The 72089-nt window shown below is 33.7% G+C and overlaps 6 long non-coding RNA genes across 23 annotated transcripts; 3 read left to right on the top strand and 3 right to left on the bottom strand.

Moving 5' to 3' along the window:
- Window positions 1-17351: 17351 nt before the first annotated feature.
- Window positions 17352-22008, top strand: LOC125062927. Its single transcript, XR_007119373.1, has 3 exons — window positions 17352-20513; window positions 20740-20912; window positions 21002-22008. It is a non-coding gene; the product is annotated as an uncharacterized LOC125062927 (long non-coding RNA).
- Window positions 22009-22025: 17 nt separating this feature from the next.
- On the top strand, window positions 22026-25138 carry LOC125062926. The gene is made up of 2 exons (XR_007119372.1): window positions 22026-23841; window positions 24704-25138. It is a non-coding gene; the product is annotated as an uncharacterized LOC125062926 (long non-coding RNA).
- Window positions 25139-34816: 9678 nt separating this feature from the next.
- LOC125062924 lies at window positions 34817-37929 on the bottom strand. Its single transcript, XR_007119370.1, has 2 exons — window positions 36114-37929; window positions 34817-35251 (listed from the first exon to the last, which is right to left on the bottom strand). It is a non-coding gene; the product is annotated as an uncharacterized LOC125062924 (long non-coding RNA).
- Window positions 37930-37947: 18 nt separating this feature from the next.
- Window positions 37948-42603, bottom strand: LOC125062925. Its single transcript, XR_007119371.1, has 3 exons — window positions 39442-42603; window positions 39043-39215; window positions 37948-38953 (listed from the first exon to the last, which is right to left on the bottom strand). It is a non-coding gene; the product is annotated as an uncharacterized LOC125062925 (long non-coding RNA).
- Window positions 42604-46937: 4334 nt separating this feature from the next.
- Window positions 46938-48519, top strand: LOC125062942. The gene is made up of 2 exons (XR_007119430.1): window positions 46938-48281; window positions 48436-48519. It is a non-coding gene; the product is annotated as an uncharacterized LOC125062942 (long non-coding RNA).
- Window positions 48520-54064: 5545 nt separating this feature from the next.
- On the bottom strand, window positions 54065-59910 carry LOC125062931. Of its 18 annotated transcripts, none has more exons than XR_007119405.1 (10): window positions 59661-59828; window positions 59131-59195; window positions 58555-58610; window positions 58181-58271; window positions 55295-55460; window positions 55089-55174; window positions 54785-54873; window positions 54530-54658; window positions 54382-54450; window positions 54065-54196 (listed from the first exon to the last, which is right to left on the bottom strand). It is a non-coding gene; the product is annotated as an uncharacterized LOC125062931 (long non-coding RNA). The 18 variants fall into 18 exon arrangements; XR_007119399.1 differs by having other exon boundaries at window positions 59514-59828; XR_007119401.1 differs by adding an exon at window positions 59514-59569 and having other exon boundaries at window positions 58181-59195; window positions 59661-59834.
- Between the last annotated feature and the right edge of the window lie 12179 nt (window positions 59911-72089).

The raw sequence follows: 72089 nt of genomic DNA on the forward strand, positions 1-72089 counted from the left end.
TAGGTAGGAGTACGTCGGTAAAATGTTTAATATCCTTTTTCATTTTGAGCATTTAAAGCCTTGTCAGCAGCACAAAGATTGCCATTGTCATTTTTGAAGTGAAACTTCTTTATCGGGGTTGGAAAAAAATTTAGTGTAACATTTTTCGGTTACGCGTCACATGTTTCGGTTACGCGTCACGTTTCGGTTACGCGTCACATTTGACCGTTACGCGCGTCTTTTTCTCGTCCCAACCACGGTTGATTCGAAGAGATTCTAAACCATTAATAACAAAAATTTATAATAACTATAACAATGATACTAAAAATTATATTACAATTTATGAAATTCTGTAATAATCTTAGTGGTAATAAGGTAAAATGAAATAATTGTATTATTTGTATTCAAGTCTGTGATATTAAAAGCCTTTTGTTAAATTTTATCTAATTTAACTTTATTTAACCAATTTCTGTAAAGTTAGTTGCATATAGATAATTTTTCGAAAAATAAGGTCATAAAGAAGTTTCACTTCTAACGTGTGTACACTAGTACACGCACATTTTTTTCATAGGCCTACACTGTATGCCAATTACAGGGTACTATGGATACTTTTAGCGGCAGCAAACCACAAAACCACATCAAAGCATGTTATTGTAAAACCTTTCCTAAAATATATTCAGTTCAATTTATAAAATTCATCGTCTACATTAACATACACATAAACTGTGTAGTATAATATGCTCACATAAACTCACACAGCGGTTTTCTCAGCGGCGGTCGCGCTCGAAAAGTGAGTTACAGAATCGCAGGGCTGTTTATATTATCTTGTTTCGTTACGATTAATGAATTTTATAACAAGAAAAATCTTCCTATCCGATATTCAATTTAAAGAAAAGGGATTAATTATTTTTAGTATTTCAACGAGTAACAGCTAGCTTTTTAAACTAGTTGTTATGAATTACAAATTTAGCAGATATTTAACTGAATATTATAAAGCGTATTACAAAGTAAACTTAACAAAAAAATTAGTTTAATCTATAATCAATGCAACAAGTATTCATTAATAGCTTTGTTTCAATATTGGTTGATTAACTAAAGATATCTAATGAAAATAAAATAAAATATGTTTATTATGGAACCTAAGATACAGGTATCACTTATTCCGCGTCATTAAATTTGAATCTGTAGGCATCCCTACTCATCGGCAAAGAAGACAGAGAAAAAGCCGGCGAAAAAAACTCCGATAGCAAATCATCAAACAACACTTACACGTATTTGAAAGATGGAAAAATGTTATAAAACAAATATCGCAAATTAATTAGAAGTAGCCTGTCTAGCACTAGTCCCAGGCCCTTTTATCAACTAGATAATCGTTAACTATATAGTAAGCCTTTTTTCACAGCTTTTTTTAAATACATTTCTTAAATTTATTAAAACGCAGAGATAAAAGAGCCTCTGGGATTATATTAAAGAAGAGTATCCCTTTTCCCAAAAAAGAATTAGGTACTAACTTTAGATAGTCTAGTACGGGGAAATTGCAGCCTGCGTTTGTTCCGAGTATTAACATTGTGCGTATGTTCTATTCTAGTAAACTTATCACTATTTTTGTAAACATACTATTAGTTAACACAAAAGATAAGAACGTGTAGGTACTTTAGATTTTTAAAATCTACTGAGGTTAGGTTAGTAACACGTCCGTTCCGCACAAAGTCTCGAAGTAAAAGTGAGTCAACGCCGGTATTGCTTCGCGTTATATAGGTTTCTGCTACAAGATGGCGTTAGTCCGCTAACAATACATAATATTTTCATAAATATATTACGGGGGAAAGGTAAGTATATTAATTTACTTGAATTTATATCTCAGAGATTCCCTACATATTAAATTATAGATTGCACGTAAACTTATTTGAATCCTGGCCTAAGTAACCGTTAGCTCTTAATTAACGTCTCTGTAGTCCGACTCACATGTTAAGATCTTTTAAAAAGGTATCGAACATAACAACGAATATTTAACAACTCATGAATAATAATGTTAAAATTAAGTTGTAAATAAAAAAATGTATTCATAAATGTGACCACAATTTAGCATTTAGTGTTGAGAAGTATTAAAAACTTCAAACAGTTATTATCAAAACATGCCTTTAACCTTTGAATTTGAAAATATTGTTAAATTGTTTTGTTGAAATTCTTTAACCATGGCCAAGTATGAGGAACTGTTAAATATGGGTGTGAAGTCGCGACGTGCGTTGCTCTCAGTATTATTACGTAATGGTATCACCATATAAACGCATCTAAAAGTAATGAATTTAATAAAATATCACATATTGGATATTTAATAAAAAGGAATGAAGTAAACTCTATATCCAATATGTGAAATTTTTGATATTTAAATAACTTCATTCGTAAATTTCTCATGTGTTCAAATGAGCTCTCGAAATTAAACCTAAATGTGGACCTAGAATTTTCGATGTCTATTTACATTGTAGCAAATAACCAGTGGGGTGACTCCCTCATTAAATATCCGGACGCCAAAGCATGCATTATTTGAAAATTCATATTAAATCCTGTGGCGATATAACCCAATACCATTGTATAGTATGTGTTCAATTTACAATTATACGTGATTCTTTTGATCCTTGTTTAAAGTGTAAAGTGCCTTTATACTGTCGATTTAAGTGTACGAATACCAAACATAATGAGTTTACATAATCGCTAAAGCATTAACTGTGAAGCATAAATCATAGAAAATATTAAGCGATTAAGTTTCTTACTACAAAATTAAATGCAATATCTCTTGTATCGCTTTTTGTTATTAACGTCGTCTGATGCAAAATGTCCCTCCAAGCTTTTGTAATGATTCTTGGCGTACTTTGTAAAATCACAATTAAACTTTTTATTGGGATATTTTGTGAAATCACATAAATATTTACAGTATATTATTGTGGTATGTATATTTTAAAAGATTAAATTCAAAAGAAAATGAAAATTTGTTCTATGAGACAATATTTAATTTGGTACACACTAAGGTTCTTTTTTAAATTCTGATGCTATGGGCTTATAATATGCTATGGGGTTGCAGGTTATTATTAGATATTATAATTTTTCAAAATATGTCGTAGCATGAGCGTCAAATAGCTTTTCATAAGTTGGGCAGTCTTTTTAATTACATTAAAGGCGCCAGCTGGCGAGGTGCATGTTCGAGCGTGCGGACGCCTCTGGCTTCCAGCACCTCCAGCGCCTCGCCCCGCACCATACAAGACCGCCAGACCACAGGCGAGCCTTCCGAACAAGTTCGCGCGGAACCAAACGAGTCCCAACACTAAAACATCTAAAACATCCAAGACAAAAGGGCTGGACCCCTCCCGTCGGCGTCTCGGAGCGCGCAGAGGATTCGTCCGCAGGTCTGCCTCGCTGGGCTTCCCTCGGGTAACCGAGGGTCTCACCCGGTGTGGTACGACCGCGCCCGCGCGCGCCACCATCCCCACCGATACGAGACGAATGAGGCGCTGCGAGAGCGAAGACGCTCCGCAGCGCAACCGAGGCTTGGGGCTGCTCCAGGCCCGCCCCAACGACCACCCCGCCGTTGAGCGGGGCGCGAACAACGCAACCCCCCGCAAGCCCATGGGCGCAACGGGGTTCCCAGCGCCACCTTAGGGGTGATTGCGCGAAAGACAGCAGATTTGAAAAACATTCTCTTGCATAACATCGTTCGCTGTGCACAATTATTATTGTAATGTTAGGCTAGCGTCGCCAATAAATTAATAGTTATTATTTTGGATCCGACTTTTAATTAGTTCCGATAGCTAGTGAAAAATAGCCTCCGCTATTTAGTAGGTGGTTTAGGTACAAGTAATACCTACCGCTGCACATTGCAAATGAACTGCATTCACTAGATTGTGAAAGAAGCCTATTACTAGCAAAAAAGAGCAGATGTAATATTTGATGTTAAAATGAATATGCTTAGTGAATTTAGTCTGAAACCTACCAATGAAATAATAATAAAAATAAAATATGTTTATTATGGAACATAAGATACAGGTATCACTTATTCCACGTCATTAAATTTAAATTTGTAGGCATCCCTACTCATCGGCAAAGAAGACAGAGGGTGTAGGCCGAGAGAAAAAGCCGGCGTAAAAAACTCTCGATACTCTTTTAAAATAGCAAATAATCAAAAACACTTATTTTATAACAAATATCGCAAATTAATTAGAAGTAGCCTGTCTAGCACTAGTCCCAGGCCCTTTTATTAATTAATCTATAGGGTCATTGGTAAGTCCCGTAAGGAAGTGATAGGGGTGACCCTATATGCATTAGGGAGCGTTCAAGTATTACGTAACGAGTTTTTTCCTTTTTACGTTACGATGCGGGGCGGGGATTGAATTACGCGTTATTGTTAATATTATTTTCGACTTACACCACATAATAGTAACTAAAGAGTCACTAGGTGGTCACGAAACGTTTTACTATACTCGAGTACAGTACTGTACTTGGGTACCTACTCAAAAACGTTACGGCGAGTTACATGGGGGGGGGGGTCAATAATCTCCAAAAATTGCGTCACGTAATACTTGAGCGCTCCCTTATATTATTATGTAATAATGAACCATTTGAGTTTGAGTTATCATGTTTTTATAGATTTTTTCAAAAATATTCACAAAATGCAACATCAAAAATTCAAAAAAAATGTATACAACGTGTTTTAAACCTAATCACATTTATTTTTCTATTTAAAGGATATCAGTGTCAATATGCATATTAACTTAAAAGTACTAGGAAAACGTTAATAATTAAGAAACCCATTTTTCCATACAAACAAATTGATGTAAAATGAGTCAATCAATTTAACACCCTTGCAAATTCATTCATACTAGACATTGGTGAAGAACGGCAACGCCGCACATTGGCGTGCTAGTTCGGAAGGATTAAAAGAATACCTACAACCGGGACGTAAATATTATCGCTAAGTTCACTTGTGTCGAAATCATAACAATTAAGATTAATAGGATGCGATTGTTTACTTTTTAGATGTTCAGAAGTGTCGTATGAGTATTTCAATAAATCTCAACTATATCTAAATTCTGCCTTGTAGCCTATGAATTATGATAAATGTATCTTTGTAATACATTCAATAGGTTTACGTTTGATTAAATTGGGTAAACTCACGATATTAAACTTAACGTAAAAACCATACGTAGCATCATAATACAGTGCAACCTTAATAGAACGTACCTCAATATAACGACTTCCTCGATTTAACAAATTCTTAGTAATCCCCTTGAATTGTCCATAAGAGTCAATATAAAATATACCTTTACAATGCGAACATTCTTTGCGTACAAAGTCTTTATAACGAATTTTCAACTATCAAGAAAAAGTATTCATACCTCTAATTAACGAATTTTGCCAACCCAAAACCTTTATATTAAGTTTCCACCAATAATATAACTCTTAATCTTATAATGTGATTCATGTCTCGACATGTTTCGACACGCTTTTGTTTGTAAAGTAATCATTGTTGTTTTGATGGAAAGTAATGTATGTCTCTGCTCGAGAGAGGTAAAAGAATAGTTATATTGAGGTGAATAAAACTATTCTTTTACCTCTTTATAACGAATTTTAGACCAATCTAACCTCAACATAACAAACCTCAGTTCAACGAATTACTTGATATTACTAATATTTTCTTGTTCCCCTCCGATTTGTTATATCGAGGTTGCACTGTATTATGACTTTGTGAAAAAGCGGCGCGACAAGCTATGAACTAGAGCTGTCGGCAACATCAAAGGATTTTGTGCATTGTTCAAACTTGTTATAATAGCATAGCATATATAACCTATCGTAATAAAAGAGTCGTTCTACGTTATGTTGCATGTACGACGATTATTTTGTGTATGGAAATTATTATTTTATGTCGTACTTGTTAAATAAAACGTAATCGTCTAAAGAATAAAATCAAATACAATATTAAGGTAAGAAACCTACTGCTGTTTCCAAGAAGGTTCTTTTTTTTGCGGCTTTTTAATGGTTAACTTTTAGTTATGTCTAAGAAAATTCAATTTGTTGTTAGCAAATATGAATTAACATTTATTTGTAGATATAGTTAATTGGTGTTTCTATTCCTAGGTTCTTAAGCTACTACCACTACTATCAAATCACTTATTAATTCATATTGGGTTTTTACAAATCACAACTTTCTTTTTTCTAATTTAATTCAAATTTTGAAAATCGTTAAATATCGTTGGGCTTTTTTGCGTTATCATTTTAATGTGATTACCTATGAAACACCTTGTATATTTAAATGTATTTTTTCTTCTGATCTATAAACATTTGGTATTATTTTTTACTAATTTTTATAAAAATTTTAAAGAGCTAATTTCTTAATAGTAACTATTTTTAATAGCGATATTAGTACTGTAATAATATGTATATGGGAACATAATGATTGCTTCGTATAAACATAGATATCGCAGAATATCAAACATATTCACAGAATCAAACAACATAGAGTATATAAAGCAAATACATATATCAATTCTACGAGTCCCTGACAATAATTAACATAACTTTTTCATATTTCACTTTAAAAGGCATTTTGTTTTATAATAGTATGAAATCAAATTACTTTAAAAAAAAAACAAAACGTTTTGGAAAACTAGACGTAAAATTTTACCCTTTACTCTGTAGCGTCTGGCTCCAAAAGTCGATCAATTACATCTTTACTCATCGGTAAGGAATAATATTTATCCCTTTGGCACACAAATTGGAACACAAAATCTTTTGAAATAGGCAGTGGCGCGGAGTATGATTGAGGTATCTTATAGTTTTTAACCCTTCTAACAGTTCTTCTGTCGGTCTAACCAAATGCAACAATTTAAATAGATTTTACCTTCATTTAGTTTAATAAAAAAATAAAAATGAATAAACATCTAATGACAAACAACTTAACCAATTTCTTAATGACACTGGAAGGAACTAGCGCTTAAGATACAGGCTAGGCCTAGATTGAACGCTAGTGCTCGTAGAAGTATATTATCTATAAGGTTAAGTGTTAACCACAATGAATATTGTATCTCAACGATTCGTAGCCTAGTGTATGTTTACATTCTTTTAAATGTAAGAACAAAATGTAATTATTTTTGCGTCAAATAATTAATTTTTATTATTATTGTATTTATTTAGTTTGTACGTAATTATAATTTTGGCTATATTGCCTTCTTTTTATAAGTGTGGTGTTGGTCTGAACTTCTAATATATTAAATTCAAGGACCATTATGATCATACCGAAACTTAACTGAACCTGGACATTTTCTCTCAAATCGGAGACACTTTAGCCATTTAATAATGTTGGCATTTTTGTCTTTTCAAAAGTTGTCAAAAGTTAAAACGTTTAACTTTCTAGTATAATATAAAATACCTACACCACTGATTGGTATATGGCTGCGAAGATTGCATGTCAGAGGTTAAAAGTAAACACCTATGTATCATCAATAATAGACCGCTTTTTGCCCAATTCTTTAGCGTGTTGTGCTTCATTGTTTTAAAAAAAAAAAGGGTGCGTGTACTTATGTACGCGCGTAAGAAGTTATACTTCTTTGGCGTTATTAAAAATAGTTTTTAATTGCATGCAAATAATTAATTACAACTAAATAATCAAAGACTGGAAAAGGAGTCATTATAGTCAATAAAGTTCAGTTTACATTTGAAAAATTAAATATTTATTATTATTCTCTTACATTAAGTGTAACATAAATTCTATAAGGTTAAAATTATATATTATTATATATTTAGAACATCTCTACCAAACACTAAGATGTATGTTGTAGCTTTGGCAGTATTGCACAATATAGCCATTGATTTAAAAGAGGAACCTATCTCTGATGATGATGAAGAGACCCTGCCCTCACTACCAACAGTGCCCTCATCTCAAAATACACTGCGTGGAGCAGCAGTGAGAGCCATTTTTATTGATGAAAACTTTTAAGTTTGATAGTTCTTAATTTAGGTTGTTTAACAATTAAATTATTTAAACAAATAAATCACTATTTATCTTTAAAACATTTTTATTGTATGTATTTCGGTCTGTAATTTTAAATTAATCATTACTTGATTGTACATATTTGCCATATTCTTAACTCTATGTTTGTGTTCTATTTGAAGCCGCTCATTTTCCAGAGCCCGAAAGCTTTGCATTTCTTGATACGAGGCTTCTCCAAAACTAAAACTACTACTTGCTTTCTGCAACAAATAAAAGAATATTAATATGTATAAGCTCTGTCCATGCAAAACAGTGTAAGAACAGTCTATATATTAGTCAGATCAAAATCCGTTGTGTAGTTTAAAAAACTAATTGCACATGCTACAGACCTGAATAGTAACTTTCTTTTATTCTATTTAGAGATAGAGATAATTTAAATATAATACCGGTGTCTTCCTTGTAGGTTTCTTTGGAGTTGTTTGGGGATTCTTGTTGTTCAGTTCGACATGATTTTCTTTAACCTTTGGATTATAATCCTACAAAATAATGAAATTGTTAAGTTATGTTGTCACTGTTGTGCACACCTTTGTCTGGCTTTTCTAGTATTCAAGTTATGTCAAAACTGATTTATTACCTTAACATTGTTCGCTTTATTTACTTTTGGGATATCAATTGTTTCCAAAATGATTTTATTTGTAATATCCTAAAATATATAAATAACATCTATTAATTTAAGTATCATGTTGAGTGGTTCGCATTCAGGTGTTAAGGTGTATTATACCCACTGTCCATTATAAGTGGGAATGGGCTCACTTCTGGCTGGACAGAGTTTCGGTACTACAAGTGCAACATGGATGTCCTGAGGTATTAGAATATCTCTGACTACCCTGTAGGGGAATAAAGTACTGTTGTGAGCATATACTTATGCTTGAGAGGTTGAACCTTGAACATCACCATACATCATATTTATAATTAGCATTCCTACCTCGACACCATCACAATCAAATTCATTGAAATCGACTTCAAACTGTTGCGTTATCATCTCTGCCACGTCCATTGTGTCTGGAGAAGGTGATGGTGGCTTTGTTCCACTTCCAGTTTTTGATGTTTCACAGCGATAAGATGACAACTCTTTTTTTGTATTCAATTTAGTGCACTTCCACTGATTCATCAATTGTTTTTTGTCTCTTGTCCTTATATTTGCTAGATTAAATCTGAAAAATTACATGTTTTGATTAAACAATGTGGTTAATTTTTTAATCAAAACATTACCTACTCGATGATAATAATACATACGGATAGTTAACCTCAATGGTATTGTAGCACTTAGGAAGGTTGATGAGCACAGTTTTTTCACAAATATTTTCTAATATTGATTTAAATATTCAATTTAAATCACTTCTGATTATAATTCAGACGCACATATAAAATTCGCACTTGTATAATGAAAATAACTAAGTAGGTTAACCTTTTAACTTAACCTACTTAGTTATTTTAAACCTAAATAATTAAAACTCCTTTATTTGTTTAAAAGTTAAATGTCATTATGGTCATTCAAAATTCTTGGCATAGCTGCTAACTTCACGCATATTCTATTTCTTTTTACTTGTAGATTGTCTTATTCCCATCTCGCTCGCGCCGGCTATAATCACACTGCTAATGTTGTGTCTCAGGTGCGCATCGTAAAATTTCACTCTCATCAATTTTTCATAACGCGCCTAAAGAAGTATAACTTCAAAAATATATGATATTTTATAATCTTCCTTTAAATGTTCTGGATGTCCAGTGTGTAGAACTATCATAACGAGATATTAAGTATATCACCATGAATATTTTAATTCATTTTTAGTATAAAAGGAGTACGGATATGATTATTTCTCACTTTGAAAAAAATTTTCAAGTTAAAAAACATTAATAATTGAACAAACGATATTTGGATTTTATGAATTTTCGCTTTATGGTGTTTTGGCTAACTGCTGAATTTGAAAGCTTTAGTGATTTTATTTTACCTGAATTCCTAACTATGAATTAAAACTTTATTATAACAGTAATTAAATCTATTTATTTTCAAGCTATGTATTTTTTTGATAAATAAAAAATAGTTAACATGATTTAGTTACCTAAGAATAGATGTATTTACTTTTCACTGTTCGTAAATCGGAAACTTGGATACCTACAAAATTTACGGTTAGACAGTTAAATCAAGAAAGAAAATTATTTTAGTGGCATAAGTAACTCATTTTGGCAATTTTTTGACTTAAAGCCCTATACCTGCACGAATTGCTGTGTCAGTGTTTTGGGGTGGACTGCGGGGCGCAGTGGAAAGCTGGAGCACTGAGGCGCGCCGGCCCGTAATAACAATTAGTTATGTAAAACATTAAATTAATGTAATTTTATCAATTTTTTTTTCTGAAATGGATTACTTGGCATGCGATAAAATATATCGTGTAAATTTCAAAATCATGCTATATAATATATATGTCGCAGCCAACTTTAGCTTAATTAGCTGTTAAATTAACAGCCTAGCCGTTTAACTAAACGGCGTCTACCACCGTAAGCCGTAGCGTTTGTTACAACATTTAATAAACTGGCTGGCTAATTCTTAGGCTATTCGTACGATTACTTGGCAGAAATAAAAAAAATAAACATATGACATAAAAAATATTTCTTTTAAAATTAAATTGCTTTAGTAAAATTCAGAATTGGATTTAGAATTACGTATAATTAATGAATTAAGTATATCTAGTAAAGGCGGATTAGCATTTTATTTATTTCTGACGGCCACGACGCGACGTCCCGTACCTACGCCGTCTTTTACGATAAACATTTTATGCGATACCACAAGAATACTTGATGGGGCGCATTTCGTTATAAATCTTTATCTTATGATTTCATCTTAAGTCAACGTTTAGCCTGGCAAAGTTTACGGCATTACTTTCCTTTAAGCGTACCTAAGTAATAATAACACGTTTTATTACTTACATTAATTATTTATATTATAATACCAGTGGCGTAACTATAAAATCTGGGGCCCGTGGAAAAATCAGTAAAAATCGTCACGTTGTACTCAGTTCAATTTTAATAAACTTTGAGATTTTCAGCGTACTCAATTACACGTTGTATATGTCCCACTAAGTGCCATAGGCCTCCTATCTTAGGCGAGAGGGAATCTGAAGTCCCCACGGTAGCCCAACGCGTATTGGAGACTTCAAATTCATCCATAGAACATAATATCTCAATGCATTCATAATAATACATAATAAACATTAAAAGATAGTGTTCAATAATAGCTCTCTAATTTTTTTTATTCCTAATACTAACGCCATCTTTCGGAATTTCTTAAAACCTCTAGCATAAATTGCAATTGCAATTACTAATACTTCTTACTTTACAGCCCGCAAAATAATAACAAACTTAAAAAAAATATTAATTAATTTAATAGCGCATGGTAATCACCACAAAAAACAAAATCACTGAACATTTTATTCAATACCAACAAATACGGTACCTAAGTTGTAAAAAGCGACATCTAGCATGTTCTTACAATATTAATAAGGTTTTAGATTTGTATTTGCGATAGATGGCTCCTTGTAGTTTCATCATGCTTTCAAAGATGGCATTGAATTTAAATAATGCTACTTAAAAAGCGACTAAATTTTGTGATTAATTAGCAACCAGTTAATTTTTTTATTTTAATAATTCTTAAAGTAAATTAGTTTTTTTACTTGTCCTAATTTTAATATAACTATGTATCAGATTTTTATATAGTATGATTATTTTTACTCTAAGCAAAAACTGTTTATGAATATATCCATTATAAAGACGGCTTCAGACTCTCGCAAGGCGCCTCTTGGTGAGCGGAGACTACACGAGTGTAGCCATCCACACTCCCGATTTATTTAGTTGCTCGCTACATCAACAAGATGGACGTTATTGAAGTAAATGCGTTTGGAATCTTTTGCGGTACGGTACTAAACTAATTAACTTCTTAGCTGTTAACATCACATTAAATCAATTGACAATATTTGAATCGCTTGTTTCCAAAACAACACTCTTGTCCTAAACTGGTTTTTTACATGTGCCATTTATTCAGTAAATTACAATAGTACTCATACTAATGTTAAGGATGATCATATTAAAATAAAACCATTAAGTAAGTATGTTTTTAGTCTTTATTTAGAAACAAATCATACAAGTTTAATCATCTATTTCACCTTCGGCTTGTGTTGTGGGCCATGTCAATATTTTATTATAAAAATCTTGATGAGTGTCAGGAATGTAGCTAATAAGCTTTTTAATATCTTGAATTTTCTTTGCATTTATGGGGTTCAGAGTTTCATATGCTTTTTCACATGGCAACCGTAGCAACACTCTATAGGCAAGACTTTTTGGCGGGAAGTCAAACAAAGCGGGTGTTTTAAATTTTGCGTTTTTTCAATAATTATTTTTTTTATATATAATTGTTCTTTTTTTTCTGATAATAGAAAATTTGTAACATTTTGTAAATAGTAGATAATAATGAGTGAAAACAGCGCCGGGGGGCGGGTCCCCGGTGACAAAGACGCCAAGAAAAGAAAATTAGAGGTGACTAATGAAAACTATAAAGTGTTTACCAAACCAAACTATAAAAGACAATTCCCAGAAAACCATAGCACAGATTGTGTGGTTTATGTAGAATCACACGAAAATGAAAAGTTAGGGAACAAAAATCCCATCACGTTAACTAAATTATTCACGGACAATGTTAAAGGAATAGTGGGCGTACACCGAGTGAATGCTCACAAAATAGGCATCACTTTAAAAAACCAGCTCCGGCCAATAATTTCCTAAAACTGGACAGTTTTTTAGGAAAACTGGTCCCGCTCGGCACGATTTCAGTGACTTTTGCTGCCACAATGCTGCCCCAATATGCATATATACAGATGTTCAGATACCCGATCCACATATACATTCCACCACTGCTGCAATGCTTCAGATGTTTCAAATTCAATCACTCAGCTCGAGTTTGTCGCGGAGAGCAAATGTGCTCGTCATGTTCCGGCCGGCACTCCTACAAGGAGTGTGAAGTAGATGAAATTATTTGTATTAACTGTAATGGCAATCATTTGGCAATCTCCAGGGATTGCCCCATTAAAAAGAAGAACATGGAGGAAAAAAAGAGTAAATATCTTATTCTCAACAGAAGTTATGCCACTGTGGTGAGTACAGCTCCCATAGCCCCTCAGATGTTAGACCCTAAAGAGTTTCCGGCTATTACTAAGCCAAACAATAAAAATGTGACTACAGGCCCGTTCAATGCACAGCAAATTCTCAATAACGACATTATCATTAACGCCATAGTAAAATCTCTTATTACTCTGGGTAATGATAAAATCGACACACCCATTACAAATAAAAAAATCAAAGAAATACTTTTAGCTAATTTATTAAACTAAATAATGGATACATTTTTAAACATAGCACAGTTTAATATACAAAACTTACAGAGTAAGAAAGCCTTATTGAATAATTTTTATCGAAACATAATATTGATATCTGTTTATTAAATGAAACTTGGCTTAAAAGCACTAGTATAATTCCAAACTTTGCACCATATAATTTTATACATAAAAATTCAGTTAATACCCATAATGGTGTGGGTATACTAATCAAACAAAATTTACAGTATGATATAGTTAACACTACTTTTCATGAATCCGTTCAAAATATGTGTAGCCGTAGAAACATCTATGGGCAAATTGCACATTCTTTGTGTATATTGCCCTCACAATAGTGATGTTAAAAGGTTTAATATTCGCACAATGAAAAAGGTTTTACTTGAAGTACCTAAGCCATGTATAATAATGGGAGATCTAAATGCACACCATATAGTTTTTGGATGTCAATCAAATAATAGTAGAGGCAATAGTTTATACAATCTCATTGATGAACTAGACTTGTGTATTTTGAATGATGGGAGTGCTACAACTGTTCAAATTCCAAACAGAAATGCATCTGCTATTGATGTTACTTTGGTTAACCCAGCAATAGCTCCTCTTTGTGAATGGCGAATTCATGATGATTCAATGGGCAGCTACCACTATCCAACTCAGGTTGTTGTCAATGTAAAACCATCCACATATGAAGTCCGGCCTGTGGAAGAAAAATACATATATTTTAAGGCTGATTGGACTGAATATTATAATTTATCTGAAACATCTTTTTGTCAGTTAGACACTGAAAATACAGAACCAATTGCTTTATACAATAATTTTATAAATATTTTGTGTGACATCAGATCAATTACTATACCTAAACAAAAGTCTAGACAAACTGTGAAAGTCATGAGGAAACCTGTTCCCTGGTGGAACCAAACATGTGATGATGCAGTTCGAAAGTCCAAAAAAGCCCTGATACAGTATAGAGCTTCACCTAGCATTTCTAATTTTATAGAGTACAAAAAAGCAGATGCTCAAAAGAAAAGAATACTTAAAGAAGAAAGTATTCATTCGTGGCACAACTTATGTAGTAGTTTCGATAGAATGACACCTGTTTCTAGAATATGGGGTTACATGAAAAGGTTCAAGAGAATAGGTTCATGTCATGATAGATTTTTCAATGATGAATGGGTGCCTTCATTCCTAGATAACATCTCTGATTCAAATCAAATAAATTTAAACAATGTAAGTGGTATTTTAAATGATTCATCTGAAAATAACAGTAATTCCTTTCTGAATAAACCATTTACATTAAATGAATTGTACATATCCCTCAAAAGCAGAAAAGATACAACACCAGGGTTGGATAATATACCATATATTTTAATAAAAAAACTACATCCTAATGCTATAGAAATCTTATTAAATATTTATAATATACTATGGGAAAACCTGTTAATACCAGATTCATGGAAAACTCAGTGCATCATTCCCATCTTAAAGCCAAATAAAACTGCAAATAATCCATCATCATACAGACCCATTTCATTATCATCGTGTTTAGGTAAACTCTTTGAGAACATGCTAAAGATAAGATTAGATTATTTTGCCGAATCGGAAGGAAAGTTACCAGATATTCAGTTTGGATTCAGGAAAGGTAGAAGTTGCTCTGAAAGCTTTGTATCTTTCATTGCTGATCTCAAAAAAGCTAAGATTAGTCACTTTAATGTTGTTTGTGTCTTCTTAGATGTTAAGGGTGCATTTGATAATGTTGATATTGAGAGCCTAATCAAAATTTTACATAAATTGAGTATACCAGGAAAAACTCTAAATTGGATTTTCAATTTCCTGCACAACAGGACTATATATGTTAAATTTAATAATAAGTTACATGGACCTAAACAGGCCAATAAAGGAACAATGCAAGGTGCAACTTTGTCACCATTGTTGTATAACTTGTATACATCACAAATACTGGATTATGTAAATATACCCCAGGTTAAAATATTGCAATTTGCAGATGACATACTTTTGTATAGTGAAAATCAAAGTTTAAACATAGCGGTTAATAGCATAAACACTGCATTAAATAAACTTCAGACTTATTACAGAATTTTTTTGAAATTAGAAATAAGTTCAGAGAAAAGCTCAGTTTTAGTATTCAGTAAAGATCCATTTGCACAACTGTAAATATTTCCTATAACAATGATAAAATCCCTATAGTTAATCACCATAAATTTCTTGGTGTAGTAGTGGATGACAAATTAAAATTTGATAAACACATTCAGTACATATGCCAAAATGCCATGAAAAGCATTAATGTAATGAGAAGTTTGGCAGGTACTTTTTGGGGTTCAGATCCAAAAACTTTGAACATGCTGTACAAAAGCATAGTCAGAAGTCATTTTGACTACAGTTCCTTAGCTTATATGAATGCAAATAGTACATTACTAAGAAAACTGGATGTAATACAAAATATTGGACTGAGAGTAATAAGTGGAGCTATGCGCACCACTCCTATAAACAGTATGGAAGTAGAAAACTGTATACCTCCACTGTGCTTGCGACGCTTACAGTTGGCTGAGCGATTTTGTTTGAAGGAGCTGGCAAATGAGAACAGTGTTATCCTTGGTAGAGTCTCTTATCCTGTAGAAATAACTCAGGCAATTGAAGCAAGCAGCATCTCAATAAATACACTGATTTCAGGCTTGTTACCTGAAATTCCAACCACAATGTCATATATTAAAAACTTGACAAATAATATGCTTAGTATTGTCTTTGATTAAAATAACTCATAACATTTAAAGAAAAACGCTTTTTACCGGATTAAAGTTATGTATTATTATAAATTTACAACGAAAGAGAAAAGATTCTTCCCAAGATTGGTACGCGAAGCCATTGAAATCAAAAAACACCCCAATTTCAATAGAGAAGACGGCCTAAAATTGTCAAACACCTGGGATCCAATAATATCCAAATTAAAATCTCAAAAAGAAAAACAATCCGCGAAAATAGAGGACACCGTGAGCCATTTTTGCCAAAACCCTCCATCTTTTAGTCGATACCAACTCCGGGGAAATAAATACAGATAATGCAACTTTCCTGCAGCTGTGATACTTTTTGACATTCAACATCCTTTGTCTTCAGTCACCGTGACCACGCACGCTGTAAAGCACGCGAAACGTCGGATAAATTTAAAATTATGCCAAATAGTTGTAAAAATACATACGCTTTGACCAACCGAAAGTACTTGCGAAAGAGAAAAGATTCTTCCCAAGATTGGTACGCGAAGCCATTGAAATCAAAAAACACCCCAATTTCAATAGAGAAGACGGCCTAAAATTGTCAAACACCTGGGATCCAATAATATCCAAATTAAAATCTCAAAAAGAAAAACAATCCGCGAAAATAGAGGACACCGTGAGCCATTTTTGCCAAAACCCTCCATCTTTTAGTCGATACCAACTCCGGGGAAATAAATACAGATAATGCAACTTTCCTGCAGCTGTGATACTTTTTGACATTCAACATCCTTTGTCTTCAGTCACCGTGACCACGCACGCTGTAAAGCACGCGAAACGTCGGATAAATTTAAAATTATGCCAAATAGTTGTAAAAATACATACGCTTTGACCAACCGAAAGTACTTGCGAAAGAGAAAAGATTCTTCCCAAGATTGGTACGCGAAGCCATTGAAATCAAAAAACACCCCAATTTCAATAGAGAAGACGGCCTAAAATTGTCAAACACCTGGGATCCAATAATATCCAAATTAAAATCTCAAAAAGAAAAACAATCCGCGAAAATAGAGGACACCGTGAGCCATTTTTGCCAAAACCCTCCATCTTTTAGTCGATACCAACTCCGGGGAAATAAATACAGATAATGCAACTTTCTCTGCAGCTGTGATACTTTTTGACATTCAACATCTTTTGTCTTCAGTCACCGTGACCACGCACGCTGTAAAGCACGCGAAACGTCGGATAAATTTAAAATTATGCCAAATAGTTGTAAATTTATAATAATACATAACTTTAATCCGGTAAAAAGCGTTTTTCTTTAAATAATATGCTCACAAGTAATAAGTGGCCAATTTACAATAGCCCTTATAACTCTTTACTGAACTACTTAAATATTCAATGTAATTTAGACTCTGTTAAAAATAAGTTTGAGTTTTTACTATTTCTAAGTGATAAATCAGAGTTTTATATTATATATACTGATGGTTCCAAATGTGAGACTGTTAAGGCAGCATTCTATGACCCACAAATGAAATTAACTAAATGCTTGAGATTACCTATAACTTGTAGTATATTCACTGCTGAGGCTTGGGCAATATTAGCTGCTTTAACATATGTAAATAGTAATGTAAATATTTTGGTTGTAAGTGATTCTAAGAGTGTTTTAACAGCATTGGGTAATTGTAGGATATAAACAGAATTATATTGTATATAAAATTAAGGATTTACTGTACAATTTAGAAAAGCATGTAGAATTTGTATGGGTACCCTCCCACAGTGGTATAACTGGCAATGAGGTTGTGGACGAGGCGACTCGTCGGGACCATGACGATGATTTAACAGACTCTTTCAAAGTGCCTTTCACAGACTATTATACGCAGATAAAGATTCATCTCAAGAGAAGATGGAAAGAATATTGGAACTACAATACAGAGGTATTAAATAAAGGACAATGGTACTCAGAAATACAGAGAGATTTACCAATGATCCCGTGGTATAACAGCTTCAAATACATTAATAGGATGTTCATAACGTGCATTAATCGCTTACGTGTAGGACACTGCTGTGTTCCAGCACATCTCAAGAGGAAGAAAATCATTCTTGATGATAATTGTACATATTGTTCAAAGGAAAATGCCGATATAAAGCATGTCTTGTTTGAATGCGAAACGTTTAACATCCAACGTTTATTACTTGCAAGTGTCATTAGTGATGTCGCAGAAGAAAATTCATTAAGTGTTCCCCGCCGCCCTCAAGATTTACTATCTTATCGTGCTTTTTTCTTACCTGTGTTTAAATTTATTTCAAACACAGTTGAACAAATTTAATTACATAGAGTTAGTTGAAATATTTCCAATTGTATAGAATAGTTTTGTGTTAAGTTATTTAGTTTTAATATATTATACTTAATTTGGAATTTGGATATAATTACAATTTGTATTAACGTAATTACTTAAGAATGTTTATGCTAATATTATATTTATTATTTATGGTATGGCACGTTACCATTACATACTTTTAAGGACCTTATGTAATTCTATGATTCCGACTGAAAGACTCTGTATCCATGGTTATGAAATAAATTATTTAAAAAAAAAATCTATAGGCAATAAGTAGTTTGAATGTACTTCTCACAGGGTTGTTAATAAATTCATTGACCCATAGCTGTCGCAGGTAAAATACATCTTGTACCGGTATGTGGGGGAGGGGCAAATTCTGCATACAATCAAAGCAAACATACAACCAACCATGTCATCTCTTTGTTGACACAAATCTTTAGTGTTCTTTATAGTAGTATAAAATTTGTTTGCTCGTGCTTTATGCACTTTCAAGTCTATTTCGGCTTGCTTTTTCACACTCTCACTCACATGAGAGTTTGATATAGTGACATTCAGCTGTTCACATGTTATACAGGTATCTACCTGTGGTCGACCAAATTGAAGATCAAAATGCTGTTTGAAAATAGAGTAGTACAGGTTGTACGTAACATTCATTCCAGGATAGTTAGTCTTGAAAGCAGTATGCATCTATTTTATTGTCAGCCTAGGATCCAAATAAGTATATGTCTCGTTTGAGTAGTGGCTTTCATGAGTAGGGTAACATTTTATGTGTTCTTTTATCTTTTGTCACCTTTATGTCATAGGTATTCAAAAATGTAGCCTTGCAAACCTTATGCTTCACTCCATTAGCAGCAGGTAAATGATACACAAATGAGGCAGACCGAGGTTTCGGTTTCTGTGAGTTGTCACGCGGTTGGTGTCTCATGATTTCAGCTTTCGTGATTAATCCCATCAAATGAACATCTTGTTCAATGCTCGTTTCATATGAATAGTATTTCACAAACTCCTCCGAATCTTGATTATCCAATGTTAGTTTTGAAGAGCACTTGTATTTACAACCAGTAGAACAAAATCCTTTTGCTGTACGTCTTGGCACACTGCGTCCTTATGATGAGGTGTATTCCATTCCGTATTCACAGTATGTGAATACAGTTCCGTTCCTTTGAGGGAGATTGGAAATTTCCAATCAACAACGGATGTTCTTGAATCTGAGAAAACTGACAAAGAAAACAACACTTATAAAAAATGCTTGAAATATATACACAGTGTTTGCCAACTGCGGAGTGGGAAAAAGGACATGAAACTCAAACTGCAATTAAATGCTTTCACAGAAAGCAACTGCTTACGAAAACTTTCAGAGAAAATCTCACCGAGATTCGATCTTTTGCTCCAAGGGCAATTAAGAAATTATAATTAAAAAACCACTGGAAGGAGATGGACAAAGGAGGAAAAAATTGTAGCCTTGAGGCTATTTAAAAGGTCACCAACTTGTTACCGCTTGTTGAGGAGATTATTTTATTTACCATCTCCAGGCACCCTACAACTGAACAGAGTGCCTTTTGCTGTAGGTATTACCCAGCCAGTACTGGAAGTACTCCAACAATTTTTATAAACACAGCAGCCATCGGACAATAATTATATTCTAATGTAAGATGAAATATCATTAAAGAAACACTTCGATCATAACCCAAAGGAAGATGTCATTGATGGATACCAAGATCATGGGGCACAAGGAATTTCCCCCAATGTGGCATCCTATGCCCTAGTTTTATGGTTGCTGGCATAAGGAAAACAGTAAAACAACCGATCGCACATTTCTTCTCAATTGGCTTTTCAACAGCGGACAGGCTTGCAGTGCTTTTCTTTCAGATCTTACAGCAATGTTTTGCATCAGGCATTAATATAATTATCTGCCACTGTCTGTGACATGGATGGTGTAAATAGACGAGCACTGTAAATCTTGGGTGCAACTGTGGAGCGCCCATACATAACAGTGCATAACAAAGAGATGACATTGAGTGCACTACTAACATTTCATCTGAAGACAAGAAAGGAAAAGGTATGTTCATGTGACTGTTTAAACTAAAATATCATAAATTTTGTAACACTTAGGGCACTTACTTGCACGAGCTGCTAAAAGCCATTTAATTTTAAGATAATTCAAATTTTCCTATTAAAAATGAAAAGGCTCTTTAGCTGGTAAGCTTTTAGTTTTACAATATTTTATTTACGCTTATCATCCAAGTACTTGCCTCAATTAAAAATTACTTTTGGTTTATTTACAGGTGTGGCCAAATGGTCACACATAAAAGATTTCTTTGAAATCGACAACAAACCCCAAATTTTGTGTTCGCTCCTGCTTTCACAAAGAAATGCAAAACAAAAAATGTGCGTCAAACTAGCTGCACAAGTTTTGAGCCACACAGTGGCAGCGGACTTTATGCAAAGATAGCTGATGGTATGTAATGATGGTGTAGAAGAAATGTGTCATAAGATAGCTCATTAGTTCTATTACATTATTAATCAATTTTTATTTCTTATTTCCAGGCGCGCTCAGTACAGAAGCTGCTGTTACTGCAAATGTGATATCACATATGGACAAGCTTTTTGACGCCCTGAATAGCGACTCAGCAGACTTGCGGCGAGGAAAAATTTTCTCCACAAACTTGACAGCGAAAAGCCCACACCACAAATTATTTCAGAATATGAAATATTTTTTGAAAACATTGAAATTTATGGGGTCTCTGCGAACACCCCCATCACAGGAAGGTTGGATTTGGACCATTAATGGCGTCGAGCGGCTGTTTAAGCAATTCGCTAACGAGGGTATAAAGAGCCTGGCTACAAGACGGTTACAGCAAGATCCATTAGAAAATTTGTTTGGCTGCATAAGGGGCAACTGTGGGCACATATTGGGACCACAGGATGAAATTGTGAAACTGACAATAGTGTCGTAATGAATAACTATGAGACATTATTGTCAGTTTCACAACCCAGAAATTGCGCATTTTAATAATTAATTGCGCAGTTAATAATTGTGAGAGTTGTTTGCACTATGCAAATAAATTAAAGATTAATAAATTCGACATTAGAAAATAGTCACAAACGCGTAATTTAAAAACAATTGCAAAGGAAATGGTGCTCCAAAATGTAAATTTTGATTGCATAAAAAATTTTGTGATGTGATAAAAAATGTGAAAAGATTTTGTATACTAAAAAACAGATTGTTTGCAGATGAAGCATCGGCATCTGCGCTCTAACGCAAGATGAAGATAATTATGCATAAATAATAATTATTTTGTTGGTGCTTGCTTCCTCTTGTAAAGACTCATGAACAAGTTACTGTGGTTTATGTAAATTATTCATTTGTAGAGAAGAAGTAGCGAAGAAACTTTTCATTTGAATTACCTAGGTACGAACATTACAAAATTATGTTGATTTCGTGTCCAAGCATCCATAAAAGTGAAATAAATAACAATTCAATGAGAAAACGTTTTTGTTTTATTTCAAGTTCATTTGTTAAATATTATTAATAATTTTCTGGGGAACCTGGACCAGCCGGCAATTCAAATTTTTGCCGCCAGATATTCAAATATTGCCGCCACATGTAGTTTTGGGTGGGTTGATAATTATAGGTGGCGCGTATACATTCGCGTATCTTAGAATCTGTGTTCCTAGCCTAGTCGCCGTTCTTCCTTTGGGTAATTGTGTTCTGTGCCGTGACCACGCACCCTGTTAAGCACGCGAAACGTCGGTTAAATGTAAAATAATTGTTAATCCGGTTAAAAAGTGTTTTCTTTAAATGTGTAAAGGTTATGTTAATAAAAGACAATACTATGTGCAACAGTACGGACTGGAAAATGCAAACAAAATTAGACGACTGGAATTCAAGAAAACAAAAGGCATCTCGTCTCCTAGCATCCATAAATTTTCTTAAAAGATGCGGAGACCACAACATCATCCCCTACTGTGTACGATAAACGATTGAGATACTACGTGAGATATTATCGTAAACAGATTGGAGGCAGTGCATAAACATCTTAAACACTTGGGCTCACAACAAATTCAATAACTGCAAAGTCATACAAATAAAAAAAAGTTTGAAAAACTAGCACAGAACACTAATAGACAACTGTCAAACGTCGCGACTTTAAATGACACACCCGATACTAGTCAAAATGTCACTGTCATCAATCTGTCAAAACAAAACTTGTATAAACAAACCATCGAGCCTCGAGGTATTAAATAAAGGCTTAAATTTTGCAACGGCACAGCGAAAAATCCCTCACGAAGAAATTCTCGAGAAGGCTCTCGCGGAGCTAAAGGCGAACGAAGATTTGGTAGTACTCCGAGCTGACAAAGGGAACGCAATACCTATAAAAAAGTTGATAAAGATCCCACAAACAAGGTAATAAAACAAACATCTAGCCTCCTTACTAAATATTCTGAAACACTGTCACTAGACGTCAAATCTTTAACAACAGCCTGCGTAAAACCTCCAAAAATGTATGGATTGCCAAAAATACACAAACACAACAATCCTTTAAGACCCATAGTCAGTCATATCGACTCACCCACATACAAATTAGCCAAACACTTAGTGTCAATATTATCCCCTCTCAGGGGGCACACTAGTGCTCATGTTAAGGACTCTTACCATTTTGTGGAAACATTGAGAGCTCTCAAATTACTCCACAATGAAACCATGGTGAGTTTTGACATTGAGTCACTATTTACAAACTTACCACTAAATGACTGCCTAGATATAATTGCAAAAAGACTTAGGGAACAGAACATGTCACCAGATTATGTAGATATTGTAAAACACTGTCTCACGTCAGGATACTTAATGTGGAAAGATGAGTTCTATGTGCAGGTTGATGGAGTGGCCATGGGTTCTCCAGTGTCACCTATAGTCGCTGACATCTTCGTGGAGGACTTTGAGGAGAGAGCTCTGGCCAATGCCCCGGTTAAACCTCGTCTGTACAAGAGATATGTCGATGACATGTTTGTAGTACTCCGCAATGACAAAATATCTGCATTTCTAGCACATTTAAATTCAATACACAATAACATTAAATTTACTGTTGAACAAGAGAACAACAACTGTCTGCCCTTTTTAGACATTTTAATTATACGCAAAGCAGATGGCACACTAGGTCACACAATACACAGAAAGGCAACCCACACAGACAGGTACCTCAACCACCACCGCCTCCGACCACCCTTCACAACTGCTTTCTGTCGGTAAATGTTTGTTCCAGAGAGCCCAACGTCTTTGTGATGCTGCCCACCTCGAGGAGGAACTACAGCATGTCAAACAGGTGCTACACCGAAACAAGCTGCGCGTCCCCCGGCTGCATCACAGAAACAATAACAAGACACAGGTAAAGGGAGTTACAGATAGAATTAGCCGGATCCTAAAACGAGCTTCTATTCTCATACAATTTTCAAGCCGCACAAGAAGATTCAGCAATTTCTATTTTCATCCTGCAGAAGAGGGCTATTCGTGCAATCTTTAATTTAAAATGTAGGGAATCTCTTAGAGATCAATTCAAGGAAATTAATATACTTACCTTTCCCTCGCAATATATTTATGAAAATATTATGTATGTATACAAAAATAGTGATAAGTTTACTAGAATAGAATAAACAATACAAATACTTATACATTAGGGCGACAGCCGCCTGACAAATACATTTATACATTACAAAACTATACAACTACATTACAAATAAATACAAATACATTTAAAAGGCAAAGACGACGACTTGGGCGACAGCCGCCATACAACAATTTACAACACGACACATCCAAATGGATAAACGAAAAATAAAGACAAATTTATAATATATATATATGTGTATACATATTACAAATAAGTATACAAACATATTATTAGTATTTAATGTCACCTATTCACACTTTATAAGCGAATGCAGAAAATACAAGTATGTTTACGCAACACATATAGATACTTATTACCTATAGCCATTGAATTAATAATTATAAACAAACGCCTTCTATATGCAACGGAACAAAGCTGTTAATTTAACAAATAACATTAAAACGATTAACTAGACTAAAAGAAAATTATTTTGTGTCGCGGAGGGAAAAACATGCAGTTAATTAATAAATAACTGCATTGTTCAGCACATTTTTAAATACATGAACTATTTTAAAATGTTTTCATTTGAATTTTACCATTTCAAGATTATTTTAACGTTAGTAAAATTAATTACTTTCAGTATCACGAATAACAGACAGCGACATGAAGGCGGTTGAAGATGTGGTGCCAACACAACAGAGGGGTCTATGGTCATCGAACGTGAGTGAAGATTCTAACTAAGGCAACAACCTGCTTCCACAACGCGCGTGCAGGAGACTCTGCAGCTGTACCAGCCTTTGCAGACTCTGTGGGGCGCCAGAATGTTCAGATTTCATCATTTGAACATAAGCGAACTACTGACATGGATCCTGTGTGTGCTAAATATTAGCAGCTGAATAGCAATTTTAATTATATTTTAATCAGCTGTTGACACGGTTCATATGTGTTCCATATTTTAATAGCTGAGGTTGCGCGATACACCAACAGCTCACTAGAAAAATACCATGTATGTGTGAATAGGTGTAATTAGTATTTAAGATATTGTTTTATAACAATAAATCAGATTTGAATATTGCTCTGTCTTGTTCATTTCTCGCTTCCTCTCAAAGTGACGAAGACTACTTCAAGCCCTTGATTATCGTGGTGAGCCTGCCCGGTAGCTTTGAGATAATCCCACTACCTCGAACCTTTGATCCTACCCGTAGGGCTCCGTCTGTTACCTTAGGTCTCTTGGTGCAGACATCCCGTACTTATTTATATATTTATATATTCACTATTTATGTGTTAGGGTACGTCTGTAGGGCTTAGGGATCCGTAGGGTTGTTAGGTTCTTACGTCTCACCCTCTCATATATTTAGTCATCTAGTGCAGCTTGCTTATACATACATTACATTTACTATTCAGATACTCCTGACATTAAATACATATAAATTTTAAACACACTTTCCACAGTCCACTAACTAGCAAGCTGTTCACGCACAATGTTAATTCCGTGTGGAACAAACGCAGGCTGCAATTTCCCCGTACTAGACTATCTAAAGTTAGTAATTCTTTTTTGGGAAAAGGGATACTCTTCTTTAATAAAATCCCAGAGGCTCTTCTATCTCTGCCTTTTAATAAATTAAAGAAAAGCTGTGTAAAAAGGCTTACTATAAAGTTAACGATTATCTAGTTGATAAAAGGGCTAGACAGGCTACTTCTAATTAATTTGCGATATTTGTTTTAAAATAAGTGTTGTTTGATGATTTGCTATTTTAAAAGAGTACCGAGAGTTTTTTACGCCGGCTTTTTCTCTCGGCCTACACCCTCTGTCTTCTTTGCCGATGAGTAGGGATGCCTACAAATTCAAATTCAATGACGTGGAATAAGTGATACATGTATCTTATGTTCCATAATAAACATATTTTATTTATTTTATTTTAATTCCTAAGACCAATCAAAAGTAACACCCCGTTGCAAGATGCACGTATATACAAACTGGATTGCGACTGTGGCCTGTCTTACATAGGGCAAACTAAACGCAATATGTCCAGCAGACTCAAAGAACACATTGCGACACACAAAATCAGCAGTCTGTGAACACACACTAGACAGGCCTAATCACTACATACGCTTTGACCAACCGAAAGTAGTTGCGAAAGAAAAAAGATTCTTCCCAAGATTGGTACGCGAAGCCATTGAAATCAAAAAAACACCCCAATTTCAATAGAGAAGACGGCCTAAAATTGTCAAACGCCTGGGATCCAATAATGTCCAAATTAAAATCTCAAAATAATAATCTCAGATAATGCAACTTTTTCTACAGCTGTGATACTTTTTTTGACATTCAACACCTTTTGTCTTCAGTCACCGACCACCGTGACCACGCTCGCTGTAAAGCACGCGAAACGTCGGTTAAATTTAAAATTATGTAAAATAATTGTAAATTTATTATAATACATAACTTTAAATTTTAAAAGTTTGGTGTGGCAATGTACAATTAATGCCGGCAGCATTTCCTCGCCGTATTCACGGCTACTATCTATCAGGCGCGAACTTAAATCTTTCATTAGCGCCTGTGTACTTGAACCCTACAGCCCAAGGGAACAAAATCAAATAATTATATCATTTATAATTATTTGATTTTGTTCCCTTGGGCTGATACACAACAAGCGAGAACTGTGCCCGCTTACCATTTTCCGGCGTTTCCAAGCCAATCTCATGTTTTCCGTCTCCACGTGCTCGTTTGAATAAATAAATGAGAGAAAATACTACGGAACTATAATAATCAAACAAATGAAGTCTGGCTAAATATCGTTCTCCTATGAGATTACTAAAATGTTCATTCTGTATTATAGTAGATAAAGTTTTATTTTGTTCTACTTAGAATAGTTCAATGGAATTATTAAGATTGATCTTGCTACAAAATAGAAGTAAGTATATCTAGTAAAGGCGTACCTACGCCGTCTTTTACGATAAACATTTTATGCGATACCACAAGAATACTTGATGGGGCGTATTTCGTTATAAATCTTTATCTTATGATTTCATCTTAAGTCAACGTTTAGCCTGGCAAAGTTTACGGCATTACTTTCCTTTAAGCGTACCTAAGTAATAATAACACGTTTTATTACTTACATTAATTATTTATATTATAATACCAGTGGCGTAACTATAAAATCTGGGGCCCGTGGAAAAATCAGTAAAAATCGTCACGTTGTACTCAGTTCAATTTTAATAAACTTTGAGATTTTCAGCGTACTCAATTACACGTTGTACATGTCCCACTAAGGGCCATAGGCCTCCTATCTTAGGCGAGAGGGAATCTGAAGTCCCCACGGTAGCCCAACGCGTATTGGAGACTTCAAATTCATCCATAGAACATAATATCTCAATGCATTCATAATAATACATAATAAACATTAAAAGATAGTGTTCAATAATAGCTCTCTAAATTTTTTTATTCCTAATACTAACGCCATCTTTCGGAATTTCTTAAAACCTCTAGCATAAATTGCAATTGCAATTACTAATACTTCTTACTTTACAGCCCGCACAATAATAACAAACTTAAAAAAAATATTAATTAATTTAATAGCGCATGGTAATCACCACAAAAAACAAAATCACTGAACATTTTATTCAATACCAACAAATACGGTACCTAAGTTGTAAAAAGCGACATCTAGCATGTTCTTACAATATTAATAAGGTTTTAGATTTGTATTTGCGATAGATGGCTCCTTGTAATTTCATCATGCTTTCAAAGATGGCATTGAATTTAAATAATGCTACTTAAAAAGCGACTAAACTTTGTGATTAATTAGCAACCAGTTAATTTTTTTTATTTTAATAATTCTTAAAGTAAATTAGTTTTTTTACTTGTCCTAATTTTAATATAACTATGTATCAGATTTTTATATAGTATGATTATTTTTACTCTAAGCAAAAACTGTTTATGAATATATCCATTATAAAGACGGCTTCAGACTCTCGCAAGGCGCCTCTTGGTGAGCGGAGACTACACGAGTGGTAGCCATCCACACTCCCGATTTATTTAGTTGCTCGCTACATCAACAAGATGGACGTTATTGAAGTAAATGCGTAAGCTACTTTATGTGCCTATCAATATTATAATGCCTTGCGTTTATATCATTAATATAAATAAAAATTATCTGATGATACCGGTACAAAAATAATTAATTTGAAGCTTATTTCTTAGGTGTAAATTGTAATCTAATAGTCACCATTAATGTTACCAGTGCATTAAGACAAGCGATTGCATGCCTCAGTGGAGTTTGATTGAATCTGGCGTTCCGCAAGGTGACGTACTTTCTCCTCTTCTTTTTGCTATTTATATTAACTCCTTAACTTTCCGTTTTTCAACTAATTTTCATTTATACGCCGATGATCTTCAAATCTACGTTCAATGATCTCCCACAAGCCATACAATCTACTAACTATGAGCTGGCAAAGATAGTTGACTGGAGTAAAAACTTTGGTCAACTAATCAATCCCAAAAAGAGTAAAGTAATAATACTTGGCAGCCCTTATTTCACGACGAGAATTGATTGGGCCAGAGTACCTCCTGTACATATCGACGGTGTGACTTTAAATTTTAGCCGTACAGTAAAAAATTTGGGGGTTTTAATTGATCAAATTTATCCTGGGAGCAGCATGTTAAAGAAGTTAGCCGCAATTGTACGGTACCTCCAGTATCCTTCGATGTCTTAGTAATTTTGTTTTAGTACTAAAACCTCACTGGCTAAATCTATTGCCCCCCTATTATATAAAAAAAAACGAGGAGTTGCTAAATAAACTGGATCGTCTCCAAAATTTCTGTATCCGATTTATATTCGGTCTAAGAAAGTACGACCATATCTCTGCGTTCCGTAAGCGGCTAGGCTGGTTTCCCCATTCGTCAGCGACGCGATGCTCATGTTTTCCATCTCTTATATTCCATCCTGTTCAACCCTAAAACTCCTTTCTATCTCAAAAATGATTTCAAATTTTTGGGATCCCATAACTATATCTTACGCTCTTCCGAAAACTATATCCTTGAAATCCCGTGTCATAACTCCTCCTTTGTTGGCGAGTCCTTAAGGTCTCTGCAGTTAGGCTATGGAATTCACTTTCAGTCCCTATTCGCTTAGCTCCTTTTCTATCTTCCTTTAAATTTCTTCCTTACAAACATTACCTGTCCACATCGTATCCCTAACTTTAATAATACCTACTAACTGACGTGAGACTGATCTTAAATTAAATTATAATGATTCATGTGCACTTTTTATTATTAGGTATTAATTTTTTTTCATGTGTCCATTATTAGTTTGTTTTTCTCAACAACTATATGTAATACATGTATTTTTGCACTTCTTGCCTACCTTATGTAATTTAATACTTTATTTTTTTCTTTTCTCACAGTGGTTGCCTGGAAGAGATTGCTCGAAAGCTATTAGGCCGCCAGTTGCTCTCCTTTTTATTTAATTATGTCAATTGTACTATATTTATGTATATGCAACAAAGTGTTAATAAATAAATAAATGTTTTTTAGTGTTTAACTTCTGTATAGGTATATTAAATTCCATGCTTATCCGATCCCTCTATTCAATTTCAAATGATTGATTCCATTTGATAAAATTCTATGAAAGCCATATACAACTCGTTACTCCTACGTCCTTAGAGTCCTTAACAACAAAGTGAGTGAGCGCGCCAATATGGTTGATCCTCTCGCCTCGTTTCTCGAGCCCCAAAAACCATGCAAAAGTGGAGCGGCAGCGCGAGGGGAGGCCACACGAAAGAACACGAGCGCACCGTCCAACTACAGCGCCCACGTCTTTACGCTTTGGTGAGAGTGTGGATGGGGGTTGATAATTAAGCTTAATCTAAAAATGCATATAATTTCCACAACTGCAGTTTCTGATAAAAACTCTCTTCATTTTCATTTAATAAGGAATTAGGAATCCATCATCTACCAAACACGTTTTTTATTCTTTTTTTTGTGTATTGTCCATATCCTAAAGTACTTTAATACGGTATAATAATTAATTTGGTTACGTAGGCGATAATTCTAGTATTAAAGTAATAGCTAAATAAACTTTTCAACTGTAAATAATGTAAGTAACACTGTCCTGAATAATACAAATAATGAACTGGAGACAATATTTTTTGACACCACATCCTAAGAAGTATTATATTTCAAAGGAACTGCGGTATAGTCAAAAGCATACAGTGTTGACTTAGCAGTACGTAGGTGATTTTCAACCTTGAGACCATGCGTTGGAACCCCGGTTGTGATGATATTGCTTTTTTATGTGCGTGAAATTACATCAGAGCGTAAATCGTTACATGAGAGCGCATGCGTGCCACCATCGATCCATAGGACCCTCCGACAAAACGAATCACTTTACTTCGCGACCACCAACTGTTGAGTATCATCGCGTAGACCCGGATCATTCTCATATCGTTCATAAAAAAGGTGCATGTACCTCGCTGTGGCGCTAATCATTATAATTGCGAGTTTGGTCAAACTCAAAGTAAGTCTTTTTTTATAATACCTCAATCCTGCATCTGTGTGTTTAGGTCCGTAGAAAAGTACTTACCTATAACCTCATAACCATTCTTTGTTTAAATTTCTATCGCTTTTTATAACACACACTGTTAACAATGAATTTTTATGATTTCTGTTCTGTTCTGAAGTTTTATTTTCAAAATGAATATTACCTTTGTACCCTAAAAACAAAGTTTATTTAATTATTACAAGTATTTTATTGAGCTATTCCGTACCTTCTAAAATCTCTTTTAATTTCCTAAAAAAATCTTTACACGTCACTTTGAACTTATGTTTATAAAAACTAAGCAACAAGTGATCATTTTATGACCGGACACGTTAATCTAAATAGGTTTCTCATCGTCTTTACTTTTATGTAATATATAAATCACCTTTTGAGATATACATATTTATTAAAACAAAGACAATTAATTAATTATTTATTTATTATTAATTATTATTATTTTGCTATTTCGGGATCGACATAACTTCATTATATGTGCGTGTGTGTGTGTATACTGAGTAATAATTTTAAATGTACTTGTGTATTTTATCGATAAAATTTTGAATGTTATTCAAAATTAGCTGAGCCTAGATTTGCTAGGATCAGGGCTTGCACTTGCGCTGTGCACTATCCCAGACTTGCATACAGCGCAGGTCCGATTATACATTGATTTTGATGCAAGTGTAATTCGTGGCGTGGCATTATTTATCGGTACCTATTCAAATGCCACGTTAGCAGAAATGCTTGGTAAAATCAGCATTTTAATGTATATATGTTTAGTTAATTTAATCGATACTAATATTAAGAAGCTTTTTTTTTTATGTTTCTAACGAAAAAAATTTCAAAACTAGTGTATCGATTCCAAAACACTATTTTGCAATGATTATTAAGTGGATTTGATACTTTTATATATACGTAAAAACCCTTTTCTTTTAAAGTTGTCCATACACAAAAATGTATTTAAAATTCTATATTATGCTAAGTAATCGTTATCAGCTCATTAGCAAAACATTCGCGAACGTAGTTACGGTAGAATCGATACCTCATTTCTATTTTTACACTAATCATTACTCAGAACAAACATTTAAAGTCAAGGAATTAATTTTAGAACTTGTCGTACAATCCATACCAAACTGATATTATTTTGAGGAAAGTTTCAGGCTTGTAACGAATAACTCTAAGAGTGAGATCTATAGAGCGCACTTAGGCTTTGCTCAGACTTAACTATCGAGTTAAGACACAGTCGGTATTTATAGAGCAAACTGCGAATCTCTCCGAGTGTTAGCTTAGCTTAATCTCAAGTTCACGAAATCGACGACTTACCATAAACTTTGACTGTAAGCCTAACAAAAATAATGGCCCAAAATTTGCTTTACCATCATATCTTTTACTGGACTTTTTATTTTTGTCGGTTTTTAATGAACGGTGTTGCCATTTTATATCGGAGTTCCATAGACTTTGGGAAAAATAGAATTTGAATTCAAAGAAATGATAAATGATCTTGATAAATACCTATGAAATACATGAAATGAAATAATTACACATTATTGTGGTATTTATTGTTGTTTATTTATATTATTTATGTAAGTGTTCAAACCCCATTTTTGAGAAATCTTAAAAATAACTGGTGTGATATTGTATGTCACCTGGCAGCCCTGGCATATTATAGTGACTGACAACGAAATTCAAACTATAACCTAACCGATGTCTCTAGCTTCACATCTGTTATTTTAGTTTCCCTGAATCTTCTACCATTTATTAACTGAACACACTAAAAAATTGAGATAGAAGTGGAACATATGAAATTAAAAAATCAGTTAGAAATAGAATTTCTTCAAACTGCGCGGAAGCTGGGCGCGCACACTGCTAACAGATTAGTCGGATATGCTGATTCGAAAAAAGGCAATTTTTTTCGGGTAATCTAGAATTTTGATTTGGATCTATCGCTATAGATGCATGTACCCGATACCTTCTCTGTTGTATAAAAGAAATAATATTTATATGTAATGTCGTAATCTTCATTACTAAGAACTTATTCACTTCAAAAAAATAACTAAAACATTATTTTTGAGCGGTCGGCCAACAGGTGTGCAAGCTTTAAGCCCGATAAAAAGATTTATAAATTCCTAGATTTGTAAATTTTCCAAGAAATATGAACACAGCCAAAAGGAAGTTTGAAGAATTAGGAAGATCTAATACTCACCATGGCCTAAACAGTATAATCAGAGCTATTGACTGCACCCATATAAAAATTAATAGACCCAAAGGTATCGCTCACTCTGAAGCATACAGAAATAAAAAAGGGTAATTTTCTATAAATGTGCAAGCAATAATAGGGCCTGAAATGGTGAACTAGAAGGAGTTTTAGTAGGTGACAGCGGTTATCCAGCACTTAACTTCATGTTAACAACACTTTTAAATCCAATGACAAGAGCTGACAATAATTATAATTATTCGCAAATATGAACTAAGCATATTGTTGAAAGGTTTTTCGGAGTGTGGAAAAGGAAATTTCCATGTTTACAGCTAGGACTACTGTCAAAATTGACAAATACTAGTTATATATAATTATAGCTTGTGCTGTATTGCATAATATAGGTATACAGAGAGGGGATGGTTACGATGGTGACCTTGCTGACACCAGAAGTTGAATATATAATAAAGGGAACAAAATCAAATAATTATAAATGATATAATTGTTTGATTTTGTTCCCTTGGGCTGTAGGGTTCAAGTACACAGGCGCTAATGAAAGATTTAAGTTCGCGCCTGATAGATAGTAGCCGTGAATACGGCGAGGAAATGCTGCCGGCATTAATTGTACATTGCCACACCAAACTTTTAAAATTTAAAGTTATGTATTATTATAAATTTACAATTATTTTACATAATTTTAAATTTAACCGACGTTTCGCGTGCTTTACAGCGAGCGTGGTCACGGTGGTCGGTGACTGAAGACAAAAGGTGTTGAATGTCCAAAAAAGTATCACAGCTGTAGAAAAAGTTGCATTATCTGAGATTATTATTTTGAGATTTTAATTTGGACATTATTGGATCCCAGGCGTTTGACAATTTTAGGCCGTCTTCTCTATTGAAATTGGGGTGTTTTTTTGATTTCAATGGCTTCGCGTACCAATCTTGGGAAGAATCTTTTTTCTTTCGCAACTACTTTCGGTTGGTCAAAGCGTATGTAGTGATTAGGCCTGTCTAGTGTGTGTTCACAGACTGCTGATTTTGTGTGTCGCAATGTGTTCTTTGAGTCTGCTGGACATATTGCGTTTAGTTTGCCCTATGTAAGACAGGCCACAGTCGCAATCCAGTTTGTATATACGTGCATCTTGCAACGGGGTGTTACTTTTGATTGGTCTTAGGAATTAAAATAAAATAAATAAAATATGTTTATTATGGAACATAAGATACATGTATCACTTATTCCACGTCATTGAATTTGAATTTGTAGGCATCCCTACTCATCGGCAAAGAAGACAGAGGGTGTAGGCCGAGAGAAAAAGCCGGCGTAAAAAACTCTCGGTACTCTTTTAAAATAGCAAATCATCAAACAACACTTATTTTAAAACAAATATCGCAAATTAATTAGAAGTAGCCTGTCTAGCCCTTTTATCAACTAGATAATCGTTAACTTTATAGTAAGCCTTTTTACACAGCTTTTCTTTAATTTATTAAAAGGCAGAGATAGAAGAGCCTCTGGGATTTTATTAAAGAAGAGTATCCCTTTTCCCAAAAAAGAATTACTAACTTTAGATAGTCTAGTACGGGGAAATTGCAGCCTGCGTTTGTTCCACACGGAATTAACATTGTGCGTGAACAGCTTGCTAGTTAGTGGACTGTGGAAAGTGTGTTTAAAATTTATATGTATTTAATGTCAGGAGTATCTGAATAGTAAATGTAATGTATGTATAAGCAAGCTGCACTAGATGACTAAATATATGAGAGGGTGAGACGTAAGAACCTAACAACCCTACGGATCCCTAAGCCCTACAGACGTACCCTAACACATAAATAGTGAATATATAAATATATAAATAAGTACGGGATGTCTGCACCAAGAGACCTAAGGTAACAGACGGAGCCCTACGGGTAGGATCAAAGGTTCGAGGTAGTGGGATTATCTCAAAGCTACCGGGCAGGCTCACCACGATAATCAAGGGCTTGAAGTAGTCTTCGTCACTTTGAGAGGAAGCGAGAAATGAACAAGACAGAGCAATATTCAAATCTGATTTATTGTTATAAAACAATATCTTAAATACTAATTACACCTATTCACACATACATGGTATTTTTCTAGTGAGCTGTTGGTGTATCGCGCAACCTCAGCTATTAAAATATGGAACACATATGAACCGTGTCAACAGCTGATTAAAATATAATTAAAATTGCTATTCAGCTGCTAATATTTAGCACACACAGGATCCATGTCAGTAGTTCGCTTATGTTCAAATGATGAAATCTGAACATTCTGGCGCCCCACAGAGTCTGCAAAGGCTGGTACAGCTGCAGAGTCTCCTGCACGCGCGTTGTGGAAGCAGGTTGTTGCCTTAGTTAGAATCTTCACTCACGTTCGATGACCATAGACCCCTCTGTTGTGTTGGCACCACATCTTCAACCGCCTTCATGTCGCTGTCTGTTATTCGTGATACTGAAAGTAATTAATTTTACTAACGTTAAAATAATCTTGAAATGGTAAAATTCAAATGAAAACATTTTAAAATAGTTCATGTATTTAAAAATGTGCTGAACAATGCAGTTATTTATTAATTAACTGCATGTTTTTCCCTCCGCGACACAAAATAATTTTCTTTTAGTCTAGTTAATCGTTTTAATGTTATTTGTTAAATTAACAGCTTTGTTCCGTTGCATATAGAAGGCGTTTGTTTATAATTATTAATTCAATGGCTATAGGTAATAAGTATCTATATGTGTTGCGTAAACATACTTGTATTTTCTGCATTCGCTTATAAAGTGTGAATAGGTGACATTAAATACTAATAATATGTTTGTATACTTATTTGTAATATGTATACACATATATATATATTATAAATTTGTCTTTATTTTTCGTTTATCCATTTGGATGTGTCGTGTTGTAAATTGTTGTATGGCGGCTGTCGCCCAAGTCGTCGTCTTTGCCTTTTAAATGTATTTGTATTTATTTGTAATGTAGTTGTATAGTTTTGTAATGTATAAATGTATTTGTCAGGCGGCTGTCGCCCTAATGTATAAGTATTTGTATTGTTTATTCTATTCTAGTAAACTTATCACTATTTTTGTATACATACATAATATTTTCATAAATATATTGCGAGGGAAAGGTAAGTATATTAATTTCCTTGAATTGATCTCTAAGAGATTCCCTACATTTTAAATTAAAGATTGCACGAATAGCCCTCTTCTGCAGGATGAAAATAGAAATTGCTGAATCTTCTTGTGCGGCTTGAAAATTGTATGAGAATAGAAGCTCGTTTTAGGATCCGGCTAATTCTATCTGTAACTCCCTTTACCTGTGTCTTGTTATTGTTTCTGTGATGCAGCCGGGGGACGCGCAGCTTGTTTCGGTGTAGCACCTGTTTGACATGCTGTAGTTCCTCCTCGAGGTGGGCAGCATCACAAAGACGTTGGGCTCTCTGGAACAAACATTTACCGACAGAAAGCAGTTGTGAAGGGTGGTCGGAGGCGGTGGTGGTTGAGGTACCTGTCTGTGTGGGTTGCCTTTCTGTGTATTGTGTGACCTAGTGTGCCATCTGCTTTGCGTATAATTAAAATGTCTAAAAAGGGCAGACAGTTGTTGTTCTCTTGTTCAACAGTAAATTTAATGTTATTGTGTATTGAATTTAAATGTGCTAGAAATGCAGATATTTTGTCATTGCGGAGTACTACAAACATGTCATCGACATATCTCTTGTACAGACGAGGTTTAACCGGGGCATTGGCCAGAGCTCTCTCCTCAAAGTCCTCCACGAAGATGTCAGCGACTATAGGTGACACTGGAGAACCCATGGCCACTCCATCAACCTGCACATAGAACTCATCTTTCCACATTAAGTATCCTGACGTGAGACAGTGTTTTACAATATCTACATAATCTGGTGACATGTTCTGTTCCCTAAGTCTTTTTGCAATTATATCTAGGCAGTCATTTAGTGGTAAGTTTGTAAATAGTGACTCAATGTCAAAACTCACCATGGTTTCATTGTGGAGTAATTTGAGAGCTCTCAATGTTTCCACAAAATGGTAAGAGTCCTTAACATGAGCACTAGTGTGCCCCCTGAGAGGGGATAATATTGACACTAAGTGTTTGGCTAATTTGTATGTGGGTGAGTCGATATGACTGACTATGGGTCTTAAAGGATTGTTGTGTTTGTGTATTTTTGGCAATCCATACATTTTTGGAGGTTTTACGCAGGCTGTTGTTAAAGATTTGACGTCTAGTGACAGTGTTTCAGAATATTTAGTAAGGAGGCTAGATGTTTGTTTTATTACCTTGTTTGTGGGATCTTTATCAACTTTTTTATAGGTATTGCGTTCCCTTTGTCAGCTCGGAGTACTACCAAATCTTCGTTCGCCTTTAGCTCCGCGAGAGCCTTCTCGAGAATTTCTTCGTGAGGGATTTTTCGCTGTGCCGTTGCAAAATTTAAGCCTTTATTTAATACCTCGAGGCTCGATGGTTTGTTTATACAAGTTTTGTTTTGACAGATTGATGACAGTGACATTTTGACTAGTATCGGGTGTGTCATTTAAAGTCGCGACGTTTGACAGTTGTCTATTAGTGTTCTGTGCTAGTTTTTCAAACTTTTTTTTATTTGTATGACTTTGCAGTTATTGAATTTGTTGTGAGCCCAAGTGTTTAAGATGTTTATGCACTGCCTCCAATCTGTTTACGATAATATCTCACGTAGTATCTCAATCGTTTATCGTACACAGTAGGGGATGATGTTGTGGTCTCCGCATCTTTTAAGAAAATTTATGGATGCTAGGAGACGAGATGCCTTTTGTTTTCTTGAATTCCAGTCGTCTAATTTTGTTTGCATTTTCCAGTCCGTACTGTTGCACATAGTATTGTCTTTTATTAACATAACCTTTACACATTTAAAGAAAACACTTTTTAACCGGATTAACAATTATTTTACATTTAACCGACGTTTCGCGTGCTTAACAGGGTGCGTGGTCACGGCACAGAACACAATTACCCAAAGGAAGAACGGCGACTAGGCTAGGAACACAGATTCTAAGATACGCGAATGTATACGCGCCACCTATAATTATCAACCCACCCAAAACTACATGTGGCGGCAATATTTGAATATCTGGCGGCAAAAATTTGAATTGCCGGCTGGTCCAGGTTCCCCAGAAAATTATTAATAATATTTAACAAATGAACTTGAAATAAAACAAAAACGTTTTCTCATTGAATTGTTATTTATTTCACTTTTATGGATGCTTGGACACGAAATCAACATAATTTTGTAATGTTCGTACCTAGGTAATTCAAATGAAAAGTTTCTTCGCTACTTCTTCTCTACAAATGAATAATTTACATAAACCACAGTAACTTGTTCATGAGTCTTTACAAGAGGAAGCAAGCACCAACAAAATAATTATTATTTATGCATAATTATCTTCATCTTGCGTTAGAGCGCAGATGCCGATGCTTCATCTGCAAACAATCTGTTTTTTAGTATACAAAATCTTTTCACATTTTTTATCACATCACAAAATTTTTTATGCAATCAAAATTTACATTTTGGAGCACCATTTCCTTTGCAATTGTTTTTAAATTACGCGTTTGTGACTATTTTCTAATGTCGAATTTATTAATCTTTAATTTATTTGCATAGTGCAAACAACTCTCACAATTATTAACTGCGCAATTAATTATTAAAATGCGCAATTTCTGGGTTGTGAAACTGACAATAATGTCTCATAGTTATTCATTACGACACTATTGTCAGTTTCACAATTTCATCCTGTGGTCCCAATATGTGCCCACAGTTGCCCCTTATGCAGCCAAACAAATTTTCTAATGGATCTTGCTGTAACCGTCTTGTAGCCAGGCTCTTTATACCCTCGTTAGCGAATTGCTTAAACAGCCGCTCGACGCCATTAATGGTCCAAATCCAACCTTCCTGTGATGGGGGTGTTCGCAGAGACCCCATAAATTTCAATGTTTTCAAAAAATATTTCATATTCTGAAATAATTTGTGGTGTGGGCTTTTCGCTGTCAAGTTTGTGGAGAAAATTTTTCCTCGCCGCAAGTCTGCTGAGTCGCTATTCAGGGCGTCAAAAAGCTTGTCCATATGTGATATCACATTTGCAGTAACAGCAGCTTCTGTACTGAGCGCGCCTGGAAATAAGAAATAAAAATTGATTAATAATGTAATAGAACTAATGAGCTATCTTATGACACATTTCTTCTACACCATCATTACATACCATCAGCTATCTTTGCATAAAGTCCGCTGCCACTGTGTGGCTCAAAACTTGTGCAGCTAGTTTGACGCACATTTTTTGTTTTGCATTTCTTTGTGAAAGCAGGAGCGAACACAAAATTTGGGGTTTGTTGTCGATTTCAAAGAAATCTTTTATGTGTGACCATTTGGCCACACCTGTAAATAAACCAAAAGTAATTTTTAATTGAGGCAAGTACTTGGATGATAAGCGTAAATAAAATATTGTAAAACTAAAAGCTTACCAGCTAAAGAGCCTTTTCATTTTTAATAGGAAAATTTGAATTATCTTAAAATTAAATGGCTTTTAGCAGCTCGTGCAAGTAAGTGCCCTAAGTGTTACAAAATTTATGATATTTTAGTTTAAACAGTCACATGAACATACCTTTTCCTTTCTTGTCTTCAGATGAAATGTTAGTAGTGCACTCAATGTCATCTCTTTGTTATGCACTGTTATGTATGGGCGCTCCACAGTTGCACCCAAGATTTACAGTGCTCGTCTATTTACACCATCCATGTCACAGACAGTGGCAGATAATTATATTAATGCCTGATGCAAAACATTGCTGTAAGATCTGAAAGAAAAGCACTGCAAGCCTGTCCGCTGTTGAAAAGCCAATTGAGAAGAAATGTGCGATCGGTTGTTTTACTGTTTTCCTTATGCCAGCAACCATAAAACTAGGGCATAGGATGCCACATTGGGGGAAATTCCTTGTGCCCCATGATCTTGGTATCCATCAATGACATCTTCCTTTGGGTTATGATCGAAGTGTTTCTTTAATGATATTTCATCTTACATTAGAATATAATTATTGTCCGATGGCTGCTGTGTTTATAAAAATTGTTGGAGTACTTCCAGTACTGGCTGGGTAATACCTACAGCAAAAGGCACTCTGTTCAGTTGTAGGGTGCCTGGAGATGGTAAATAAAATAATCTCCTCAACAAGCGGTAACAAGTTGGTGACCTTTTAAATAGCCTCAAGGCTACAATTTTTTCCTCCTTTGTCCATCTCCTTCCAGTGGTTTTTTAATTATAATTTCTTAATTGCCCTTGGAGCAAAAGATCGAATCTCGGTGAGATTTTCTCTGAAAGTTTTCGTAAGCAGTTGCTTTCTGTGAAAGCATTTAATTGCAGTTTGAGTTTCATGTCCTTTTTCCCACTCCGCAGTTGGCAAACACTGTGTATATATTTCAAGCATTTTTTATAAGTGTTGTTTTCTTTGTCAGTTTTCTCAGATTCAAGAACATCCGTTGTTGATTGGAAATTTCCAATCTCCCTCAAAGGAACGGAACTGTATTCACATACTGTGAATACGGAATGGAATACACCTCATCATAAGGACGCAGTGTGCCAAGACGTACAGCAAAAGGATTTTGTTCTACTGGTTGTAAATACAAGTGCTCTTCAAAACTAACATTGGATAATCAAGATTCGGAGGAGTTTGTGAAATACTATTCATATGAAACGAGCATTGAACAAGATGTTCATTTGATGGGATTAATCACGAAAGCTGAAATCATGAGACACCAACCGCGTGACAACTCACAGAAACCGAAACCTCGGTCTGCCTCATTTGTGTATCATTTACCTGCTGCTAATGGAGTGAAGCATAAGGTTTGCAAGGCTACATTTTTGAATACCTATGACATAAAGGTGACAAAAGATAAAAGAACACATAAAATGTTACCCTACTCATGAAAGCCACTACTCAAACGAGACATATACTTATTTGGATCCTAGGCTGACAATAAAATAGATGCATACTGCTTTCAAGACTAACTATCCTGGAATGAATGTTACGTACAACCTGTACTACTCTATTTTCAAACAGCATTTTGATCTTCAATTTGGTCGACCACAGGTAGATACCTGTATAACATGTGAACAGCTGAATGTCACTATATCAAACTCTCATGTGAGTGAGAGTGTGAAAAAGCAAGCCGAAATAGACTTGAAAGTGCATAAAGCACGAGCAAACAAATTTTATACTACTATAAAGAACACTAAAGATTTGTGTCAACAAAGAGATGACATGGTTGGTTGTATGTTTGCTTTGATTGTATGCAGAATTTGCCCCTCCCCCACATACCGGTACAAGATGTATTTTACCTGCGACAGCTATGGGTCAATGAATTTATTAACAACCCTGTGAGAAGTACATTCAAACTACTTATTGCCTATAGATTTTTTTTTTAAATAATTTATTTCATAACCATGGATACAGAGTCTTTCAGTCGGAATCATAGAATTACATAAGGTCCTTAAAAGTATGTAATGGTAACGTGCCATACCATAAATAATAAATATAATATTAGCATAAACATTCTTAAGTAATTACGTTAATACAAATTGTAATTATATCCAAATTCCAAATTAAGTATAATATATTAAAACTAAATAACTTAACACAAAACTATTCTATACAATTGGAAATATTTCAACTAACTCTATGTAATTAAATTTGTTCAACTGTGTTTGAAATAAATTTAAACACAGGTAAGAAAAAAGCACGATAAGATAGTAAATCTTGAGGGCGGCGGGGAACACTTAATGAATTTTCTTCTGCGACATCACTAATGACACTTGCAAGTAATAAACGTTGGATGTTAAACGTTTCGCATTCAAACAAGACATGCTTTATATCGGCATTTTCCTTTGAACAATATGTACAATTATCATCAAGAATGATTTTCTTCCTCTTGAGATGTGCTGGAACACAGCAGTGTCCTACACGTAAGCGATTAATGCACGTTATGAACATCCTATTAATGTATTTGAAGCTGTTATACCACGGGATCATTGGTAAATCTCTCTGTATTTCTGAGTACCATTGTCCTTTATTTAATACCTCTGTATTGTAGTTCCAATATTCTTTCCATCTTCTCTTGAGATGAATCTTTATCTGCGTATAATAGTCTGTGAAAGGCACTTTGAAAGAGTCTGTTAAATCATCGTCATGGTCCCGACGAGTCGCCTCGTCCACAACCTCATTGCCAGTTATACCACTGTGGGAGGGTACCCATACAAATTCTACATGCTTTTCTAAATTGTACAGTAAATCCTTAATTTTATATACAATATAATTCTGTTTATATCCTACAATTACCCAATGCTGTTAAAACACTCTTAGAATCACTTACAACCAAAATATTTACATTACTATTTACATATGTTAAAGCAGCTAATATTGCCCAAGCCTCAGCAGTGAATATACTACAAGTTATAGGTAATCTCAAGCATTTAGTTAATTTCATTTGTGGGTCATAGAATGCTGCCTTAACAGTCTCACATTTGGAACCATCAGTATATATAATATAAAACTCTGATTTATCACTTAGAAATAGTAAAAACTCAAACTTATTTTTAACAGAGTCTAAATTACATTGAATATTTAAGTAGTTCAGTAAAGAGTTATAAGGGCTATTGTAAATTGGCCACTTATTACTTGTGAGCATATTATTTAAAGAAAAACGCTTTTTACCGGATTAAAGTTATGTATTATTATAAATTTACAACTATTTGGCATAATTTTAAATTTATCCGACGTTTCGCGTGCTTTACAGCGTGCGTGGTCACGGTGACTGAAGACAAAAGATGTTGAATGTCAAAAAGTATCACAGCTGCAGAGAAAGTTGCATTATCTGTATTTATTTCCCCGGAGTTGGTATCGACTAAAAGATGGAGGGTTTTGGCAAAAATGGCTCACGGTGTCCTCTATTTTCGCGGATTGTTTTTCTTTTTGAGATTTTAATTTGGATATTATTGGATCCCAGGTGTTTGACAATTTTAGGCCGTCTTCTCTATTGAAATTGGGGTGTTTTTTGATTTCAATGGCTTCGCGTACCAATCTTGGGAAGAATCTTTTCTCTTTCGCAAGTACTTTCGGTTGGTCAAAGCGTATGTATTTTTACAACTATTTGGCATAATTTTAAATTTATCCGACGTTTCGCGTGCTTTACAGCGTGCGTGGTCACGGTGACTGAAGACAAAGGATGTTGAATGTCAAAAAGTATCACAGCTGCAGGAAAGTTGCATTATCTGTATTTATTTCCCCGGAGTTGGTATCGACTAAAAGATGGAGGGTTTTGGCAAAAATGGCTCACGGTGTCCTCTATTTTCGCGGATTGTTTTTCTTTTTGAGATTTTAATTTGGATATTATTGGATCCCAGGTGTTTGACAATTTTAGGCCGTCTTCTCTATTGAAATTGGGGTGTTTTTTGATTTCAATGGCTTCGCGTACCAATCTTGGGAAGAATCTTTTCTCTTTCGTTGTAAATTTATAATAATACATAACTTTAATCCGGTAAAAAGCGTTTTTCTTTAAATGTTATGAGTTATTTTAATCAAAGACAATACTAAGCATATTATTTGTCAAGTTTTTAATATATGACATTGTGGTTGGAATTTCAGGTAACAAGCCTGAAATCAGTGTATTTATTGAGATGCTGCTTGCTTCAATTGCCTGAGTTATTTCTACAGGATAAGAGACTCTACCAAGGATAACACTGTTCTCATTTGCCAGCTCCTTCAAACAAAATCGCTCAGCCAACTGTAAGCGTCGCAAGCACAGTGGAGGTATACAGTTTTCTACTTCCATACTGTTTATAGGAGTGGTGCGCATAGCTCCACTTATTACTCTCAGTCCAATATTTTGTATTACATCCAGTTTTCTTAGTAATGTACTATTTGCATTCATATAAGCTAAGGAACTGTAGTCAAAATGACTTCTGACTATGCTTTTGTACAGCATGTTCAAAGTTTTTGGATCTGAACCCCAAAAAGTACCTGCCAAACTTCTCATTACATTAATGCTTTTCATGGCATTTTGGCATATGTACTGAATGTGTTTATCAAATTTTAATTTGTCATCCACTACTACACCAAGAAATTTATGGTGATTAACTATAGGGATTTTATCATTGTTATAGGAAATATTTACTGTTGTGCAAATGGATCTTTACTGAATACTAAAACTGAGCTTTTCTCTGAACTTATTTCTAATTTCAAAAAAATTCTGTAATAAGTCTGAAGTTTATTTAATGCAGTGTTTATGCTATTAACCGCTATGTTTAAACTTTGATTTTCACTATACAAAAGTATGTCATCTGCAAATTGCAATATTTTAACCTGGGGTATATTTACATAATCCAGTATTTGTGATGTATACAAGTTATACAACAATGGTGACAAAGTTGCACCTTGCATTGTTCCTTTATTGGCCTGTTTAGGTCCATGTAACTTATTATTAAATTTAACATATATAGTCCTGTTGTGCAGGAAATTGAAAATCCAATTTAGAGTTTTTCCTGGTATACTCAATTTATGTAAAATTTTGATTAGGCTCTCAATATCAACATTATCAAATGCACCCTTAACATCTAAGAAGACACAAACAACATTAAAGTGACTAATCTTAGCTTTTTTGAGATCAGCAATGAAAGATACAAAGCTTTCAGAGCAACTTCTACCTTTCCTGAATCCAAACTGAATATCTGGTAACTTTCCTTCCGATTCGGCAAAATAATCTAATCTTATCTTTAGCATGTTCTCAAAGAGTTTACCTAAACACGATGATAATGAAATGGGTCTGTATGATGATGGATTATTTGCAGTTTTATTTGGCTTTAAGATGGGAATGATGCACTGAGTTTTCCATGAATCTGGTATTAACAGGTTTTCCCATAGTATATTATAAATATTTAATAAGATTTCTATAGCATTAGGATGTAGTTTTTTTATTAAAATATATGGTATATTATCCAACCCTGGTGTTGTATCTTTTCTGCTTTTGAGGGATATGTACAATTCATTTAATGTAAATGGTTTATTCAGAAAGGAATTACTGTTATTTTCAGATGAATCATTTAAAATACCACTTACATTGTTTAAATTTATTTGATTTGAATCAGAGATGTTATCTAGGAATGAAGGCACCCATTCATCATTGAAAAATCTATCATGACATGAACCTATTCTCTTGAACCTTTTCATGTAACCCCATATTCTAGAAACAGGTGTCATTCTATCGAAACTACTACATAAGTTGTGCCACGAATGAATACTTTCTTCTTTAAGTATTCTTTTCTTTTGAGCATCTGCTTTTTTGTACTCTATAAAATTAGAAATGCTAGGTGAAGCTCTATACTGTATCAGGGCTTTTTTGGACTTTCGAACTGCATCATCACATGTTTGGTTCCACCAGGGAACAGGTTTCCTCATGACTTTCACAGTTTGTCTAGACTTTTGTTTAGGTATAGTAATTGATCTGATGTCACACAAAATATTTATAAAATTATTGTATAAAGCAATTGGTTCTGTATTTTCAGTGTCTAACTGACAAAAAGATGTTTCAGATAAATTATAATATTCAGTCCAATCAGCCTTAAAATATATGTATTTTTCTTCCACAGGCCGGACTTCATATGTGGATGGTTTTACATTGACAACAACCTGAGTTGGATAGTGGTAGCTGCCCATTGAATCATCATGAATTCGCCATTCACAAAGAGGAGCTATTGCTGGGTTAACCAAAGTAACATCAATAGCAGATGCATTTCTGTTTGGAATTTGAACAGTTGTAGCACTCCCATCATTCAAAATACACAAGTCTAGTTCATCAATGAGATTGTATAAACTATTGCCTCTACTATTATTTGATTGACATCCAAAAACTATATGGTGTGCATTTAGATCTCCCATTATTATACATGGCTTAGGTACTTCAAGTAAAACCTTTTTCATTGTGCGAATATTAAACCTTTTAACATCACTATTGTGAGGGCAATATACACAAAGAATGTGCAATTTGCCCATAGATGTTTCTACGGCTACACATATTTTGAACGGATTCATGAAAAGTAGTGTTAACTATATCATACTGTAAATTTTGTTTGATTAGTATACCCACACCATTATGGGTATTAACTGAATTTTTATGTATAAAATTATATGGTGCAAAGTTTGGAATTATACTAGTGCTTTTAAGCCAAGTTTCATTTAATAAACAGATATCAATATTATGTTTCGATAAAAATTATTCAATAAGGCTTTCTTACTCTGTAAGTTTTGTATATTAAACTGTGCTATGTTTAAAAATGTATCCATTATTTAGTTTAATAAATTAGCTAAAAGTATTTCTTTGATTTTTTTATTTGTAATGGGTGTGTCGATTTTATCATTACCCAGAGTAATAAGAGATTTTACTATGGCGTTAATGATAATGTCGTTATTGAGAATTTGCTGTGCATTGAACGGGCCTGTAGTCACATTTTTATTGTTTGGCTTAGTAATAGCCGGAAACTCTTTAGGGTCTAACATCTGAGGGGCTATGGGAGCTGTACTCACCACAGTGGCATAACTTCTGTTGAGAATAAGATATTTACTCTTTTTTTCCTCCATGTTCTTCTTTTTAATGGGGCAATCCCTGGAGATTGCCAAATGATTGCCATTACAGTTAATACAAATAATGTCATCTACTTCACACTCCTTGTAGGAGTGCCGGCCGGAACATGACGAGCACATTTGCTCTCCGCGACAAACTCGAGCTGAGTGATTGAATTTGAAACATCTGAAGCATTGCAGCAGTGGTGGAATGTATATGTGGATCGGGTATCTGAACATCTGTATATATGCATATTGGGGCAGCATTGTGGCAGCAAAAGTCACTGAAATCGTGCCGAGCGGGACCAGTTTTCCGTCAACTTTTTTCATGAATCTTTTAACGGAAATCACTTCCGTGTCGCACATTATGTTCTTATATATTTCCGCATTTGCTAGCTCCTTGGGCACATATCGTATGACGCCCGTGGCTTCAGTCAGGTGAGATGGTATAAAAGCTTTAAGTTTGTGTCTTCCTAAAAACTGTCCAGTTTTAGGAAATTATTGGCCGGAGCTGGTTTTTAAAAGTGATGCCTATTTTGTGAGCATTCACTCGGTGTACGCCCACTATTCCTTTAACATTGTCCGTGAATAATTTAGTTAACGTGATGGGATTTTTGTTTCCTAACTTTTCATTTTCGTGTGATTCTACATAAACCACACAATCCGTGCTATGGTTGTCTGGAAATTGTCTTTTATAGTTTGGTTTGGTAAACACTTTATAGTTTTCATTAGTCACCTCTAATTTTCTTTTCTTGGCGTCTTTGTCACCGGGGGCCCGTCCCCCGGCGCTGTTTTCACTCATTATTATCTACTATTTACAAAATGTTACAAATTTTCTATTTACAGAAAAAAAAAGAACAATTATATACAAAAAATAATAATTATTGAAAAAACGCAAAATTTAAAACACCCGCTTAGTTTGACTTCCCGCCAAAAAGTCTTGTTTAGATAAGTGCAAATTGCAATACTTTCGTCATTATATACCTACTGGAGAGCATAAATCGAGCGCCTGTCCTAAGTGCATTGAAGGGTTAGCCTTATATATCAATAAAAAAATATTAGTTAAGGTTGATCATTTTATAATAAGTTTAAAAAGTTGATTTTAAAAAGTTTATTTCTTAAATTATAAGGCTGATGAAGAGACTCCATCATGTTTAAGTTTTTTAGTGTTAAAAGGGCTGTGTTTAGTTTATTTAAGATTTAGCTAATTAAAATATATGTATAGTGTATACACTTATGTTTTTTTTATTTATTATTAAGTTAATTGCATATATTAAAGCTGACAATCACATTCATAAGCATATGATATACAAATTCCAGCACTCAAACATTTATGCGTCAAAATGACGTATGCGGTATGGTTATCTTTCTAGGGTTAAATCGACGACTGGCTTTGTGACTTGGACCTGGGTCCTGGACCAATCCCGTATAAGACCTACGCATTCCCGAAAGACTGACGTTTTGTGATTTGGTTATTTTGGCTTTGTTACATGGACCGCTTGGAGATATCAATACTTATCGAAAGTGACATAATGGAGAATATAGAGAGAGTTCTATCTTCAATAGAAAACATTGAAAGGGTAGGAACTGCAGCCAATATGAATCCACGAATGCCTTAAGTGTTGTATATGTTCGGAACGAATACAACCAAAATCCTTCCATCCTGTACGGTGAGAATGAATTCAAAAGAAGGAACCGTATTTTGAAACACACGGTATTAAATGTGATCCTGCCGCTGATCATTACAAACTTGCAACCTTATAACAACAGAGGATCGCTAAACCTACCGCAATTGCAAATACTTATTGCATTAAGGCATAAAAATGCAACTGGATGTTTTCAGGTAATATTGTGTTCATAAATATGTATGGGTTTTCAATTTGATATATTATACCTATGTATCAAATGATTTTAAATACATATGTTGAAGACATTTGTCTTCTGACTTTCAGAAACATAACATACATGTGACTAATAATAATTAATTGACATTACAGATGGTGTGTGGTGATCTGAACAGCATAAGCCAATCTACAGTCTGTTTAATTATAAATAAAGTCTCTGCAGAGTTGAGTAAATTACTACCTAGATTTGTAAATTTCCCAAGAAATATGAACACAGCCAAAAGGAAGTTTGAAGAATTAGGAAGATCTAATACTCACCATGGCCTAAACAGTATAATCGGAGCTATTGACTGCACCCATATAAAAATTAATAGACCCAAAGGTATCGCTCACTCTGAAGCATACAGAAATAAAAAAAAGGTATAGGTACAGAGAGGGGATGCTTATGACGATGGTGATCTTGCTGACACCAGAAGTTGAGTAACACAGAAACAATGAAAGATCTCTTACAGGTCTAGCATTCCGACAATCTGTGATTGCACAATTTAACTAGGTAATTGGTTTGGTAATAAAGAATATCAAAACAAAACTTGTTTCATTTTAATCATTTATTTTTTGATTCTTTTTTTAACTGTAAAATTTCTAATACTAATTTATATTTTTGTTGAAGAATTTCTATTTCTAACTGATTTTTTAATTTCATATGTTCCACTTCTATCTCAATTTTTTAGTGTGGTCAGTTAATAAATGGTAGAAGATTCAGGGAAACTAAAATAACAGATGTGAAGCTAGAGACATCGGTTAGGTTATAGTTTGAATTTCGTTGTCAGTCACTATAATATGCCAGGGCTGCCAGGTGACATACAATTTCACACCAGTTATTTTAAGATTTTAAAAAAATGGGGTTTGAACACTTACATAAATAATATAAATAAACAACAATAAATACCATAATAATGTGTAATTATTTCATTTCATATATTTCATAGGTATTTATCAAGATCATTTATAATTTCTTTGAATTCAAATCCTATTTTTCCCAAAGTCTATGGAACTCCGATATAAAATGGCAACACCGTTCATTAAAAACCGACAAAAATAAAAAGTCCAGTAAAAGATATGATGGTAAAGCAAATTTTGGGCCATTATTTTTGTTAGGCTTATAGTCAAAGTTTTTGGTAAGTCGTCGATTTCGTGGACATGAGATTAAGCTAAGCTAACACTCGGAGAGATTCGCAGTTTGCTCTATAAATACCGACTGTGTCTTAACTCGATAGTTAAGTCTGAGCAAAGTCTAAGTGCGCTCTATAGATCTCACCCGTACACTTAGGGTGAGATCTATAGAGCGCACTAAACAAAGTTTTTCGTAAGTAAAGTCTGAGCAAAGTCCAAGTGCGCTCTATAGATCTCACCCTTATTCTTTTAAAATAGGTTTACAATATTTTGTTACATTTGTTAAATAATTATATGTGAAGACAATGTACTCTTAGAATAAACTACTATACTAAAAAAGTTTGTATACATGTTCCTCACATAATTACAAATATCGAAACCGTAGAATATTAACATTAAAGAGTAATAAAAATAATAAAAAAACACAACAAAACAGTGTGTGAGATAAAATAAAAAAATTTCATTTGTAGCATTATAAATTTAAAAAAAAATAACAAAAATATGTTAAAGCAAAAAATCAGCAACCAATTTGATTTTGTCCAGGCTCTATGATTGTCCTATGGAGCAGGACCAGCATGTTTCCAAGCAATCTTATCTTGAAAATAATCCTCTAATTTGTAATATGCTTGTTTACAAAGTGTACTTTTACTACTCGTGTCGCCAGTCTTATTTATTTAAGACCCAACCTAATAGGATACGTTTTCCAAAAACGTCTGTATCATTATTCATCTGCTAATGATCTAGCCATACATTTATCTCCTCTATGATAAATGGACTGAACATGGGTTGCGGACGCATTCTATGACTAAACGAATTTAGTTTGGGATATACTCGTATTTAGCGAAAACGGGCTATTATAAAAAAAGAAAATTAATTATTTTTAATTCGTTTAACACAATTTACTGTCATACGACAGGATTTTGATACATTTTATAGCTATTAGGGCTTATAGTATATACTATTATTACATATTTATGTTATCAACACTTTTTAATACACTTCTTATAAGTAGTAACATATAAAAATATAATAACTTTTACACATTTTATTTATTTGTGGCAAAATCAAAGTGCCTAACTCACACCCTAAATGGGGTCACACACAATTAATATATATGTATGTATATATTCTATCGAACTTGCTTCATTCTATATTTGAACGTATCGATGCAATCTTTCCAAAAATTAAGGCTGGTCCATCTCATTAAAATTATGCTAACATTATTTAGTACTCGTGTATAATTAAATAAGACGTGGTCAAGATGGCCTTCTGTCATAAGCAGGGCTATAAGATGAATTATTTGGCATATCAGAGTACAGCGTTGCGGATCTCATCCCTGAGTTCGTAGGTTCGATCCCCGACAATGGACGAAATTTGAGGAAACCGGCATGTCTCAGTGTCAAAATTTACAACATGTCAGATAGAAGACTAAACACCTACTTGTCTATGAAAAAAATAATGTGTGTGTACTTCTTTGGCGTAACAAGATAAAAAGCTTTTCATAAATTTTATCTTTCGCCTTATTCAACGTTTGTAGAAAAAAACACACTATCAATAGAAAAAAGGTATTTAATACATTGTAAGTTTTATTATAAAGTATTACCTAGTTAAATATCACAAAAACTAAAATATTGACTATGGCTATCTTCAGGGTGTCGGTTTTTTGTGACGGTGTGCGCGCGCATCGCAGAAATTTACTTTCATAATTTTTCCCTAACGCACCAAAAGAAGTATAACTTCAAAAAATTATCAAAGAAATGAACTGTGGCCAAAACCCATATAGAGTGGTGGCGCCACTGGATATTTTTTAATAGACTTTTTGAAGTTGTACTTCTTTAGGCGCGTTATGAAAAATTGATGAGAGTGAAATTTTACGATTGCGCGCGCACCTATGACACAAAATTGGCAGTGTGATATAGCGTGCGCGAGCGAGATGGGAATAAGACAAACTACAAGTAAAAAGAAATAGAATATGCGTGAAGCTAACTTCACGCATATTCTAGCTTAGCAGCTTAACAAGAATTTTGAATGACCATGACAATTGACATCTGACAATGACATTTACCTTTTAAACAAATATAAGTAGGAGTTTTAATTATTGTTTAAAATTAATAATTATATACCTAGTTATTTTCATTATACAAAATATTTGTGAAATAATATAAAATATTTGTGAAAAAACTGTGCTAACCTAGTGCTTCAATACAATTGAGGTTAACTATCCGTATGTATTATCGAGTATTATTGTTGATTAAAACTGAAACATGAACCATTATTCATTGCTTTTGTTTATTGCGTTTGTTACAGCAACTTTTTAGAAATATTCTACGACCCTATATATCAATAATTGAGAACAAAGATTTAAGCACGAATACTAATAAGGAGAAAATGAAGGCTTGGAGCGATATAACAGAGAAGTAAACATTTTAATTAGTACCTGCATCTCAAAAAAATGACCACATTATTTAATCAAAACATCAGATATAATCTAGCAAATATTTGTTTTTAGCAAAAATTTATTTACACAAGAGACAAAAAACAATTGATGAATCAGTGGAAGTGCACTAAATTGAATACAAAAAAAGAGTTGTCATCTTATCGCCGTGAAACATCAAAAACTGGAGGTGGAACAAAGCCACCATCACCTTCTCGAGACAATGGTTTGAAGTAGATTTCAATGAATTTGATTGTGATGGTGTCGAGGTAGGAATGTTAATTATAAATATGATGTATGGTGATGTTCAAGGTTCAACCTTTCAAGCATAGGCATATGCTTACAACATTACTTTATTCCCCTACAGGGTAGTTAGAGATATTGTAATACCTCAAAACATCCATGTTGCACTTGTAGTACCGAAACTCTGTCCTGCCAGAAGTGAGCCCATTCCCACTTATAATGGACAGTGGGTATAATACACCTTAATACCTGAGTGCGAACCACTCACCATGATACTTAAATTAATAGATGTTATTTATATATTTCAGGTTATTACAAATAAAATCATTTTGGAAACAATTGATATCCCAAAAGCAAATAAAGCCAACAATGACAAGGTAATAAATCAGTTTTGACATAACTTGAATACTAAAAAATGCCAAACAAAGGTGTGCACAACAGTGACAACATAACTTAACAATTTCATTATTTTGTAGGATTAAAGAAAGGTTAAAGAAAATCATGTCGAACTGAACAACAAGAATCCCCAAACAACTCCAAAGAAACCTACAAGGAAGACACCGGTATTATATTTAAATTATCTCTATCTCTAAATAGAATAAAAGAAAGTTGCTATCCAGGTCTGTAGCATGTGCTACAAATTATATTATTAACACATTTATATAATTATATTAATATAAATGTGTTAAAAAATTTATAATATGAATTATAAAAAATTTTAAGTTTTGCATGGACAGAGCTTAAATTAATATTCTCTTATTTGTTGCAGAAAGCAAGTAGTTTTGGAGAAGCCTCGTAGATGCACAACCAAGTAATGATTAATTTAAAATTACAAACCGAAATTCTGATGAAGACATTAGAGTCACTTAAAAATAAATAGTATAATGAAATAAAAATGTTTTAAAGATAAATAGTGTTTTATTTGTTTAATGTAAGAGAATAATAATAAATATTTATTTAATTAATTTTTCAAATGTAAACTGAACTTTATTGACTTTAATGACTCCTTTTCCAGTCTTTGATTATTTAATTGTAATTAATTATTTGCATGCAATCAAAAACTATTTTTAATAATGCCAAAGAAGTATAACTTCTTACGCGCGTACATAAGTACACGCACCCTTTTTTTTTTATTATTTTGTATGTATCATGTATGTAGGAAACAGTGTTTCTGGCGCATAGTACTCAGTAGTTCCGTTAGCAAACCCGGCCGTAAAACATCATCGATCCTATTATTCTTAAATTAATGACTATTTATGAGACGACTTTATGTTCATCTAATCTATATAATGCGTTTTATCAGGTTAAGTGATATTCGGCGGAGTACGAAAATGGATGGGTTCATAATTTATTACACGCTTTATATTAGCTTCACCTGTATGTATGTATGTATGTAACCGACTCCTTCGGACTCGATTTTGACCCACTTTAAACGGACAGATTTAATTCAAACTTTGTACACTTATAAAGAATCAGCGACGATATAATAATTTTCATAGGTTTATCTCGAAAAAACAATGACATTTTTTGTATGTCCACAAAGCAATACGATTAAATTGAGACAACACGTATTATACGGCGCTCAGTGCCATCGAGCAACCCACGCTTTTTCACAATAAAACCAGTATTTTTTGTTCATTACCATTTTCAGCCTAAATTAGGAATTATTTTTCACTTTTTAGTTTGATGTGCTTTAAAAGCGTGTTTTATAGTTTTTTTTAACTATATTTATTTTCCACTTTTTAGTCCTAGCAGCAATACGTGTTGTCTCAATTTAATCGTATTGCTTTGTGGACTTAAAAAAAATTTCATTGTTTTTTCGAGATAAACCTATGAAATTATTATATCGTCGCTGATTCTTTATACAAAGTTTGAATTAAATCTGTCCGTTTAAAGTGGGTCAAAATCGAGTCCGAAGGAGTCGGTTACATACATACATACAGGTGAAGCTAATATAAAGCGTGTAATAATTTACCCATTTTTTCCATAACCTCGAGCTTCTTATTGATTTTGTATGAAGACGTTCTGTAGTCACCAGATGAGGGTGATCTTCGTTCATTTGACCTAAAAAAAGTAGTATGTATAAACTTACTGATAAAAATATTTTTAACTGACATTGATACATGATTTGTTAAAAATAATTAAAAATCTATAAAGTACAATATATTATGGTGTCGGTATTCTAAAACGTGAATCAACTTCAAATATTATAAATTACCCTAATAGTGTAGTATCGAAACAAATCTTACGTGTGTGGGGGAGGATAGGCGTGACCACGTGATCGAGACCTCTCGCTGCCTCTGTCGCGTCCAGATGACCTGTTGATCACATAGCAATGTTAAGAGGGATAATAAAGTAAAAATAATATGGACCTTAGTATATGAATATTATACATACCGTCTATCTTCAGAACGTCTGTTGTGTCTGCCATCATAATCGCGTTCTCGTTCGCGGTCACACTCAGAGTCACGGTCGCGTCCACGATCACGCTCTCGGTCATGATCACGTTCCCGACGATCAACAAACCTGAAAAATTAAAAACAAACTTTTACTTGTTAATTGCGATATTTAAAAATTATTTGTAAAATCTAGTTATTTATATAATTCTATTTTGGTTATTAAAACTGTGGCAAAATAATAGATATGAATTACCTGGGAGATACAGCGTCACGAGCGTCTTGTGATTTTAACTTGGTCAGCCCGTCACTTCCAAATGGTTTAAGATCCATTAATGCTGGCATCTAAAATAAAGTTACCAATAAAATACAATGTAGCTATATATGTGTTTATATAACATGCCGTTAACTCTTAGAACGGTAGCCATTTAATTTTTAATTTAATTAACAATAGCTATGTATCTTAATGGCCACACCGATAAGGTCTTGTTCTATCATAATATGGATACAGATTTAATTCTTTAATTTTAATTATTTTTATATTAATTATATTTTAATACCTTGCTATCAGTAGACGAGTGTTTATCGTCTGGTCTGTCGCCAAGTAATCCTCAACGTGGTGCATCACGAGGCCTTTGACTACGATCTGTAATGAACATCCTATTATGAAGGAATGAACTTGATTTTCTTAACAATTATGCTAAATTCTCGAGATTTATTTAGGATCGATTTAGGTGTCAGACGTATAGCACCAATTGGTATTTACCTGTATTTATCATCTTTACGTGGTGAGCGACGATCTCTTTCAGAGCGTTCCCGATCCTTCCGCGGTGATTCGCGGCGCTTGTCTCGCTTTCCATCGCGATCACGGTCACGGTCGCGCTCACGTTCTTTGCCATACTCTCGTGGGCGCTCTGCATCTCGACTGTCAGCTAGTGATAAGAAGATGACATTTACGTTTTCATTTGAAAAAAGTTATAAATGTAAAACAACTATAATACTCCAGTCAAATTACGAAATAAATAAACATGAGCGAACACAGTTTGGGGATTTTGAGGATCGATAGGGGTGTATTCTGAGCATAAATTCCAATTTGAGGGGTTGTACTGAGGTCAGCTCAAGGTCATTTCGATGGAAACGCGTTTAATTCGATATCTCGAGGTTGGTTAGTGTTAGGCGAAAAATTGTAGAGACCTTTTCTTTTTCTAACTAAATTTACTAACTTTTTTATTTGAAACTTTTTTTTATAACATTAATATTTTACAAGTTATTACTCCCGCAAGGCAGAAATTTTACTTTTTTTTCAATTTTTCGTCGTTTTCTCCCCAACCATTCAATTTTATTAAATTTTACCGATCATCAAAGTGTAGATCTTTTAATTATGAACAATTTTGTTCTTAAACTTTTTTCCGTAATGCCAATACCTTCGGAGTTACAGATTACTTTACCGAGCGAAATCCGCGCCACTGTCGCAATATAAAAAGGTCAATCGATTAAACTATTAAAAAATTTGGTATTAATTAATAGGATGGAAACATTATCTCACATTATACGAAAAGAAGTAAGACGAGCAGTAAAGCACAGTCGAAAAGTCGCTAACGAAGGTCTATTTTGACTAAATATTACCGGATTAATGAGAAATATAACTTTTAAAACATTAGTACATAGCAAATACACCGACCGACTATTAGGGAAGACGCTTTCACGGTTTCGCTCTTGCATATGGTTTAACTCCACTGGACACAAACGTCTACGCGAATACCAGATCGAGCTGATCATCAGCCTTCGCTATTAGATCTTATGCTGATGCACTAATTACTCCACTTGGATCCTCCGACCACTGCTTGGTGTGTACAGTAGTGCTAATTCGTCGATCCCGCCCGCACTTTTCAGAACGTCGTCGTGTCGTTAAAAGCCGGCCGACTGGGATGACTTGCGTCATTTCTTTGCAGCTAACCCATGGTCACAAGTCTGCTTCGGGGTAGTAAACCTGACAGCAGCGCTGAGTCTTTCAACGATGTGGTGCTACAAGCAATTGAACTCTATATCCCATACTCTGTGGTTCTCATTCGTGGTAAATCTCGGCCATGGTTTGGTCATTCTTGCAAAGAAAGTCCCCGTCTTAAGCTAGAGCTATATGAAACCTGGGATCACGCAACGGCTATATAGGATCCTGATGTATGTGTACTCCATAAAAATGAACTTAACGCGGCTTCCCGAACCCTTGAACGAGAAATTTTCAAGGCTTAATTGGTGAGAAGCTCGCGAAAATGCCCTCTGGAACCTGATCCTTCTGGTCATTAGCGTAAGTAACTCAGGGAAGCTTTTGTCAGCCCTCTCTACCATCCTTGCGAAAGGAGGATGATTCGATGGCTTACTCGGCGAAAGAGAAAGCAGAGCTCCATTGGTTTCTCTTTGCGTCTAACTCCACGCTCGATGACTCAGGGATCTTACCGCCTACTATTCCGCATTGCGGGTCTTCAATGCCTGAAGTTCGATTCGAACAAACTGGTATTTGGAGAGCCTTATTGGCCTTGGTACACACAAGTCGAGTGGCCCTGATAACCTTCCCTTGATCGGACTTAAGACATCAATACAGGCGTTCCGCAAGGTTGTGTTCTCTCGCCCATCCTGTTCGTTCGTTCGTTTTCTGCCAATAGGAAAAGGATCTTCATTTTGTAGTCTCTTCAATTTGAAGGCGCTCCCCTTAGTACTTCACACAGCGTCATGCTTGGGTTTGGCATATCAAAATAAGTCCAATTCCGCAGCCATCTGGACGAAAAAGCCAACGTGACATCCAAAAAGCTGGGTGTTTGGGTAGGCTAAACAATATGACTGAGGTACAACGTTTGCAGCTCTACAAGGATCAAGTCCGACCTCATATGGAATACTGCTCACATCTCTGGGCTCCCAAATACCAGCTTCTTCCTTCTGACCAAATTCAGCGAAGGACTTGTCGAATTGCCAATCTACAATGTATTACAGATCGGCTTCATTCTTTCTCTCTATGCGTTTCCTATGATGAGTGTTCTGTAGAACGAGTCATATCATTTCAAAATTTCATCAACATCACCTTGATGACACTTCGCTGCACAGGACACTTTCTTTTGCAAACTAGTGGACCGTGGAATCGACTCCCGGCGGGGGTCTTCCCTGAGAGATACGACCTCCAACTATTCAAAGTGAGTAGAGTATACTCCTCCAACAAAGGTCGGCAACGCATCCATTAAAAATGAGTCTCCATGGGCTGCGATAGCCGCGTTATCCCCCCTTTTATATAAAAAAATAAAAAAAAATCTTGTTTCACATTGTAAAAAAAAAAATAGAAAATAATAATATAACAATGGATAATTTTAAGGATCTAATAAACAATGTCAGAACATTGTCAGTTGTTGATCTAGATTCTAGAATAGCTCTGCTCATTGCACTCTGTCTTCTGAATAAGTTTAGTACAACACTAATACTAGTATAATATTTAATAAAATTAGTATAAATGTTAAATTTTAAATGGTTTATTTACAGCAAAATTAAATGTCTTTTGTGTTATTATCATATCAAATTTATAATAAATATATTATTAATAAATTTATAATAATATATTTTTATGTCAATGATAATAACACTTATACTATTAATAAAGACCTTTACTCACTAGAGCTTGACTGGTCCTCTCCAGATGTCTGCCGTAAAACCCGTGACTCAGCCTGCGGCAATTCTGGCTCAGACTCTTTTCCTTGGGAATCCTACGACAAACATCATCAGTCATTTTCTACTTTAATATCCTACAATGTTGATCATGGCATGAGACTTTTTATTATATGTGCATTACCTATATTATCTACTTTACCTTGTTTTGTTTAATTAAGTTTCTTATATCAAATTTGTTGTTAACATATGGTTGAAGAATTCTTAAACGATATTTATTTGTAGACCCAGATACAAGAAGCCTTTACAATAATATTAATAGGGGCAAGAGCAATAATAATGAATGGATTAAACATGTCTTTCTTAACTCTACGTACTTACATGGTAAAGTCACTAGAGGGATAGGGACATCTTGACGCCACGCAGATCGTTTTTGACTTTTGTTTTGGTCAATTTACAAAGAGGTAACATATAAAATAATAAAAGTGTTAATATCAGTGATGAAAAGAATTTAATTTTTTTTTGATGATAAATTAACATATGTATACATATTTCAATATCTACTGTTTCACGGTAGCCACTTTGGCATATATATATATAAGAGAGAGTAAATTATTTTTATGTCATAACTAATATGTGGATATAACACAATACTAGTGTATACCATTATTAAGGATAATCTAATATAGATTATAAAAGCTATTGATGTATTAACTACTACAAAAATTAGTTTAAATTTGTAACAATAATTTGGTGAACCATTATTTTTCTAGAACACTTTCAAAGACAATCAATAATATATAAATTTATAAAGTTTTATATTTCCTAGTGTTTTAAAAGTGCTCAATGAGGCGATATTATTAATGAAGTAGCAATATTGACCCACAATGTGCTTACTACATAGGAACTAGTTATATATATTATAATGGTAAACTAAGTTAATAAAAATATACCAACCTCACTTAGATCCATGTTGACTTGATCATAGTTAGTGTAATCTTCTCTTCTACTATAATATTAGTCTATTGTCAAGCAGAGAAATTAATTAATATCAAATTCTTGAAAATCACATAATGAGAAATACTAATAGAGATTTGAAATTACTTCAAATATGATAATTTCTTGGAAATAGTAAATCAAGGTAGTAATGTACGTATAATAAACCATTGCTGCATTGGACTGATTATAGTTAAAAGAGTAAAGACTTCCATATCAAAACATAATACATTTATATTATTTAATGAGAGTGAAAAACAAAAACTAAACACATAAAAATTTAATGTTCAAACATATTGCTCAATAATACCTAGAAAAATTATGCATCAAGTGCATACACTTACCGATGCTTGGTGTCCATAGCGTTCAGTTTCAATGTCATCATCGCTACCGTAACCGACTAGTGAATCCATTACAATAATTGATTATTGTGATTTAACTTTTTATAATCAAGTACCAATGAAATAAAAATACATACTTTAACCCCTTACCGCATGGAATTTTATTGCATTGCAGTGCGAGCATTTCCCATCCATAGGAATGAACAAGACTCGAGTTTTGCTTTACCGCCCATAATGCCAGATCGGAAGAAATGCAAAAATAAACCATAATGCATACAATGCCAGATATGGAATACTCCTTATAGATTTTAATGCATATTATTCTATATCTGTCATGCTAACATTAGGTATGATTGACGCTAAAATATTGTTTAAAACCTACCTAAAAGTTTAAAGCTTTCACAATGTATTAAAACAATATGGCGATTGACGTCTGACGATCGTGGTTCAAATATCATAGAATTGTATTAGTCTATGGTTCTAACTTCGACAATCATCAAATACAATATTAAAGACAAATTAATTTCAGAAGGTAAATTTAATTTAGAATATCTATATCATATAACATAAATATTTTAAAATATCTTTATGTTTTAAAATACTCGAATAATTGGAGGGTTACAATTCAAAACTTTTACAATTCGAAATTTATCTGAAAAATGATATCTACGATTCAGTGGTAATTGTGTACCTTGGAGAACGATGTTAATAAAAAAAAAAGTGTGTGTGTACAAAGTCAGAAGTGAAACTTCAGTGGCAAACTAATCTTGAAGTGTTGTTCATATTTATACAAATCTAAAAGTTTAGATAAATAATAAATAATAAATAATAAATAATAAATAATAAATAATAAATAATAAATAATAAATAATAAATAATAAATAATAAATAATAAATAATAAATAATAAATAATAAATAATAAATAATAAATAATAAATAATAAATAATAAATAATAAATAATAAATAATAAATAATAAATAATAAATAATAAATAATAAATAATAAATAATAAATAATAAATAATAAATAATAAATAATAAATAATAAATAATAAATAATAAATAATAAATAATAAATAATAAATAATAAATAATAAATAATAAATAATAAATAATAAATAATAAATAATAAATAATAAATAATAAATAATAAATAATAAATAATAAATAATAAATAATAAATAATAAATAATAAATAATAAATAATAAATAATAAATAATAAATAATAAATAATAAATAATAAATAATAAATAATAAATAATAAATAATAAATAATAAATAATAAATAATAAATAATAAATAATAAATAATAAATAATAAATAATAAATAATAAATAATAAATAATAAATAATAAATAATAAATAATAAATAATAAATAATAAATAATAAATAATAAATAATAAATAATAAATAATAAATAATAAATAATAAATAATAAATAATAAATAATAAATAATAAATAATAAATAATAAATAATAAATAATAAATAATAAATAATAAATAATAAATAATAAATAATAAATAATAAATAATAAATAATAAATAATAAATAATAAATAATAAATAATAAATAATAAATAATAAATAATAAATAATAAATAATAAATAATAAATAATAAATAATAAATAATAAATAATAAATAATAAATAATAAATAATAAATAATAAATAATAAATAATAAATAATAAATAATAAATAATAAATAATAAATAATAAATAATAAATAATAAATAATAAATAATGTGACGGTAAATTTTTTTCCAACGCCGATAAAGAAGTTTGACTTCAAAAAGGAACATGGCGCGTAACCGAAAAACGTGACGCGTACGGCGTAACGAAAAAATGTTACAATAAATTTTTTTCCAACCCCGATAAAGAAGTTTCACTTCAATTATTTAGGAACCCCTTAGTAATTATATGGATATTCATTTCTTCTGAAAGGAATTTAATTAAGATTTAAAAAATCAGAGGTATAGTGCTTTTCATGAAAGAAGTCCCGCGGTGATTTTTGGAACTAAACTTGACAGGTCGGCAATGTTGTCATTCGTCGTTGTTATCAAGTTCGTTTGTTGTGGTAGATTTTTGTGAATTTTTAACTAGCTTAGTGCATTTTGAAGATTGATTACAATGCCAAAATTTGTAAAAAGTTCGGCTCGAGAAATTATATTAAAGGTGAAAGAGTTCTGTGAAGCGGAATATAAGAATCAAGGTGTTTTAATACCACTAAACAATGTTCGGAAGAGAGTTGCCGCCATAACAGGTATTTTTTAGAGTTGCCATTTAATAATTTTTTGCTGTATTGATGGGACTTTTATGATATAAATTCGTTTTTGCAACAAAATTGAACAAATACATAACGTGATGAAACTAGGTAACTGAAATTAAAACATATATTACATATTACATAAACATTATAAACTTAAAGTTACTATTATTTTTAATTGTTCATAATTTAATTGCAGGTGTGTCAGAGAAAACTGTAACAAGAATTACAAACGAAGGTAGAACAGCGGCGTGTATTTCGAAAAAAATTGTAACCCAAAAATTATGCATTAAAACTCTGAATAAAAAATTGTATTGCTTTTCTTTACCCTATTTTCTCATCTTTTCCCTGTAAGTAGGTAGAGCACCTATGGTATGCAGAAAATATGTAGTATTATTGGATAAATAACATCTGCTAAATGTAAATAATATAGGTAATTTTTTTACTCATAAATGGCAACATTACGTCATGCGATTGCAGCGCCGCGTCTGGGAGACTTCTTTCATGAAAAGGACTATATTATAGATGTTTCTTTTACTACAGACTAATGAATTAATGATACTATCTTTGGTTGTTATCGATTATAAAATCGGATACCGTAGTAAAATTTAGAATAGTTAATTATAAAATACTCGAAAAGTAGAGAACCTGTAAGAGTTTTATCGTGGATCAAGTAGTCTTTAACTAATGTTTAAGTTTTTCATATCATTCATAATTTTAAGACTCAGTGTACATAAGTTCTTACCTAATAAATGCCGTTCTATAACAAACTGACATCATGGTGTATCCGATTGTCAAACTGAACGAAATTCTTTTGTCTTTGACATTTTTTTAATATGGCGGAAACATTGACCGCCGTCGGTTCGTCTTAATTTTTAAAACGTTCGATTTAGTGGATTTTCGTGTTTTATTTTGTGAAAGTGATTTATTTCATATTTTCAATATAGGAAACACCACTAAAGTTTAAAAAGGCAGCCTTGGGGGCTCACACAAATTAATTGAAAAATAAAAATGGTAATGATAGTTTTTTGTTTTGATAAATTTTTTACAAACTTTACATTGTTCATAATATGGAATATAATGAATTATTTTGTGATATTATAGTGATTTTTATGTTATACGATTGCATTTTTAACGGGCTTCTTTTTATTTGAAATAAAAGTAGTGCCAACAATGATTTTTTCTTGTTTTCGAGGTTTATAACCAAAAAAATGTGTCATGAGGTGATGGTGGTTTCACATGTGTTAAAAATCTTATAGTTTATTTGAGAATTAGACGATAGTCAGCATCTTCAACATTGATTATGCAATAAGGGTGTGGCTGTATTGATTTTCTTAGAAGGTTCTAGTGCTAGAATATATCCTAATAACTGCACTCAAGACTGACTTTGAATTACAATAGTGCAATGCGGTAAAGACGCATTCTAGACTCTAGTGATGTTTTGTTGAGTCCTACTCTTTATTATTTAGATTTAATAGTTAAGGTATCAGTTTTTAAATGAAGAAATGTTAAAACAGTACTAAATATTTTGTAATGTAGATAATATTATGTTCTTTGATGATTGTGCAGTAAGGTGCACTTTTCAAAGTACATTAAACATACAATTTTCGATAAGTAGTGTTTTTTTTTGTGTATTAATATTAACTTAATCACATAATTGTTTTAAAATTTATTGATTATTTTTCATTATACCTTTTCTCTGTAATAAATGATAAAATTGTCCTAAATTATAATTTTTTGTACTATATAAATATATAATAATCAAACAATATAAGATTATCATATTTGAATCACACAGATAGAATGTGTCACGGTTTACCATGCCCATTAATTTTTTGTCTGTATTTGTTTTAAAAAAATTATCATATAAAAACATAAATCAAAAGTAATATAATAATAATAATCTCTAAAGTGCATTAGATAAACATATTAAATCTAATAGGTTATTGGATTTATAGTGAGTGTAAATGTTACCTATAATTTCCAGTCAAAACGAGCATTTGATAACCCACTGTTAGATGACTCTGACTTTGCTGATGATGAGGATCCGGACAACTTGGAAGTACCAGATAAATTAAAGTTCTTTTCAAGCCAAAACCCCTTATACAGTGATTGGTTAGTTTGTCCATAGGCAGTACAGTATTAGGTTATTACTTAGTATATCATTAAATATAAAATAGCTTTGTGACTTCATAATACTTAATGCTTATTAATAAATTATTGCTAGGAAAAAGATATAAAAACTACAATATATGATTGTTATGCAGGCATGTTGCTTTGCTGTATTTCATTATTATTAATGAATACCATTATTATCTCTATAATATATTTATTTAACCTTAGCATATGAAAATAAATCACTTGTGAAGTTATTAAAGGATTGTTCAGTATATCTACAGTATAAATATTTCATTATTTCCTTATTTATATAAATAGTAATAATATTTTTGTATAATACATATTATGTATTTTCTCATGTCAGAAAAAAAATCCTTTGCCTCCAATATGTATTATCTATAACAATCTTCTCACATTTTGTGCCTTTCTTTGTATACTAAAGAGAAGTGAGAAATTCAAAGGCTTACTACATATGTTATGAAATGTGTGTTTCAGGAGGTGGAAAAACTTTGGCTGCGGCAGCGCGCATTGTAGACAAGAAGCCAACTCCACCAGTCATCATCAGACCTACCACTAATCCCCTTGCTGGTAAATTACAGTTATTAAAAAGTAACATTATTCTATGTAGAAGTTAAATAAAATGTTTTTAAACCATAAACACAAAGAAATACTACCTGATATTATACTTCTTTCCATAAGTGTTATTGTGTGCAGATATTTTTTACTATGTGAATACTTTATCTTCTAAAATTTCTCACGCCACTAAAAAAATACAATTATCCTGTGATGTATTCATAAGTTAGATATTGTATTTAATTGTTATGTTAAGGTAGTGTTTATCATTTCAGCGCCATCTGGATTGGCGTTGGATTTGGGGGGTAATGTTGTTCGCGTCCGTGAGAACTACCTAGCCACTGCCTCACACGTGCCCCCTGGGTGGTGCCAAAAGAACAACAACGCCGAGTCTCGGGCGGCGGTCAAATATCCTGACCAAATGGGCCTAATCAGTTCATCCGAGTTGGAAGGAGGAAATGCCTTTTAACACCCGTTACCTTGTGGACTTGTACCACGAGGCCGGGGTCCTTGACTTCATTGTCCGGGACCAGAGGAAGAAAGCCTCAATAATAAATCACCCCTAATCTCAAGGTGTGGATCGCGCCGAAGGGATGAATGGCTGGGGGGCAGCTCAGCTACTAGCGCCAACCATGATGGACATGGCAAACATCATGAGTATCGCCTTCAGGTGAGAATGGGCGTCACCTCGCCTGCGACCTTTTAGATCGACCCTTCTCGTGGGAAAAATATGAGTGACCAATTAAATAAAATAAACAATAAATCTTCAACTTCTTCGGAAGAACAATCCACTGGTGTGGGAAACCAGGCTCCAGTGTTAGAGAATACCACTGGCCGAAAAGTACTTGTACAACAAGCATTCCATCCTAGCTTATTTCTGCAAAGACCTAGATCTGCATCAATTGGAAGCTGTCCAACACAATCAAGTGTCGAAGAAATGAAACCAACAGATGTACCCCTGGCATCTGCAGATTCACCACATCCTCCACCATGGCAGAAAGTGCCTAGTAATAGGAATAAAAAACGAAAGTTATCTACCAGCCCTCCTGTAGATACGACCAAAATATCAAATCGCTATGAGGGTCTGCCCATTGATTTAACTGATGAAACAGATAAACCAATTAAAGAAAGCAAACCACCTCCAATCATTCTCTATGGAATTGAAGACCTAAAAGAACTAACTAATCTCTTAGAAACAGCAGTCAACAAAGATCAATTTACATACAAGATTATAAATAAAACTCAACTTAGGATTAGTACTGCAGATATTGATGCATACAAAATACTTATCTCCCTGGTTAGGGAAAAAGGCTTGATAGGGCACACTTTCAACAGAAAGGACAATAGATGTTTCCGGATTGTAATAAAAAACCTCCATCCGACGACACCAGTAGATATTATTAAAGAAGACATAGAGGCAACAGGAAACATAGTCACTGGAGAGATAATAAATGCAAGGTACGGGCCAAACAAGAATCCAACATCTACATTCTTTGTTAATCTAGTTAGTGGTCCCCACAATAAGGCTATTAAAGACCTAAAATATATCTACCACCAAAGCGTCACCATAGAAGAACCAAAAAAAAAGAAAACACTAGTTCAATGCCAGAGATGCCAACAGTATGGTCATACCAAGAACTATTGTATGAGACCATACAGGTGTGTGAAATGTGGGCAATCACACAAGACATCAGAATGTCAGAAACAAGACCGGAGCACTCCAGCACTCTGTGCCTTGTGTAATGGACCACACCCAGCTAATTACAAGGGATGTGAGGTCTATAAAGAAATTCAAGCAAGAAAACAAAAAAATCCAATCAATATTCCTATACCAACTACTAAAACAGCATCTAAAACACCTAAAAAGACTGAACTGAATACTAGTACAGAACCCAAGAGACAGGAAAAGAGTTTAAGTTATGCTAAAGCCGTAGAACCAGACCAAATAAACAACACATTCCAGAACAATTATGATAATACTCACATCCCAGGACAAATAAACGCGACCCTAGAACAAATTATTATAAAACAGACAGAAAAGTTTGACATCATCCTACAACAAATGAGCACCCTAATGTGCCTCATAACCAAACTCGTCGACAAACTGACAAAATGACTACACTACGGATTGCGACCTGGAACATCAATGGTCTTGCCACCAACAACCATGAAGTTAACCTGTTCATGTCCCAACATAAGTTAGACATTCTCCTTATTTCCGAGGCTCACTGTAAGGCTAATTCTATAGTAAGATTTCAAGACTACCACTGCTACATTACAAACCACCCTGACGGTACCAGTCACGCGGGATCAGCCATTATTGTAAAAAAGTCAATTAAACATCATCAAATGCCTAATTATGAAACGGAGCCTATCCAAGCAACCACTATAACTGTTCATGACAAAACAGGAGACATCAATGTGACAGCAGTATACTGCCCACCTAAGCACAACATGACGGAGTCAATGTACTCCGATTTCTTTAAGACTCTGGGACACCGCTATATTGTAGGTGGAGATTGGAATGCCAAACATACTTCCTGGGGCTCAAGATTGACGAATACTAGAGGCAAACAGCTAAAACTGAGCATAACTAAAAACAACTCAAGCACCGTATCCACAGGTGAACCCACTAACTGGCCTACTGATGCCAAGAAGGTGCCTGATCTCATAGACTTCTTTATTACTAAAGGATTAACGAAGTTATACATGAAACCTGAGTCTTGTTATGACAGCTCTACAGATCACACTCCGGTGCTCCTGACCATTAGTACTAACCTAATAGAGGTAACAAGATCAATAAGGTTATGTAATAAACGCACAGACTGGAACACATTCCGTGAGCACATTGAGGAATCAATAAATATGAAAATGGCCCTTAAAACACCCGAAGATGTAGATGAAGCAGCTAAATACATAACGCTGTTAATACAGGAAGCATGCTGGATAAGTACTCCTGAAATTCAGACCCCCAACAATAGTGGAGTAAACAACTATCCCCTAGAAATAAAAAAGGCTGTCCTTGAGAAGAGACGACGTCGAAGAATTTGGCACTTAAGTAGGCTTACTGTGGACAAAACCAACTTTAACAGAGCTGCAGAAGATCTCAAGTCACTATTGCAAAATTGGCATGATAACTCATTCCAAGCAAAGCTAGAAAGCCTAACTGCTACAGAGTCTACAAACTACTCGCTCTGGAAAATAACCAAAAGTTTCGACAGACCACAAGCTGCTAAACCACCCTTAAAGTGTGCTGAAGGATGGGTGAGAAAACCACAGCAAAAAGCAGACCTATTTGCTAAACACCTGTCAAAAGTATTCTGCCCAAATGATTCCGTAGACGATAAGTTTGATGATCAAGTGGACACAACACTAAACCAAGACCTTCAAATGAATCTACCACCAAAACCTGTGTCAGTACGGGAAGTTTGGAGAGTTATAAGGGAACTAAAGGATAGAAAAGCACCGGGCTTCGACCTTATAACCAAAGAAATAATTACACAACTGCCCCGAAAAGCCGTAACGTACATTACCACACTATGTAATGGGATATTAAGAGTCCAACATTTCCCAGATATATGGAAAGTATCTCAAATAATAATGATATATAAAGACGGAAAACCACCAAACGAAGTCACATCTTATAGACCTATAAGTTTGCTTCCGATACTATCAAAAGTTTTCGAAAAACTACTTCTTCGACGTATTCTTCCGATCTTATCTGAAAAAGGCACCATACCCAGCCATCAGTTCGGCTTCAGACAGCAACACTCTACGGTGGAACAGGTTCATAGAGTCTGCGACAAGATAAGAAAGACACTGGAAGAAAAAGAATACTGTGCTGCAGTGTTCCTGGATATACAACAGGCCTTTGATAGAGTCTGGCACAAGGGCCTGCTATGTAAAATAAAAAGTTATCTTCCACACTGCTACTTTTTGATATTTCATTCATATCTCTCGGGAAGATTATTCCAGGTCAAAGAAGGAGAAACAACATCAGATTTCTTTGAAATAAAAGCTGGCGTACCACAGGGGTCAGTGTTGGGTCCGGTACTCTACACTATATTCACAGCTGACCTGCCTTGTTCAAGTACCATAACTACAGCCACGTTCGCAGACGATACCGCTATCCTGGCAAGTCACAAGGACCCAGTAATAGCCTCAAAAATCCTACAGAAAGGCCTAGATGATACAACTAAATGGCTTCAAAACTGGCGGATCAAAACTAGTACATCGAAATCGGTACAGGTTACCTACACCCTATGCAAAGGCAATTGCCCCTCAGTGAAGGTAGGAAATACCACCCTTCCTCACCGGAATTTTGTCAGATACCTTGGTCTTCATCTTGATAGGCGTATGACATGGAATGATCACATCAAAAAGAAGCGAGATGAACTGAATATTAGATATAAAAGCTACCTGTGGTTGCTAGGCCGAAACAGCAAACTGTCTGTAGACAATAAACTACTAGTGTACAAGTCGATCCTGAAACCTGTATGGATGTACGGCCTTCAACTATGGGGTAGTGCTTGTAACTCCTCCATCATGCGCATACAAAGAATGCAGAACATTATTCTCCGGACCATCAGTAATGTCCCCTGGTATGTGACTAATGCTGAGATCCACGAACACCTGGGAATGCTCACAGTGAGAGAAGAAATAACAAATATCAAGACCAGATACAGGGAACGGCTAGCAACCCACCCCAATGCCCTTGCACGACAGCTCACGATGCAGAGCTATGTTAAACGCCTTAAGCGAAAAAACATTCTATAATGTGAAGAATTATGAGTAGATGTTCTCACTGGAGGACACACTCCGAACGAGATAACCATCCAACATATTTGCTAAAAGTGAAAGCACTGATTGCAGATGGCGAATATACAAAAAAAAAAAAAAAAAAAAATCTGGATTGGCTTTTGGTCAGGCGCGAATGTAACTGAACCCATAAGGATACCTGCTAACTCTCTCACTAAACCCATAAGTCTGGGACTTGGAAGCAACCAAATATATATTGCTCTAAATTATCTTAATATTTGAATTGATTCTGATGTTTTTGTTAAGAACAATAAAACAAATTCTCTTATGTATACAACAGAAAGATCAACACTCAAATATATACATGCTAAGCTGCAGGCAAAAGCAACTATAAAATATTAAAACCTTTCAATCATCAAGTATACATTACATACTCTGAAAACATCTCGCTAATATTGGAAAAAAATTCTCATGAGCTGTAATTATGGTATGTGTTTAAGGACATTTTAAATTTATTTTGCGACAGCCTTCCTTTTGGTCTTGGTAAAATGCCCTTGGTAATATAAATTAATGTTATTAGCTGCGGGGATGCCCGGTACGTCCACCTTCAATGCGGCCTCGTTGCTCGCACAGAGTGAGTAACTCTTTTTGTAACAGTAGTTAGTAAGGGTTGCCAAATTAAATAAGCTTATTTTAATTTATATAAAAACTACTTTTTTGTTTTTTTATGTGTATGGTAGAAATAAGTTGTATTTTCTTGAAGTATGAAATAGCAGTCTTCATATTATACTATCCTTTTATAGAAGTATATATAGGTGCTTTAATTTCAGCATAGGTTGACTAGCTTTAACTAATTTCCTATTTGTTTAGGAGCATAACTTAAAGCATGTATCTGATTTAAATATGCCAGTATTTTTATGCATTCTGGCAATTCTTCTATTATCTAATCCAAACTGTTATGTGATAAATAAATCTAAAATTGACATACTTCAAACAATAATCGTTGTATTTAAAATATAAGCTGAATGTTTAAAATAATCAATGACACATGAAAAACTCATTAATCCACTTGACTAATTTACATTTTATTGTCTTTGATTGACATAACTTTTACTCATTTAAATAAAACACTATTTTGACCGGATTGAAGTTATGTATTATTATAAATTTACAACTATTTAACATAATTTTAAATTTATCGTGGTCCACGCACACTGTAAAGCACGCGAAACGTCGGATATATTAAAAAATATGTTAAATAGTTGTAAATTTATAAAAATACATAACTTTAATCCGGTTAAAAAGTTTTTTCTTTAAACGTAAATCGTTGTAACGGAAAGCTCTCTATAAAGTAAAACATTTTTTTGGTTTAACACAAACCCCATACATTAATTCACTCTATAACGCAACTGCCACTCTCTATGACGAATAAATATTGCCATATTTAGACATCAACAACATCTTAAGTGTAATTGTTGAAGTGAAACTTCTTTATCGGGGTTGGAAAAAAATTTTGTGTAACATTTTTTCGTTACGCGTCACATTTTTCCGTTACGCGCCATCTTTTGAAGTGAAACTTCTTTATCGGCGTTGGAAAAAAATTTACACACATTTGTCACTTTTTTTATAACGATAACAATGATAGTAATAATTACAATTAATGAAATTCTGTAATAATCTTACTAGTAATAAGATAAAATAAAATAATTGTATTTGTATTCATGTCTATGACGATAAAAGCCTTTTTTTTTTAACTTTATCTAATTTAACTTTATTTAACCAATTTCTGTAAAGTTGCATATTATAGTAGATCATTTTTCGAAAAATAAGGTCATAAAGAAGTTTCACTTACGTGTGTACACCTAGTACACGCACACATTTTTTTTTCTAAATAACTATCCAAAAATGTTACCTTATTACAATTGTATTAGTTACATCTAAATATACCTTGATAAAGGTTTACTTTAATCACTTAAGTATTTAATTAAATTTGTATTGTTCAATTATGCATCGATAACTTTCCAGCGGGGTGGGAGCTATGGAGATAGTGGCTATGGACATGAAAATGAGTGGAATGTATATTCAAGATTGAGGAGGTTCCGCTTTACGAGTCTTTCAAGGAAACATATGATAAGGCTGTGGCGTTGGTGAGTTATTGGAAGTGTTAATTCCTATTTTGCAATCTCATCTAATCTCATCTTTATGATAGAACGTAGAACTTACATCAATAAAATTCATATAAATTGCAATCTCATACTTATTTATTTATTTATTCCATATCATTATTCTATCTTTACAGTAATTACTAATTCGATAGAACGACACAATATTTTTACCCACACCAATTAACCTAGATAAAAAACATTTAAAAAAATATATTTATATACCTAAATCTTATAACTAATAATATAGGAAGCAACTCTCGTGAACTCAGCCAGTGTACAAACAAATAGGTCTACCTTAACAGAAATCTTAACTTCTGACTAACGCATTGTATAAAATTTTAATCGCACTGATATTTGTGAAGCCACAAGCTATTCGCAATATGAACCACAAATTTCTGTATGCTTTTTTGCATGTCTTATCGACGTGTTGCGCAAACCCAAGATTGGCATTAAAATATATTCCTAGATCTTTGACCTCCGATACTCTAGCCAACGTTAGACCACTAATAGTATAATTGTATCGAGTGGGAAATCGTGCTCTCGAGAAAGATATGACTTTGCATTTCGCCAAATTAAACTCTAATCTATTTCTCCTGCTCCAATTTACCACTCGATCAAAGTCTTCCTGCAGCCGCATACAGTCGTCTGTACTTTCTATGGGCATGTAAAGTTTGATATCATCAGCGAAGAGCAAGCA

Source organism: Pieris napi (assembly GCF_905475465.1).
Source record: "Pieris napi chromosome W unlocalized genomic scaffold, ilPieNapi1.2 SUPER_W_unloc_1, whole genome shotgun sequence".
Taxonomy (NCBI): Eukaryota; Metazoa; Arthropoda; class Insecta; order Lepidoptera; family Pieridae; genus Pieris; species Pieris napi.